Source organism: Ostrea edulis, chromosome 10 (genome assembly GCF_947568905.1).
Source record: "Ostrea edulis chromosome 10, xbOstEdul1.1, whole genome shotgun sequence".
In the NCBI taxonomy this organism is placed as follows: domain Eukaryota; kingdom Metazoa; phylum Mollusca; class Bivalvia; order Ostreida; family Ostreidae; genus Ostrea; species Ostrea edulis.
Window position 1 is genome coordinate 12600244 of NC_079173.1, and position 72089 is coordinate 12672332.

Sequence of the window (72089 nt, forward strand, 5' to 3'; positions counted from 1 at the left end):
TCACCCACGTCAGGATTTTCGGGATATTAGCCAAACATAGTAAAAACTGACGTCAAACACAAAGCGTCAGTCGTCTGCAAAAAAAAAAAAAAAAAAAATCAAGGTAAGACGTGTTTTATTTTCTATCCAATGGAAACTCATATTATTGTATTAGTTGTCGGAAGTTTTTTGTTACGATTTTTTATGCGATGTGGTAGATTTTTTTGAACGGTCTTCGCACCGTCAAATTGTCCGATGGCCACACAATTCGCAGGTTTCAGTCGGATTTAACTTTTCATCTTTGGATCTACATGTGGCTCAAATCTCCATATTTTTCTCAACTTGCACTTTTCCCATACTGTGAGATATCATATGATATTCTTTATTTGAATTCCTTTTGTTTTGTATTCGCACTACTTAACGAGCAGTATTAACCATGCCAAAGAGGAAGAGCCAACAACCTACGCTTGAGGTTAGGTCCCTTTCATTTGCTGTTGTTGACCAAGAGCTATGGCTCCTGTACATGCACAGTACATCGACCACCCAAATTTCCTACCCCAAGGTCTTGCTCCTTAAAGGAAGTGAACATGAAAATGTGACAAAGAGTTTAGATTTGTCATTTTGATGTATATAATGAATTCTGAAAATCACTAAGATGTAACTTTCTTCAGTAGGTAGATATTTCACAAAGAGTAACTAATCTTTTCAATCCTTGGAAGCTGCCATATTGAAAAAATCCTTATCTCCCTGCTGGGTTATCTCTTGGCATCCACTAGAGGGCAGCACTTATGCTCACGTCAGTAGGACACATTGTGTATTTTTGCCACAGTGTAAGCATCAACGTTAGAAAGTGAATTAAATATGGGATATCCGTTTGAACCTGATGTTACAGAGGAAGAAATTGTTTCTCAGAACAATACTTCTTCATCAGTAGTTGAATTTAATGAGAGGGGAATTTTCCTTGATTGGTGTGCTTTTGGAAATTGTAGCTATGTACATTCAAGGAGTGTCTTTGTTGTCATGAGTTTGAACATTTTGTGTCAGACTAAATAGATCTACACATAAAGTGCAGTTCTCTGAGTACAAGCATATTTTAACACAGTGTGTCGAAGTCCTGTTATAATTGATACAGCTTAAATTTATCCATGAATTTATGTATCCAGAGAGGAAGGGTCTCAGAGGACTTGGATAACAACTTGTTTAACAAGTAAGAAAACACGAAAATGAAACATACCTTCTGTATTCACATGCATCAAAATCGAAACACAACATGGCATTTGTGTGTAAACATTTCCAATTACACGCACACGTGATAGAATACAGTAACAATTCTGTTGCAGACATGCTATCAAGATTTATGGCCTACAGAGAGTTTATCAACTAGGTCAGACGCGGTCAGCCTCTTGGGGGAAAAATCAAAGTAGTTTTACCCTCATTTGTTGTGACATAAATTAAGGAATCATTTCGTAAAGAGCACTGCAATTTTGAAGGATTTTTTAAAACCCCAGGCTCTGATACAGATTCTAAATAAATATTTTTTTTTAATGTAGATAAAAAATAATTGTAAATTGCATCTCCAAGAATTATCTGTGGTCCATGTACATCAATTATTATAAAATATATAAATTACATGCCTATATTGCAGTACATTTATGACACATGTTTTTATAACTTATTAGCAATGGTATTTGATACTTTTGTCGAAGAAGAATTTACAATTTGGTTGTGAAAATACGCTGCTTCTGAGTAAGTTTAGAAGTTGGAGGATCTGAAAATATTTTGTGGGAGTGTTTTCTTCTTTTTCTTAATGCATTGTACTTAGATTCGATTTCAATTCTTTTTGCTCCAAAACCTTATCCACCAATTCTAGTATGAATTCATAAGGTTATTCTGCTGTATAACAGTGACCCAGTCAACAGCAATGTGTCTCATCTACGTCAGAGCACATATGCATGCTGGGAAATAATGGATGACCTCCATAAACCTTTAACTTGGAGTGTTTAATTGATCAAATCTGGTAATAGAAACAGGGAAATTAGATTTAGGCCCCACTATTCAGTTTTAGGAGGTCTTTTAAGTTTATTATGCAACAAATATTTTTTCATGTTCACTTCCTTTTAATGTTACGATTTTAATTAGAAGGGGCAATGTAGCAGACCTCAGTGCCAATATATACATTAATGCATATCATGTTCACAAAATCACCCCTACATCAGACACGAGGCATCATCAGGCTCATTGTTGGTTTAGTATATTAAGGAATACTATTCAATACGTTATTGTGTCTCGAGATCGGGAGAGGGATGAAATAATATAATAAAAATACATCGTCGGTGCAAGAAGAATATGGATCATTGGGTCGTCCATAATCAAGAACGTCTTTTACTATGCCAGAAAATCCCCATTCGCCTCCACCCTACAGCTAGATCGCCATAATGCTACCATATCTTGGCAATTAAGGCGAAAGAGGCATGAGGTTGGAAGAGATTTACCCAAAAAATATTATCCATTGGGGACAGCATGTCATTGCACTAAGGGGCTCAGTCATCTGAATTGCATTTCATATTAAAGGGAACGTTGCTAACATTGACAGCAGTACTACCATCAACAAAATTGATATGGTCACAGATACTTCAATGTCTTTATTGGAAGGGGGATAAATCAAACTGCCAGGGAAAGAATAAAAATTAGAGTACACAGCCACGTGGCTACTTTCTTGCCAAGGTCGGGGGTTGGGGGGTTGGGTTACATCAGGTATCCAGATTTACATCGGCTCAACACGCGCATGAAAAGATATAAGGTCTACCTTTCTAAGATGGGGAAAGCTGCTTGTTTTTCATATTGATTGCAACAGACATTGCAAGTATCTTTGAAGGATAATTCTGCTCAGGTGTCTCCGAGACATAGCGAAAATGGGCCATGGCTGCATTACAACTGATTGATTGTTCACTTAGTCATAGTCTTAATCTCTCCACTTAAATTGACCAATTATAGACTATTGAAGGTCTACAATTTTGTGCTGACAATTTGTCTCACCTAGTCTAGTATTTTAGTGTTATTGTCTAAGTCAACTTTGACCGAGTACTTGATTGACATGGATATCCATTGATGTTTTGGTGGTTATAGAGAACTTTGCCTCTTATCATTAGTGTGAAGCATACTATGACAGTGTTTTCATGTGGTGGCTTTTTTAGCTCACCAGTAGTGCTCAACAGCTTGCTTCTTATTTGAGTTTCTGTTTAAATGAATGAATTTTTCTGCACTAGGTGATCAAGCATCTGTGTCAAGGGCCCGCCTGTTTATAATGGTATTGTTTAGGGATGCAAGAAAGGCAATAACTGATGCCTGACTCCCTTATCCCTTATTAAATGGCAGCCGTGACCAACAATCGCCAAATAAAGTTTTCAAGTGTTTGTGCTATTTTCCCTTCTTTCTTTCTGCATAAGTGTATGCAAGACTGGACTCAATGCATATTTTATAAACTGAAATAAAAATTGTTGTACATCTATAATACATACATTCTGCTTATACAATCAATATTTTGTTTCTCGTGAGTGTTCGGAAACATTACTTTCAAATAAGTCAATTCTATGTTCACAATTGAGACATATATATTAAGTAGAGTACACCACGAAAGTCTGTGTCAGTGTATTTGATTAATCCTTAATAGTGGTGATTAAACGTTTGAAAAATTTTGCTTGTTTTCCTTCGGTTTCATTTTCATTAAACACCAATGGTTTGATTTTCCACCAAATAAACAAGATGTCTTTTGGAAGGTCTTCAATTTGGATTCCGTCCTTGATGATCAGAACAAGTTTCGCCTTAGTATGAATTGCATGTATTTTTGCGACCTGAATTTCATAGGATCCCCATTCAGAATTGATAAAGCGCTGTGTTATAACGAATATCACATATTTGCTCATGTTAATAAATTTAACTACTTCTTCTGCATAGGGAGTACCTGGGTCAAAATCTTTATCTTGGAGTGCGATTCGAAGATTTTCTTCATTTAATGCTGGGTAAAGTTTTGAGCGCACCCAAACAAAATCACTGGATGAATACGAAATGTATGCGTCATATGCAGGTATGTTACATGTAGTGATTATCGAAAAGCTTTTTCTCCAAAATAATCGGATTCTCAACATGCCATAACGCAGGAGGATTCTGTAGCGGTATAAAATTGTAAATGTTACAAGAAACAGAAATGTGAACGACAGAGCAGAAGTCGATATTTGCACCCACAGCCTTGAAATGCATCGTAGTTCCAGTGATCGCATATCATTAATCACACTTAAAATCGTTTTGGTTGGTTCCTCAATACAGGAGGTCTCGTTCAAATGGAGAAATAGTTCTCGATGATCAGACACCCAGCGCAAGGAATCAATGGCATTACAGAAACAATCAAAGGGATTACCTCTAACATCTATCTGAACGCTTTTTAGATGATTTAAGGTAATGATATCTTCGGTCGAAAATGATGATATTTTGTTCGATCTCATTTCAAGAATTCGTAGTGACGTAGCAACACGAAGAGCATCTGGAACTGTAGTGAGTAGATTGTCATTTAGTAATAATGTTTCCAAAGAGAATGACTGACTTTGAAAAATGTTCGGATGTAAATCTTTTAAGGCGTTGTCTGAAAAGTCGATCACCTTCAATTTTTTAAGACCATTAAGAAATTCCCCCTTCACATCTCTTGTTAGACCGAGATCAAGATTTACATCACTCATGTAGAGTTCCAACAAGGAGTGCAAATCGTTGAGAAATGCTACATTTAAATCTTGACATTTCACACCAGAGAGATCCAGGAACCACAACCGAGGTAAAAAGAGTTTGATATTGTTCATAGAACAAAGGGGAACACTTGTGTGTCTTAAATTGAAGCGTTGTAGGTTCGTTCCGTACAGATTAATTTTGAAGTGGTATGCACGTAGATTCACATGCGTGTTGGAGAGGTCTAAATCTTGTAATGATCGTGATAGTGTGAAATTCAATGGCCATTGTGCAGTCACAAGTTGGCGATGCGTACGGGTAAATGTATTTGAACCACAGGAGCTCTGGTGACTGAAATTTATCACTTTGATTCGCACTGCTTGTAAAATTGCAAATGCAAAAGGGGAGTGGCGTAATGTATTATACGACAAGTCTATTTCTTCAATGCATTTCATAAATATGGATGATTTCATTGTATCTATGCTAATGATATGTGTGGCCCTCAATCAACAGTTTTAGCACAGACGTTTCTCAGATACTTAACATCATTTTCATTCATAATAATCTCTTCTTCAGAGAGTGGGAATGTACGAGAAAAGTTTACATAGTTCAATTTCTTCAACTGTAATCTCATTAGTGATTTCAGTGCGTATTGCATCCCACACAACGTGCGGAGGAGCAGGCCTTTTAAGTTAGAAAACGCCCAAAACAAATCTTCGTCGATATTTCGGCACGGACAATAATCATTAAAGATGAAGTGTACATACTCTATATTGAGATCTGCAAGGTTTTCAAAAGATTCATTATTTAAATGAAAACGGACGGAAGAATCAATTTCCAACTTTTGAAGATTTTTCAAAGTCTGAAATTTTGAGGAAAAATACAGGGTTGCTGTAGTAGCGCTCATTGATAAGTTTCTCAGGGACGAAAGACGTTCTATTTCTTCGTCAGGAAATCCTCCACTAGGAAACGGGTTATCATTAATTCTGAGGTACAGAAGAGAATTCAAATCTTGAAATGTTCCTTTTTCTATGGATCCTTTGCGAAGTTGGTTTGAGCTTAGATCTAGGATGCACAAATTAGGCAGACGTTGAAATACGTTCTTCTTGATGTGATTTATCCTGTTCCGATTAAGATAAATGGCTTTCAGATTATGCATTCCGTTAAAGTCGCCATCCTGGAGATTCACGATATCGTTGTCAGAAAGATCAATAGCTGTGATATTTGACGTAATGTTTCTTGGTACGGATTTCAATTGTTGATGTTGACAATTGTACACATCCCCAGTCGAATTGCATATATCCGATGATCTACTGATTATGCAGTTTGCATGCGCATCATGCAAAAGCAGAATTGGAATAAGACCTGTCGTCAAAAGAAACAGTCAGGCATGTGAATTTCCTTCTGTCGAAGATAATGCGATATCGTACAATGTATAGGGAAAGAGAAGTATTGATCAATATATTTGGGTGACAGTGGGTGTGACCGGTCGACATGGATGTTTACTTTTCCTAGGCACATGATACCACCTGTGTTATATCCTGGGATATTTGTTTTTTCCATAACTTTAATTTCTGTCTGGCTTGTTTTTGGGAGTTCTGATAGATCACTGTTTGTTATCTTCACCTTTCACGGGGAATTTCATAAGTATAAATCCGTTATGAAAATAAATATATATAATTTCTGTTGAGATTATAGTCCCAAGTCACATGCGTATGCTTTCATTATATTGGCACAATTTGTGGAGAGAGAAAAGAGCGTTGTTTTAAAAAATGACATATTTTGTTTAAACATAATTATCATTACATATCGATAGCGGAACGGACCTGTCAATACTTTAATAGAACTTCGATGGATTGGTCTTTATCTTTAAATAAATGCTAGAGAAAACATTTTTATTAGAAACTTACCGCTCATCGTCCAGAAACCCATTCTAGACAGTCTGAAGAATGCGACCTAATTTTACAAATTGTCTTGGTCTATTGCTACATCCAGTTTTTGGGCAACTTGGTAACAGATTGAATTACTTCCTTTAATGAAAGTGACAGTGCTAGATAGTCATACAAATTCGATCAATATCAGATAACGTTGTCCACCTCTCTTTAAGAAAACAATTGAGAAATAATTGATAATAACGATTTCCTTGATTTGGATTTCAACAAACAAATTTCCCTTTATCTTTAGATTAAACTGTTACAATCTGAGTGATTTTAACTTCCTCTTTTGTGATAGATTTCCTTACGGACAATGAGCGAAGGATGTAAAACTTATACGGTACCAATTTTGATGCACCAGATGCGCATTTCGACAAATAATGTCTCTTCAGTGATGCTCAACCGAAATGTTTGAAATCCGAAATAACTATGAAGCTTTAGAGCTAAAGATAGCCAAAAACAGCGTGCCAAACAAGTGGAGCCAAATTCGTCCAAGGATAAGAGCTATGCAAGAGGAAGATAATCCTTAATTTTGAAATGAATTTCTAAATTTTATAACAGCAATTAAATATACATCCGTATTTTCAAGCTAGTAACGAAGTACTTAGCTACTGGGCTGTAAAGACCCTCGGGGACTAACAGTCCACCAGCAGAGGCCTCGACCCAGGGGTCATAATGTAAAACTTATACGGTACCGATTTTGATGCACCAGATGCGCATTTCGACAAATGATGTCCCTTCAGTGATGCTCAACCGAAATGTTTGAAATTCGAAATAACTATGAAGTTTTAGAGCTAAATATAGCCAAAAACAGCGTGCCAAAAAAGTGGAGCATTAAATCAAGTTAGAGCAATCATCGTTCCGATGAAAGAAAGAAAGACATCCCCCAAAAATGTCACTTTTCTGTTCTATCAATAAAGCAGATATGTTTGTTTTTGTGTTTATCGGTCAGATAATAAATATATTATTTATAAAAATGTAGTGTTAATGGCAAAAGGGTACACGGGTCACTCGCTCACTTGAACCATCTTGACTTTCCTGCTGTTCAGCTGTAGCTGTTTTTAAAAAAAATGTTTTCAATCTCTATTTGTGAAAAAAAATCCCACCTTAATCCCAAAGGGTTACGACATAACTGGAGTTGCATTTACATAACGTGGTGATCCTTCAATACCAATTTGACTAACATGACCTTGCTGTTCTGGAGAAGATGAAGGTTACATGATCAAAGATTACGGTATGAAATTAAAGGTTGGTTGCTTGGTTGTTTTACGTTCCGCCGAAATTGTTTTCACTAACGATAAATAAAAGACTAGACTTTTTAACATCATAGACAGTTGCTTCTTCAACAAAAATGGAAAACGGAAACATTCATATGTAGTGATCTGTCATCCACAAATTTCCTTTGTTAAACACCACTTTCATTTCATGCATACATGTATGTACTCTGAAGTTAAAATAAATATATTGAAGTTCCTCATTGACAATATCTTTGTAGTCTTTGGTGATAAGATATTCAAACAGTCTGTTGGAATTCCTATGGACACGAAATGTGTTCCTTTGTTAGCTGACCTGTTTTTGTATTCCCATTAAGCAGAATGTAATCAAAAACTTCTACATGAGAAGAAAAAATCTGTTTCTTTGGTCTTCAATTCGACATTTAGATATATCTATGACGTATTATCTATTCACAATAATAATTTTCATTCATGTATCGATTCGATATATCCCAGTGAACTCGAAATAAAACACACCACAGAGTCGTCCACTTCTGCTTCATACTTAGATATTTTATTGAAAGTAGATATCAACAGTAAACTAACAATTCAACTTGATGAAAAATGGGATGATTTCATCTTCTCCGTCGTCAGGTTCCAATATTTATATAGCAATATTTCATCATCACCTGCATATGATGTTTATATCTCTCAAATGTTTCAATACACAAGAGCTTGGTCCTTGTGCCACATCGCTCACTTGAGTGCCATTAACCATGCTGTTGTGATTTTCAAAAGATTTTTTCATTCTTTATTCCCGTGAAGATTTTGATCCCATATTGTGGCCTAAACTTAGCCCAAAGTGTTACGAAATAAGCCAATTCACATAAGATGAGGATGCGTTGATACCAATCTGACTAACAAGACTTTGCTGTTCTGGGGAAGGTCAAGTTCACAAGGTGAAATATTATAGCAGGGAATGAAGGGTTGGTTGCCTGCTTGGTTCTTTTCCATCCTATTAACATTTTTTCACTCATATCGAGACATTACCATGTGTACTACAAATTTATACCTATGTTTATTGCTAAAGGTCGTGGCAGTGTTGTTTCGCTAACGCCTGTCGCGACACGGGATCTTCAATTGTAAGGTCATATCCGACAGACCTATGATTCTCACTGCTAAATGCAGAGCATTTGGCGAAGGAGGAGCATTTACCGATATCTATGTCTTAGGTTTGACGCGGCAATAACACAAGCGGGGCTCGAAATCACGACCATCCGATTACGAAGCAAATGCTCTCCCTCAAATTTATGGTTTTGCCATAAGAAATCTGTGTACAAAATATGAAAGCTGCATCTTAAATAGTTCAGGAAATATTGAATAAATTAAAATTTCCTTGACAGTAGGTCAATGTCCAAGCTTTAAAAAATGAATGCCATACAATGGCTTTGTTACACGACATGTGTATATGAAACGTGGGAGTCCTATCACTCACCTTTCAAAGGATTTGAACAAGGATAAGGTTCCAGATAGACAGGCAGATATAAAACAAAATATCCACGACTATAGCCATCGGGGAATAATAAAATTGATTACCCACAAAACTTAATAACATTTGCATTTAGATATGATTTAATGTGCTTTGTCTATTCTTGAAGATAATTTATTTTATTAGGTTTCCTGTTTATTCCTATATAGAACCTTGATCTACTATTGTGACTCTCAATACCCCTGTAGACCCTGAATTGCAGAAAAGTGAAATTGAACTAGCCGAAGATGGTTGCTTTTTAATATGGTTAATGGTGGTCTAGCTGATATTGAGATTAAGATAAAGACATTTCCTTATATGCATATATATCCCTGTAAAACTTTGACCCTCTATTGTGCCACCATCCTACTTCCGGGGAATACAATTTGAACAAAACTGGATCTGTGCTACATAGGAATTCTTGTATTTTGATATAATTAAGCTCTTTTGAGAACATGCTTCCCTCTATATTCTCATGTAAAACTTTAATAATCAACGGTATTCAATAAATGAAATAAAACCAAAAAAAAAAAAAAAAAAAAAAAAAAATATATTAAATGTACATTTAAACTACTATTGTAGAGATATAATTGACATTAGTTTTAAAAGTCTTCTTGAATACTTCCTTTTAAAAAACCCGTTCTGTCCATATGACTCTCTTATTAGTTTACTGTAAAACTCATACGGTACCAATTTTGATGCACCAGATGCGCATTTCGACAAATAATGTCTCTTCAGTGATGCTCAACCGAAATGTTTGAAATCCGAAATAACTATGAAGTTTTAGATCTAAATATAGCCAAAAACAGTGTGCCAAACAAGTGGAGCCAAATTCGTCCAAGGATAAGAGCTATGCATGAGGGAGATAATCCTTAATTTTGAAATGAATTTCTAAATTTTATATAATGTATACAAGAGCTGCGCAAGTGAAACGTAATGTTCGTAACTTTCTTTAGAGTTCCAAACCTTTTTTTAGTCCCGATATTGCGTATAAACATTGAAAACGTGTGACACTTACAGGTCAAGTACCGTGAAAATAGATTTAAAAATAAAATTTACATTTCATTAGAGACAATTTCGAAAAGTTTACAGCTGTGTTTATTTTCGTCAAAACAAAATCCAAGTAAATACGTAAAATACTATAACACAACGTCTACTGTTTCTTGATATTTGGTTGTACTAAAGTGAAAACACAACCTATCAATGCTACAATGTGTTCAATCTAAACGTACATCCGTAAGCACTAGTACAGGGGAGCCTTCTAGTTCGTATAGCTTCTAACATCGTATAGTGTGGAATTCGGAATCTGAATCTGCTTACTGTGTAGAAGTCAGGGAATGTATCCGGGCCATGGTGTGACCCTCGAACCAAAGACGACATTTTCAATTCGTTCGCGATATTCCCAATATTGTCCATTGTAGAATTAATTTCACAAAGTTTATATTTCATACTAAGGATCTTAAGGTATCATAAAAACCTAATAAGTAAATACATATCAATCTACACAGATATGAAAGGCAAAGATAACGAACAGTGATCAATCTCATATCTTCTATAAGCAATGCAAAGTAGAGAGTTGGGCAAACATAAACTCCTGGATATACATAATTGTTTCATTTACTATTCATATCAAGATTGCTAAATCTATGTACTTAGGTTAATCAATGATTACACACATCTATAAAGAGGACATTCTGACCGAAATGTAATTGGCACTTCCCATAAAGAGAGGATATTAAATTAACAAGGTACATGAAGATGAAATACTAGATTATCCATGTATCCGAGAACCAAAGAGGTTTTCAATGACATATACGGATTATTATGTCTTATTCACATATGTCCTCTGTAATTACAAAAACAACAAACATACATAATTATTCTATAAACATGTCGATATGTCTTTAGTATGGTTATGTGAATTGTGTTACAATACATATTCAAATATTGTTATTAATAGAGACGAATGACATAATTCTCACCCTTTCCTATTATCTCATGGAAGGTGAAGATAACGAATAGTGATCAATCACATAACTCCTAGAAGCAATACCAAACAGAGAGTTGAGCAAACACGGACCCCTGGCTATACAAGAAGTAGGATCAGGTACCCAAGAGGAGTAGGCATTCCCTGGCGATCGGTCACACCCGCCGTGAGCCCTATATCTTTATCAGGTTTATAAACGGAGTTATCCGTAGGCAAAATCAGTGTTTCAAGAATGGCCTAACAATCGGTATGAAACAAGTCAGACATCGTTTGACCCAATGATAGGTTGTATTGGCAAACTAGATCGTTATAACGACCATATAATTTGCGAAATGCCGACTTTAAACGAAACTTTTGAAACCCTACACCATCAACTTTTTTTCAGTAGCCTACCTCAATTTAAAAACTGACCATACGCAGAACAAGCTCCTGTGTATCGAATCAGTTGAGATATATAAACATCATATGCAGGTGATAATGGAATATTGCTACATAAATGTGGGAAGTTGACGATGAAGAAGCTGAAATCATCCCGTTTGTCATACAGTTGAGTTGTCAGTTTGCCGTTGGTGTGATGCAAACAACATACCAAAGAGTCGCATAGATTTTATATTTATTAGTGCACATATATTAATGAGAGTAAAACAAGTAAGTCTTCGTAAAATTCCTGGTACTCATAATAACGGAACGAGAATGTCAGATCACAAAGTGTTGAAATTAGATATATGTAAAAACTTATACGGTACAAATTTTGATGCACCAAATGCGCATTTCGACAAATAATGTCTCTTCAGTGATGCTCAATATATCTATACACACCAAATAGTGAGGAAACGGTTACTGGAAACTCATTACGTCACTTTTAAAATGTAACGAATATAAAAGACAAGTCAACAAATTAATAAAAGATATAAGCGATAGTGAAGGCTCTTCTACTAATAAATGGGAAAAATTAAAAATATCGATTAAGGATCTGTCCATATCATTTTCTATTAAACGACAAAAAACATATAAACAATTAATATCCAATATCGAGAATGAAATAACTAAAATTGAAGATTTACTCCATACATTAATTGACATGAATAAAAAGAGAGAATTAGAAAATAGATTAAGCAATTTGTATGATGAAAAATCTCTGGGAGCATAGCTTAGATCACGGGCAAAATGGGTTAGCGATGAAAAAAAAAACCCACAAAATATTTTCTCGATCTAGAAAAGAAACGCCAATCACAAAATTCTATTCATGAAATAATAAAAGAAAATGAAAAGCTTACAGATGATGATGAAATTCTTGGTGCAATGTGCGACTTTTATGAAAACCTTTATACATCAAAGTCAGCTTGGAATAAAGACATCGATCTATATTTAAATGATATTGATCTCAACAAGTTATCAGATACTGATAAAGACATTTGCGATATCTTCCCCTCTTTAGCCGAATGTAAAGAAACAGTTATAAATATGAAATCGATTTCTCCAGGTTTAGACGGAATACCTAATGAATTTTATAAATGCTTTAAGACCAACTATCTCTGCTTTTTATGATATGAGAAAGAAGTAAAAAATATACAACATGCTGATGGTATGACTTTAACTCTGAAAGATATATAATCAGTTAATCAGGCTTTGTACACAATACACAATTTTTACATTCATGCAGGCTCCAAGATAAACATTAATAAAACCGAAGGCATTCTTCGTGGTCCTTTAAAAAAATCTTTTTATAGAAATAATGGGAATACATATAACAAATGGGGCAGTCAAATGCCTAGGTATTTACGTTGGCCATGATAAAATTAAATGCTGTAACAAAAATTGGTTGAAAGTCTATCACAATATAGACACCTTATTTGAATCTTGGAAAAGAAGAAAATTAACATTATTTGGAAAATGTACCGTTACAAACACACTAGCTTTAACAAAGCTTATTTATTTAGCACGTATTTTGGAATCGCCACATAGAGACTATATAAAAAACCCCGAATAGACTAATATTTAATTTCATATGGAACTAAACTGAAAGGATAAAATGGAATACCATGATTGGAAATGTTAGAGATGGAGGATCGGGTATAAAAGATGTTGAATCGAAGATTAATGCCCTAAAGGCTTCATGGGTCCGCAAATTAAAAGAGACAAAACATTGTATTTTGAACTACATAAATAGTTATCTTACTCCTAATAACATAGATATAAATTATCTGACAATGACTACGGAAAACAGAAAAGAAAACTACGAAATAATACGGACAATGCCTTTGTTCTATAAACAGGTATTTACATGCTTTAATGCGTGTAAACAAATACACGATGATCACAACCAATATGGTCAAATCAGAAATATTCATATAAAGGCAAAACAATCTTCTTTCCTAACTGGTCGAAAAGTAATATACTTTATGTCAAGGATTTATTCTCAGATAAAGGGCTTCTTATGGCACCTGAGGATATAATGGAATTATTAGTAAAAAATGATAATTGGTTTTGTGAATATAAAATAATAAAATCAATTTTCAAGAAATACGAGCAAAAGTACGACTTCACCATATGTAGACATCTAAAGATCTCAATAAACAATCACTGCCAAAACAAACATACAGCAAAAGACTTTTATAACACTTTTGTAAAGAAAAAGTTTCAGGTGCCAGTCATGCAAGCAAAGTATAAAAAAAAGAATTTGATATAGCCAACAGTCACTGGGGTAAAATATACATGAATAAAGTAGAAATGCTTCAAGACAAACAATTGCAGAATTTAACTATAAACTGTTCCATAATATACTTTCAAATAATTAGTACAGTAAGAAAATCAATAAAAATACGACCTGCAAGTGTAAAACGGGTAGCGATAAGATTGAGAATTCAAAACACTTAATATTTGATTGTGTAAATGTACAGATTATATAGAAATTAGTCAGTAGTTTCATGGGTTTTGATGTAAAATGGAAAAAGGTCATTGGGTTTTTCTTTGTCAGAAATGAAACAACTGTAGTATTCAATTTACTTTTATCCTTTATAGCTCTAAAAATATACAAATATAAAATGTATTGTAGACTTGAAAATATTGATAAAACATCTGAAGGAATTATATGCAACTTAAAAGCATGTATTTCACAATATTCAGAAATACTATTTGCTACTGGCAATACAATTTCTTTTTCATTTTTTCAAAAAGATTACTAAATCTTAGAGAATGCAAGGTGAAGATAACGAACAGTGATCAATCTCATAACTCCTACAAGTAATACAAAGTAGATAGAATATCATCATTAAATGTCATAATCCCACCCTCTGAAGGGGGGGGGGGTGCCCCTCAGTTGAAGATCTAGAGGATACTTTCATGGACTATTAATAATTGTGTATCCTCTTTCATATGTGGGCCTTTCAATTAATTATATCATTACTATCATCACTAGCTACATTTGTGTACAATATAATTATAAACCTATAAATAAAAGGTGAAGATAACGAACAGTGATCAATCTCATAACTCCTACAAGCAATACAAAATAGATAGCTGGGCAAACACGGACCCCTGGACACACCAGAGGTGGGATTAGGTGCCTAGGAGGAGTAAGCAATCCCTGTCGACCTTTCTTTGAATATGTGTGTTGCATCATACATGTGTAGAAGACACGTGAATGAATGTATACTACTTGTATATCTATGCCTGATGTATAGTGTTTGTGTATAATATTTGCTAATTTATGTGTTGAATACGTGTGCTTATAATTCAGTGATGTGTAAAACATGTAAGTGTATCGACAATCAACATGTGCATCTACTTATTGTATATCAGTTGTTTGTGTAAAGTGTTTTAATAATAATAACAATAATAATAAAAAAAACAATTGAAACAGGGATATATATATATATAAAAATTAAAAGGTTTTCCGATTAAAGAAAGGAAGACACCCCAAGCCCCAACGCTAAAGTCATTTCTCTTTTCTTTTCTATAAAAGAAGCAAATATCTTGATTTGAGTGTTTATCGTAAGAATTAAAAATAAAGAATGTTACTGACCTTTTAGAAAAGGATGTAGTATTAATGCAAAAAGGGCCGTCTGCGACATCGCTCATTTGAGTGTCCTTTTAAAAAGATTTTTTTTTCATTCTTTATTCCCGTAAAGATTTTGATACCATATGGTGCCCAAATTTAGCCGGAAGGGTTACGACATAATGAAACTCGTATAGTGTTAAACTAAATGACAATAGCTGTGTTTCGAGTTCCTCCGGAACACCCGGGATTTTTCGTATTTAGCCACGCCGGTCACGTGATATGAGCAAAATGTTCCACAGGGGTACTTCCGGTTAATTTTGTTTACACTGGTAACAAAATTGTTTTTGACAAAATAGAGATTTTGTGGCACAAACTGTCGCAAATCAGATAAAGGATAGCAAGGGATATATATTTACTTGGGAAGATGTCAAAGTTTACCTTTTCCGAAACCCGGGAAAAGCGTTCACGCAGAGGAAACGATGGCGTCATTTGTGTAGAAAACCATGAGCAACCGAAATTGAGTGCGATTATTACATTCCGTGAAAGCTGAACCAACAAAGAAACATCATTGTTCTAGCCAGTTTCCTTATATTAACTTTTAGGAAAACCAAGAGGTTTGTACTGACTCTTAAAAATATAATATAGACTGTGCAAAATCTTGTAAATCTTAAGAATAGGTATACTTGTACCCTCATCCACATCTGAGCAGTGTATGTATTTTACAACGGTGTTCATGTGACATTAAATAGAGAATTTCAATTATGAACTGATGGTTCAGGCTCATAAAAATTACGAAGCAATTTCACAAGGGAGTGAGAGGGGGGGGGGGGGGGGGTATATATATCTGTCAATTAAATAAAATATGAGAACACCAGATAATATATCCCTACGGATCTATACTAGAATTTGCATGATCATTTATTCAAGCTCCATACCGATGGTTCATTCACTGCAAATTTTGAATTATATCAAAGCACATTGATCTTTTCTCCAACTTTTAATACCAATCAAGCACAGACAATATGCATCGCTTGGGGTACTCTTTAATAGTAAATTCGAACACAAGTGATGCATATTGCCTGTGCAATCAAGGTACTTTGCATGTACATGTACATCAGATATGTACATTTCCACTCAAACCACTTATATACAAGAATGGAACCAGCTGAACATGAGCCAGGTTATATATTATGTATTTGCTCTCCTACCCCTTTGATTCAGTACTGTGTAAGAAAATATACTATTGAGTATATAATATATTTTAAAAAGAATAACAAAGAACAACAATTTTCATTCATATTTCATTCAACATATATATACACAGGTTGATAACAATGGCTGATCTGCATATAATGACTGCTAGTTATTGGCTGGTATGCAGTGAAAGGGAGCTAAAAAGGAGTAAAAAGTTCATATCAGCCAGGTGAGAATTAATTTCTTTTTTGTGTGTTATACATATGTAATTCTTTTCTTTTGCTGCTTCAAATCTTGTGTATTTGAAAATTTTCAGTCTAATATTTTGGCAATGTTATAGGTAGTGTGGCTTAAATAAACCAGTGTTAAGGAATATCCAGTAATGGCATGACATCATGAGAGTTTGGCATACCGACATTCAGATGATTAATGATGAAACTGAAGACCTCAAGTGAAAGGCATGGAAAATGATCCTGTTCCCATATACCTGAAAAAGAGGAGGGATGCCACAATATTGATAATAGACTTTTGTCAATTTGAGAAGCAAAGATGTAAAAAAAAAAATAATAATAATGCTGAAATTATAATTCATGTATTTGTTAAAAATACTGTTCACTGTACATACATGTATATATTTTTTTAACTTATTTGGAAATACATGAAATAATTCATATTAAAACTGTGAATGTATGAGTTTTCATGATTTTATTTATATTTGTCAATTCACCTTTTTCAAACTTTTGATGCATATGACGGATTTCCTCTGCATTGCTATATCTATCAGGCCCAGCACAATCTCTATATTTAGCTATATAGTTTTATAAAGCTATTTCAAACAGCTTCATTAAGCTAGTTTCGATTAAATTTCTCAAGTGCAATGACACATAACAATATACATGTACTTTGAACTAACCACAACACTATTCTAGATATAGATCATATGTCATTTTAAGAATTTTCATGAAAAGAGAATTTCTTTTGTATTGATAACTGTCCACTACCTTGTGTGTGTCGAAGCTTTGATAAGTATATGATGACTTTACAATGTGGAATCTGTAACAACTAAATAATCCTAAACATTTGACAATTTTGAATCAAAATTCTTCCTAAGGTACAGAGTTTAAGAAGCTTTTTTTGTTTACAGTGTGTTGTTTCAAGTACAAGGATGAAATATTTTCACTTAGAAATTCAATTTTTATGCTTTAAAAATATATTTGATAGAAGATTTGAAATAGTTATATCAAGCAATTTCAATTAGCTTTAAAAAGCTATATAGCTTGATTAGCATATTTATATAGCTAAGTATACTAGAGATTGTGCTGAACCAGTCTATGAACACATAATTGAAATTATGTTGCTGAAAGGAATAATATTACCTTAATCATGATCAGATATATATTTTGTTCAGTGATATAAATATGAGCAGTAATCACAAATACCTACTGGATTGTGAAAAGTCAATAAAATGACTACAACAATAAATAGTCATGCTAAAAATTCTTCCAATTACATGAGTATATCATTGGAAGTCAAACTCCAAAGACTTAATTTGTAACACAAGTATTAGTTTAAATAATTATTTTCAAATTAGACAGCATATTGACTATACCCAAGTAGATAATTTTATCCTCACCCACATATGGCTATATCATTGCACTTAGAAACCCAGTCTAATTCAATCTAAACTAGCTTTAAATAATAAAGCCATTTCAGATACCTATAATATTATAGCTAATCTATTACTTTTCACTGTGTATTGTCATTATCTAAATTTTATATCAATAATTATCAGGTCCAGTCCAAAGACTCTTTCTACCTATGTAGCTACTTATAGCTACCTAGGTATTTAAACCTACTCCAGGTAGCTATTTTTTTTACCTACGTTTTCCTTTACTTGCATTTCGTGGCCAAACGCAGGAACGGCGCAACATGGCGTGTACCAAATTTCTTGATTCACTAATACTGACAATGAATACCACAAAAATATTGGACAAAAAATGATTACTTTCAAATTTGCATCAATAACTGCACCCACTTCCATTCTCTAGGAACTTAGGATCAAAGATACATGATAAGAAGTCTAGAATGTTTTACAAATCTTTATTAATTTTAAAGTTAACATTCATGCACTCTTACATTAAAAGTTTTTGAGTTGATTTTTCATGCAATTTCCTCTACATTTTCCACCCTCGTAAAGTATTTAAATTTACACTCCGAATTTTGTCATGCACATGCACAACATGATACATAAAACGACTGACCTGTTTAAAAGATGTGCCTTAATTATTATTTATTTATTTCTTTAAAAACATGTAAAAGTAGCTACTTTAAGTAGCTTTAAATACCTAGGTAGCTATTAATAGCTACGTAGGTAGAAATAGTCTTTGGAATGGACCTGGTTATATATGTTACATGTTTATGCCCATTTTGGCCCTGATTTGGTAACGTAAATTCTATTTCACATAGGCCCTAGACTGTACTGGACCCGAGTGGACCTAATGCCTGCTTTATGAAGCAGTGCACATTGTGTTTTGTATATATATAAAATGTCGTCATAATTTTCATTTTACCTGTTTGACAGGTTTCAGTGAGTCTAATACGTTCTTTTCCTTTACCCCTCCGGTTACTAGACAGATGGGCCTTGTATGAGTTACACGACATGCATCGTCTTCTGTTCTTGACGAAGTCTTTCGTTGTATTTCGTAGATCAATAGTAGCTTATCAAACGCTCATAAACAAATATGTAGCGCATACACCCCAAACTATTAAATGTGTATTTCAATTTCATGATGATCGACAAAATTAAGCCTAGGCCTAATACACGAAGTGTCGACTGTTGGTAAACAACGATAAACCGGAAGTAACCCTGTGGAACATTTTTGACGCGGCGTGACTAAACACAGAATAAACACTGTGTTCCGGAGTAACTCGAAACACGGCTATTGTTCAATAATTGGTTTGCGGTTTGGACTGGGAAATAAATTTGATCCAGAGTACCTCTGATGACTAAAATTGATGACTTTGATTCGCGGTGCTTCTAGAATAGCAAATACCAACGGGGAGTTTCTTAACGTATTATACAAAAAGTCTATTTGTTCAATACATTTCATGAATAGGGAGGATTTCATCGTACTTATGTTTACAATACGCGTGCCCTTGAAACTAACAGTTTCTACACAGACTTTTTTTTTTCTAGATACTTTACATCATTTTCATACATCGTCATGGCTTCTCCAGAGAGCGGGAATGTGAGAGGTAAGTTTACAAACTTTAATTTCTTAAACTGCAATCTCATCAGCGATTAGAATGTGTATCGAATGCCACAAAACGTTTTAACTCGCAGGCATTTAAAGTTAAAAAACGGCCAAAACAAATCTTCGTTGAAATGTACATATTCTATATTGAGTTCAGTAAGATTTTCAAAGGATTTATTTCTTATATGGAAATCGACATGATAATCAATTTCAAGCTTTTTAAGTTGTTTTAAAGTTTGATTGATTTATTGATTGTATCTTGTTTAACGTCTCGCTCGAGAATTTTTCACTCATAAGGAGACATCACCTAGACCGGTGAAGGGCTTTAAATTTAGGGCTATGCCTGGCGCTTACGGCCATTGAGCAGTGAGTGTTCTTTAGCGTGCCACACCTACTGTGACACGGGTCATTCGTTTTTAAGGTCATCACCGAGTACCCGTGACATTCACACCTGATGCCAAACGTTTGGCGATGGAACTGTCACTACCTGTTTTGACGACTTAGGTATTACGTGGCCGGGATTCGAACCCCGGCCTTCCGCATGCGGGGCGATCGCTCTAAGTTCTCGGCCATCGCGTTTGAAATTTTGACAAAAAATGCAGAGTTGCTGTAGTAACGCTCATTGATAAGTTCCTCAGTGATGAACGACGTCCTATTTCGTCGTCAGGAAATCCTCTATCAAGAAAGGGATTGTCATTAATTCTGAGGTCCTGAAGAGAATTCACATCGTGAAGTGATCCCTTTTCTATGGATCCTCTACGAAGTTGGTTTGAGCTTAGATCTAGCATGTATAAATTAGGCAGATGTTGAAATACGTTCTTCTTGATGTAATTTATCCTGTTCCGATTAAGATAAATGGCTTTCAGATTATGCATTCCGTTAAAGTCGCCAACCTTCAAATTCAGCATATCGTTGTGAGAAAGATCAATTGCTGTGATATTTGAAACATTGATGCCTCTTGGTACAGATTTCAATTGCTGATATTGACAATTGTTCACGTCACCAGTCGAACCGCATATGTCCGATGATCTAGTGATTATGCACTTTGCATGCCCATCATACAAAAGTAGAATTGGAATAAGACCTGTCGTCAAAGGAAATAGTCAAAACAAACAGCCATGCATATCAATTTCCTTCTGTGAAGGAGAATGTAAAATTATACAACATACAGGGATAGGGAAGCATTGAAAATTTGATTGTGTAAATGGGTTATGAAAGTTCAAGATATTCAAATTTCGTTGAGATCGTAGTCCCAAGTCACGTTCGCATTTTTTCATTCAATTGGGACATTTTATGGACACAGAATAAACACATGATATATATTCTTTACCCTTCATTATCATTACAAATCTAAAGTTGATATAAATCCGATGAAATACAAAAAAGATGGTTGGGCTAACACGAAACCTTGAACACACCAGAGGTGGGATCAGGTGCCTAGTTTAAGCATCCCCTGACGACCCGTCAGAGTGCGTTATCTTCGGCTTTGATGTACACGGACATGGGAACGATGACTGTCGAACATAATTGGCATGTTCTGAGACCGAGGTCGTACAAAGTTAAATTTTAAATTATTACATCGTGTCAGGAATGAGTAAGTATTTAAGTGCAAGAAAGTAGTTGAATTAAAGAAAATGTGTCGATGAAATAAAATTCATTAATGAATTTGCTATAGATTTTGCATATTCAATTGTTTAAAAATCTGACAGGTGCGCAGTGCCTCTCTTTCGCATATTTCTGAACCGGTAACCTCTGAGGTGAATTCACATTAGACATTACGAGCAGGAATTACTTAAAGTATGACAATGATTCATGAATCGACAGTTTTTGCTGATTTCACGGGTTTATTGCTTCAGATTCACTCTGATTCTATGAAATTATACGTATTCAATTCCAATTATGTTGTCATATGTTTTATTCTATTTTTCAATTCATGTACCATCAGATACAGCTTATATTGCTCTAAAAGAATGCTAGATGAAACACTATCATTAGAAACTTACCGCATATTTTCCAGAAACCCATTCTAGACAGTCTAAAGAATGTGTCTTAATTTGTCGAAATACTTCACAAACGTAAAATGTCCAGTGCCTTGTTCTATTGCTACATTCTGTCTTTGTACAACCTGGTCAGAGCTTAAATTACTTCCTGTACCCAATGCGACAGTATAAGTTACTCATACATACGGTCTTTGTACAACCTGGTCAGAGCTTAAATTACTTCCTGTACCGAATGCGACAGTATAAGTTACTCATACAAACTCGTTGGATCTCGGTGACGTTTACCAACCTCTCTTAAAGCCGACAATGGAGAAATAGTTTACGGTAAAGATTAACTTGACCTTGATTTAAACGAAAAATCCTCCTTTATCTAAGTGCTGAAAAACCCCAATCTAAGTGATTTTAAAACTTCCGTTTACTCCAGAGATGTAATTACGGTCAGTGATCCATTGATGCATTGAATTAGATTAACCCTTGTTCTACTGCACCGGTCAAGTTGACCGGTGGCGCGTAAAAACAGGACTACGCGAAAGGAGTGCCTCTAAATCTTTGAAACTATGGCCATAAGATATATGATCTATATATAATATTTTTGAAAGTTTTCTCTATTTTTTAGCTATGTACAAATCAATAAAATGAACAAAGCCATTAACTTTAAAAAAAAAAAGCATTTAAAGCGAAAGATGGCTTCGTCTAAATATGACACAACGCTTTGTCGCAATGCCATTTTCCCCCACGATATGATTTTTTCCCCCATCAATGCAATATTTTTTTCTTCACATTTTTGAAAAGCATGTATTCTCTACTTTCAGTACATATAAAAATGAGTTTTGATGCCTGATAAAGTTTATGTTTAAACCGATCGGTATTTTACCTATATTCATATATGAAAATAGGGAAAGGTAAATACAGCCTGTGAATGTAGAGGACATTTCCTTTTTGATGGGCCCTTATTCGTGTTATCAATCTCGGTAGTTTTTCTACTACAAAAAAAAAAATAAATTTGGGACATGCCTCGCGGTTTTCTTTAAAATTAGCGCCAACATTTCTCACTAAAGAAGTAAACAATAATAATAGAAAACGGAGCAAATAGAATATGTTTCCGACACTATGTGTTCGGGAACAAAATAATCATGTTAGCTTGGAAACAACAACATGTCAATTTTTGTACGTATATACCTTTACGAAAAAGAGCATAAGCAAACATTCTTTAAAATACATACATATTTTCAGATAAAACTTTCCATTTTCATTAAATCTATGAAATGAATTAGAAAATATTCAGTTTTAGAATAGAAAAAATGAATCAAACTATGCACATGTAAAACTTATACGGTACCGATTTTGATGCACCAGATGCGCATTTCAACAAATAATGTCTCTTCAGTGATGCTCAACCGAAATGTATGAAATCCAAAATAACAATGAAGTTTTAGAGCTATTATAGGGAAAAACAGTGTGCCAAAAAAGTGGAGTCAAATTCATCTAAGGATAAGAGCTATGCGTGAGGGAGATAATCCTTAATTTTAAAATGAATTTCTAAATTTTATAACAGCAATTAAATATGCATCCGTATTTTCAAGCTAGTAACGAAGTACTTAGCTAATGGGCTGTAGAGACCCTCGGGGACTAACTGTCCACCAGCATAGGCCTCGAACCAGGGGTCATAATGTAGAACTTATACGGTACTAAATTTGATGCACCAGATGCACATTTCAACAAATAATGTCTCTTCAGTGATGCTCAACCGAATGTATGAATATAAGACGTTGAAAAGTTGGTTTAAATCTTCCAACAAACGCTTAAAACACTGCCACACTTAAGGTAGCTCCATCCTCACGTGACTTATCAATATTAATGGTTAAAAGTGGAGAAACTTTATTAATTTCCACTCAATATAGTTTAATTTAATTAATAACCAAAGAAAATGTATATGTTACCACCTTTTTAAAGATGTCAGACATACAAAAACAGAAGTATACATCAACATCAGAAAATCACACATTTTCGTTAAACAGAATAATAAAATTAGATATAAACTTGTTGAAATGACAAAATTTAGGTATCAACAGTTTTAAAAAACTGCTAATTAATAAATATGTATAGATTAATTGTGGATATTAGGGAAACCAATGTATAATAGACATCCATTAGAGGAAATTCCAGCATAGGAGTTATTGCCCTTGTCAACATTTTTAAAATCATAAATAATTGATTATCTATGGAAAATATAAACTTTTTCAGTATTATTAGTTTACCAGATATTTTATTATATCCAGTGAATAACATTCCCCAGAAAGATATATTTCTATCATGTGCAAAGTTGTTTGCAAAAACCTATGACATCACATGAGGATCGATCGACCTTAAAGGTCAAGTGCGGTGGAGATATATTTGAAAATAAAGCTGACAGTTCATTAAAAATCATATTGAAAATTTCACAGCTGAAATTCAATTTCGTCAAAAACTGCAAGTATTCATTCGAAATAGCTATTCAAATATTGTTATTTATAGAAAGAATGGCGAAATCATCGCTCTTCCCTATTACGTCATTGGAAAACAGTGTATGTTTTTACCCATACTACGTCACTATATCACCGTTTTGATTTCTGTGACAAATGGCCAGTTTTAGAGAAATCGTGGATTTAGAAGGTTATAATTCCAGACATAGACTTGGGTTTAAACCTTGTTTTAGGATCTTTTATATATGTTCGAGGCTTGACCTGTATCTATGCCACCAGATAGTGATAAGATTAACGTTTTGTCATCGAAGTCAGAAGGAAATTAAAATGTCTCAACTAGAAGTTATTCTTTGGGCCAATCCATAGAGAAATGATTATGTTCTATCAAAAGATAACCTATATATTAAAGAAAATATAAACAGATATTGAAATTAAAGACCCAACTTTAAGTTAACGCCCCCAAATTTTACCTGTGTCGCGATCAATGATAAGCCGCTGGTCAATCAAACTTTTAACAATAGAGCTGAGGTTGATTGACGTTTGCAGATACCGTGGTCTACAGCTACCCGAGAAAGATGTTTTGATAACAATCATGGCTAATGATTACCGGCAGTCTTCAGATCTCGAGGAAAGCCCCAGTATACCTGAATTTTGATAGCATTGACTCGCACCTAGAATATTTTAATTTCTAACGTCCCCTATACAATGCAATTTATCATCGTATTTTCTCTCTCCATCTTTATACATGTATTATAGATTAAACAATCAGAAATCAAACAATAATAATAAAAAAAAAAACCAAACCAAACAAACATAAGTTATTGGAATATTTTCTATTAATGATTTATTGTGGCTTTATATTTATAAAAACATGAACAATTCTTTATTGGCGCAGCACATCAACATGTATAATGGTTATATTGCCCATGAGTAAAACTGTTACAGTAGTTTTAAAAATGCTTCTGTTTGAGATACCACATGGATTATAAATTACACAATCAGAAATCAAACAACAGTAAAAAAAGCATAAATAAGTTATTGAGATATTTCTATTTATAATTTATCACGGCTTTATAGAGAGAGAGAGAGAGAGAGAGAGAGAGAGAGAGAGAGAGAGAGAGAGAGAGAGAGAGAGAGAGAGTTATTGAGCTATTTATAATTTATCACGGTTTTATGTTTATAAAGAGGGAGAGAGAGATGTAGCAATAATATAGATGAAATAATATGGCATGGCAATAGTGTTGCATACGTAGGACAATAATTACTCATTCAGTCAATGATTGAGAGTAAGGGAGAGAGAGAGAAAGGGGGGGGGGGTAGACTAGCTATGTGTCAGCTTCTGTTTGGGATACCATCGTTACACAAACACTACGTCCACAGAAACCCTAAAGAGAGAGAGAGAGGAGGGGGTGTAGACTTCGTGTCATCTTCTGTTTGGGATGCCATCGTTACACAAACACTACGTCCACAGAAACCCTAGAGAGAGAGAGAGAGAGAGAGAGAGAGAGAGAGAGAGAGAGAGAGAGAGAGAGAGAGAGAGACAGAGACAGAGAGAGACAGAGAGAGAGAGACGAAGGGGGATACTTCGTGTCAGCTTCTGCTTGGGATACCACCATTACGCAAACACTACAGCTACAGAAACCCTACAGACGGCCCATATGGAGGGGTATCTTGACCATTCTTCATTTGGTTGTACATGTACACAGATCTACTTGGATTTATTCATTCTCTCGAAACATGGATATTTTACCTACTACACCCACGACACCGCGAACTCCCGGGACACCAGGAAGTGCCTGGAAACGTCGGGTAATATTATATTTCGGAAATTATCTATATACGATATATAACAATTTAATTCGAAGTTTTAAAAAGCAAATGTTTAGAAATGGGCTAAACCTGTCATTTGCAATACATAAATATGACCAAGTTTGAAGGTTTACGGGAAATAGAAATGTGGTATGCATGTAGGTAGAAATTTTAATTATTTTTTTTTTTGCACAAATCAAGACACTAAGCATAATTTGTAATAACCTGAGAAATTTCCTGTGTATATCATAAAAATATACACAACAACCGATCTCTTAGCCAGAAAAATTCCAGGTAAATAACATTGACCATGGATAAGCTCCGCCCACATTCAGTCATCCGTGAAGCAACCGTACGGTGGTTTTTTTTGGTCTTTAAGTAGAAATAAAAATGTACAACAGGCGCGAAAACCGACACCTAATATACAATACTTGGCCATGAATGAGTTACCATTTCATTTTGGCACTATCTATTGAATTCCTAAATGCGTTTTTTTTTGTAAAAACAAAGCAATTTGTAAGTCATTATTTATGCATATTAGTATCATAAAATACAGAATTGTCATTTTTGTTGGAATCACAAGACGTTACAATAGACATACTCTATTTATCAAGATTCTTTCATGCAATGTCAATAACTGCATCGCTGGGAATATGACTATACACACAATTTGTAAAGATATAAAACGCAAAAACATTGAATAATACAAACTAAAAATAAAAATTGTCGTGCAGCTTTCATACATGTATTTTTTAATGCAATCAATATTTTGTTTCTCGTATTTGTCCTGAAACGTATTGCGTTAAAATGAGTGTATTCTATATCCACAAATAAAACGGGTTCTTGTATGATAAGTACAGTACACCACAAAGAACACGGAAGTATGTGTTATTCCATTTGATTAATCCTTAATAATAGTGAATAACCGTTTGAAAATTTTTGCTTGTTTCTCTTCGGTTCCATTTTCATTAAACACCAATGGTGTGATTTTCCACCAAATAAACAAGATGTCTTTTGGAAGGTCTTCAATTTGGATTCCATCCTTAATGATCAGAACAAGTTTCGCCTTAGTGTGAATTGCATGTATTTTTGCGATCTGAATTTCATAGGATCCCCATTCAGATTTGATAAAACCCCGTGTTATTACGAATATCACATATTTGCTCATGCTAACAAATTTAACTACTTCTTCTGCATAGGGACTACCTGGGTTAAAATCTTTATCTTGCAGTGTGATTCGAAGATTTTGTCCAGTTAATGCTGGGTAAAGTTTTGAGCACACCCAAAGAAAATCACTGGATGAATACGAAATATATGCGTCATACACAGGTATGTCGGATGTAGTGATTATCGAAAAGCTTTTCCTCCAAAATAATCGGATTCTCAACATTCCATAACGCAGGAAGATTCTGTAGCGGTATAAAATTGTAAATGTTACAAGAAACAGAAATGTGAACGACAGAGCAGAAAAAGATATTTGCATCCACAGCCTTGAAATGCATCGTAGTTCTAGGGAACGCATATCATTAATGACAGAAAACAACGATTTGGTTGGTTCCTCAATACAGTAGGTCTCGTTCAAATGGAGAAATAGTTCTCGATGATCAGACATCCAGCGCAACGAATCAATAGCATTACAGAAACAATCAAAGGGGTTACCTCTAACATCTATCTGAACGCTTTTTAAATGATTTAAGGTAATGATAGAATCGGTCGAAAAGGATGATATTTTATTGAATTTCAGTAGAAGAATTCGTAATGATGTAACAACACGAAGAGCATTTGGAACTGTAGTGAATAGATTGCCATTTAGTAATAACGTTTCCAAAGAGAATGACTGACTTTGAAAAAGGTTCGGATGTAAATCTTTTAAGGCGTTCTTTGAGAAATCGATCACTTTCAGTCTGGTAAGGCCATTAAGAAACTCAGCCTTCACATCTCGTGTTAGACCGGAATCAAGATTTACATCACTCAGGTAGAGTTCCGACAAAGAACGCAAATCTTTCAGAAATGCTACATTTAAATCTTTACATTGTACACCAGAGAGATCAAAAAACCACAGTCGAGGTAATACAAGTTTCAAGTTGTCCATCCTACAAAGGGGAAAACTTGTATGTCCTAAATTGAGGCATTTCAGGTTAATTCCGTACACTTGAATTTTTAACTTCCTTGTGCCGGGATCAATGTGCGTATTGGAGAAGTCTAAATCTTCCAATGAAGTAGATAGTGTGAGATTGAATGGAATTTGCTGTATCGTTAGTTTGCTGTTTTCACTGGGAGATGAATATGAACCACAGTAACTCTGGTGACTGAAATTTATAACTTTGACTCTCACTGCTTCTAAAATTGCACCTACAAAATTGGAATTTTTAAGCGTATTGAATGACAAGTCTATATGTTCAATGCATTTCATAAATATGGAGGATTTCATTGTAGGTATGTTAATACTATTTGTGTTCTTCAAACTAACAGTTTTAACACAGACGTTTCTCAGGTACTTCACATCATTTTCATTCATACCAATCATGTCTCCATAGTATGGGAATGAACGAGAAAAGTTTACATAGTTCAATTTCTTAAACTGGAATCGCATCAGGGACTTCAGTGCGTATCGCATGCCACACAACGTTTGAAGGCGCAGGCCTTTTAAGTTAGGAAATGCCCAAAACAAATCTTCGTCGATATTTTTGCATGAACAAGAGTAACTAAAGATGAAATGTACATATTCTATATTGATTTCAACGAGATTTTCGAAGGATTTATTATTTAACTGAAAATCGACATAAGAATCAATTTCCAACTTTTTAAGATTTTTTAATGTTCGAAATTTTGAAGAAAAATACAAGGTATCTGTAGTAACGCTTATTGATAAGTTCCTCAGTGATGGAAGCTGTTCTATTTCTTCGTCAAGAAATCCTCCACTTTGAAATGGGTTACGATTAATTCTGAGTTCCTGAAGAGAATTCAAATCTTGAAACGTTCCCTTTTCTATGGATCCTTTGCGAAGTTGGTTTGAGCTTAGATCTAGGATGCACAAATTAGGCAGATGTTGAAATACGTTCTTTTTGATGTGATTTATCCTGTTCCGATTAAGATATATGGCTTTCAGATTATGCATTCCGTTGAAGTCGCCATCCTTCAGATTCAGTATATCGTTGTGAGAAAGATCAATGGCTGTGATATTTGAAACAATGTCTCTTGGTACAGATTTCAATTGCTGATATTGACAATTGTACACGTCACCAGTCAAACCGCATATGTCCGATGATCTAGTGATGATGCACTTTGCATGCCCATCATACAAAAGCAGAATTGGAATAAGACCTGTCGTCAAAGGAAACAGTCAAAACAAATAGCCATGCATATCAATTTCCTTCTGTGAAGGAGAATGTAAAATTATACAACATACAGGGATAAGGAAGCATTGAAAATTTGATTGTGTAAATGGGTTGTGAAAATTCAAGATATTTAAATTTCGTTGAGATCGTAGTCCCAAGTCACGTTCGCATTTTTTCATCCCACTGGCACATTTTATGGACACAGAATAAACACATGATATATTTTGTTTATCCGTCATTATCATTACAAATCTAAAGTTGATATAAATCCGATGTAATCTTGATCTTCAAAGTAATACAATGTGTAACTGACGGTATTTTTCAACGATACAATTATGAAGCAATGGACACCTATCGGTATAATTTATGAAAGGTGAAGCTAACAGTTATCAATTTCATTACTCCTATAAGTAATACAAAAAAGATGGTTGGGCTAACACGAAACTCTGGACACACCAGAGGTGGGATCAGGTGCCTAGTTTAAGCATCCCCTGTCGACCGGTCACAGTGCGTTATCTTCGGCTTTGATGTACACGGACATGGGAACGATGACTGTTGAACATAATTGGCATGTTCTGAGACCGAGGTCGTACGAAGTTAACATTTGAATTATTACATCGTGTCATGAATGACTAAGTATTTAAGTGGAAGAAAGTAATTGAATTTAGTAAAATGTGTCAATCAAATAAAATTCATAAATGAATTTGCTATAGATTTTGCGTATTAAATTCTTTACAAATCTGACACGTCTGCAGCGCCTCTCTTTCGCATTTTTCTGAACCAGTAACCTCCGAGGTGAATTTACATTGGACATTACGAGCAGGAATTACTTAAAATATGACAATGATTCATGAATCGACAGTTTTTGCTGATTTCACGGGTTTATTGCTTCAGATTCACTCTGATTCTATGAAATTATACGTATTCAATTCCAATTATTTTATTCTATTTTTCAATTCATGTACCATCAGATACAGCTTATATTGCTCTAAAAGAATGCTAGATGAAACACTATCATTAGAAACTTACCGCATATTTTCCAGAAACCCATTCTAGACAGTTTAAAGAATGTGTCTTAATTTGTCGAAATACTTCACAAACGTAAAATGTCCAGCGCCTTGTTCTATTGCTACATACCGTCTTTGGACAACCTGGTCAGAGCTTAAATTACTTCCTGTACCGAATGCGACAGTATAAGTTACTCATACAAACTTGTTGGATCTCGGTTACGTTTACCAACCTCTCTTAAAGCCGACGATGGAGAAATAGTTTACAGTAAAGATTAACTTGACCTGGATTTAAACGAAAAATCCCCCTTTAAAACCCCCAAATCTAAGTGATTTTAAAACTTCCCTTCACTCCAGAGATTTAATTACTGTCAATGAGCCAGTGATGCATTGGATTAGATTAACACCTTCTCTACTCCGGTGGTGCATAAAAACAGGACTACGCGGAAAAAGTGAATCTAAATCTTTGAAAATATGGCCATAAGATATATGATCTATATATCATATTTTTGAAACTTTTCTCCATTTTTAAACTATGCAAAAATCAATAAAGTGAAGAAAGCCATTAACTTTAAAAAAGCACCTAAAGTGAAAAATGGTTTCGTCTAAATATGACGCAATGCTTTGTCGTAAGGTCATCCCACCTCGATATAATTTTTTTTTTATTTTCCCTATCAAAGGAACATTTTTCTTTTACATTCTTGAAAAGCATATATTCTCTGCTTTCAGTACATATAAAAATCATTTTTAATGCCTGGTGAAGTTCGAAGAAAATAGCAATTTTTTTGGACATGTATGTTTTCTTACGATTTTATTTCTCAATGTTTTACCTATATTCATATATGGAAATAGGGAAAAGTAAATAGAGCCTGTAAAAGTATAGGACATTTCTTTTTTGATGGACCGTTGTTCGTGCAACAATTCTCGGTAGTTTTTCTAAAATAAATTTGGGACATGCCTCGCGGTTTTCTTTAAAATTAGTGACAAAAGTCGTAGCTGAAAACGAACCACGGTACAACATTTACACCACCTACTTGTAACTTCATAAAACTCCTAATGAGAATGTGACATCGGTAGAGTAAATTGAAAAATAAATAAATAACATACTTCAAATTCAGACGTAAACGTTATGTAATATTTGTTCGGAATAGTAAGTAATAATTTTTTTCTGCCAAACAAAGAAAACAAAATAGATAAGTCCGCATTATGTACTTTTTTCTGTGATCCGCATCGCGGCCTCGGGGATTTCTGAATTGTGCACGGGTAACACAAATAAAAGAAATAAATATTTATTCGGTATACACATACATACATAAATACCAAGGATAACCCATGAAAGCTCGAAGGCTTATTTCCAATGTCAAATGAAGGAGATGCATGGATGTTTGCGCTAGGGGGTGATACACGTGTTTCCGTTTCAGCGAAAACAACACGGCGCGGCGAAGGCTTGTGTGTTACATCTTCAAAAATACCTGATGTCAAATGAAGGAGATGCCCTGGATATCATGTTGCAGGATGACCCAAACGATCATGCATTCAGTATAAACATGTAAGTTGACGTAGCCACATAGGCGGATTAGAAAAAAGAGTTTGCTGTTTTGTTATGTTATGAACAATCCACGATTAATTAACCGCGATTTGATGCCATGATTTGTCGTTTCATGAAAGAAAACATTTACATTTTATGATATCTAAACCAAGTGTATAACACCCAATTGTTTATCAAGAGCTGAATATATCTGACATAAATTAATCTGTCATGGCTCGACATCAATCAGTCTGATTTCCCTACTTTTTCTTCTCTCTCCTTACCTGACGCGCGAGTGTAAGAAGGGTTGGATTTAGTGCACAATGAGAAGGGGGTGGGTGGTTTTAATCTGAATGGGCATTCATGGCCGCTGGTGTAGAGGTTATTTTCCAAGAATTTTCTATGTTTATAAAAAAGCCTTTATGCCTTCTATATGGTAAATCTAGAAGTTAAAACATGTTTATCGCAGCTAGTTATTTTTCATCTTAACAAACAAGTAATTATTGTAGTTGTAAAATTGTCATTTATTAATGACAAGAAAATATCAAGATAAACAATTAGGGAGATCCTACTTTCTTATCAAATTGTACGTAGACTTGGTTTAAGATCTCCCAAAGTTACATGATAAGATATAGTGTGATAATTATAATCACTATGATGAAAAATAAGGTGACAACAAACAATAGGCCAACAAAATCCAATAAACATTGGATTGACCGCCACCCAAGGGAAACAACATATAAACGTGCCAGAGGAAAGAAAATCCTCTCTAATATAAGAACATCTTGAGAAAATAATACATAACACAATAGAATACTTATACAATTACAAATAGCCCGCAAAACCCCTGACTCTACGACCTGGATTACATCAGGGTAACCTATTTAGCACATACAGGAGTACATGTATACTAGCAGCACAGGTGTAGGAGAAAGTAGCAGCATAATCTGGCCTACTCATCGCTAATAACTTACATAGACTAAGAGTCATAGAGTGATGGCAGACATAATCTGACCCATCTAATGTTGAGTGATCTAACGACACCTACAGGAGAATATTACAAACATATTCTGACTCATTAGATTGAAATAGTAAAAGAACTCGTCCTTATATATCTTTTTACAGCATCGGACTTCCATCGACCCATTTGCTGTATCGCATTTTCAGAAAAACCTAACCTAGCTGCAAGTGTTGCTGCTCCGATTCGAAAACTGACCTCTGTACAATTTTGGATTCAAACCCATGAATGAAATGGCTGCCTCTAATTGTTTTGATCAATCAATTACTATTTGCTAATTGTTTTGATCAATCAATTACTATTTGCTTAGAGGTCCAGCATGACAAGGTATTCTGTCCAGTTTTTTGCTTTTGTTTTGAAACAAATGAATGTGAAACTGGAACCCCTTTAATAAACTGAAAAAGGGGACCACTTGAATGTTTGAATTTACGCACACAGTGAAAGAGAGCAAAACCTGAACATAATTCCTTGTCAGGCTGGACCTCTAAGCAAATAGTGATTGATTGTTCAGCTTGCATAGTTTTTGCATGACTTAGAATTAAGTTTACACTTCTTAATTTCTCTTCTTTTGCTTTGAAATGGACGTCTGACCTTTGTATTACTTGAACTATAGCCTGTTTTGACTTGGTAACTAATTCCCCTAGTCTGAAAAATCCAAAAAGGCAGTGAGAAACAATGCTTTCAATAACACACGGTGAAGAAAATTGGAGCATGTATAATGTATGGCATTGATGAGTTTCATAAGAATTTCCCCTGTCATTGGGAGTCGCGAGTCTACCCCATGACATGATTTTTGACAGCCTTTTAACAATTTTTGTACTAGAAAATTCTGGGATGGGTCTGGCAAGTTTAACATGCTTGCCGAATAATTGTTTCATATAGGTGAGCCAAAAAGTTACAAATTGTAGAGTTTTGTAATGGGAGAGTAAGCTTTGATGCTGACCAATGACGCAACTTATCCCATGTATGTAGATATGCCTTTTTTGTAGCAGAGTTCAGAGAGGCTTGTATTAAGTCGCATGCCATCAGTGTCAAATGTGCAAAAGCTGGCATGGAACGTGTGTTGGTTGTTTGGCCAAGTATGGAGCTTCCCTGAAAGCTTCCTGAAATTTTAAACGAGAGAGCCTGTCACCCAGTACATTAGATTTTCCTGAAACATGTTTAGCTCTGAAATGAATATTGTATTGCATCGACACCAGCACAAGCCGTCGTAACAATGTCATAAGATTATGTTCTTTTGCTGACTGCTTATTGATAACATCCACTACCGCCATATTGTCAGATAGAAATAGAATTGTCTTGTTCCGAAGTTCCTGACACCATATTTCTAAAGCAATTACAATTGGGAAACGTTCTTTGATACATATCTGATATTGCACAAGAGCATCTGACCACTTATTTGCAAACCATTTAGAACCTAGCACTGCTGCATAACCTTGTGACCCTGATGCATCAGTTTGCAAATTTAAATGATCCGAAGACATTCATTCCATATCTAAGAAAACTGACTTGTCATTAAAGTGTTGAATGAAATCTGACCAGGTAGGTAAGTCAGCACTAGCTTCCATATCTAACTTAATATACCTTGTAGAATCATCTAAACCACAGGTGAGATTGATTAAACGCCGAAAAAAAGCTCTGCCTGGTACTACAACCCCACATGCAAAATTTAAGAGATCTATGACTGATTGTTATTCTTTTAATGAGATCTTTTGCTTTTTTTCCAGTTGATTAAGCATTTTGTTAACCTTAACAACTTTTTCACAGGGAAGTCTACATTCCATCGTTTCAGTATCTACCCCAATCCCAAAGATAGTTAACTTCGTTGTAGGGGGTTGTGTTTTTTTGCATCTTTATCGGGATACCCACTTGTTTGCATAGAAATAAAAAAACTTGTTAGATCATCTCTACATTGTGACGAGTTCGGTAGGCCTATAAAGAAAAAATCATCCAGGATATGAAAGATACCTGCTGCCTTGAAAACGTTTTCCTCTGTAACTCAAAGGTAAGTGCTTCAAAAATTTGACAACTGCTACTTGCTCCCATTGGTAAACGCATATCATAATAAAATGAATCTTTTCAACGAAAACCTAAAAGGTGATAGTCTAGTGGATAAATTGGAACTATTCTAAAGGCATCTGCAATGTCAGATTTTGCCATTAAACTATATTGACCAAATTTCTGAACCAAATAGACAAAATTGTCAATTGAATCACAGTGAACCGCCGAAAATTACTTTGGAATGTTGGCATCAACAGACTGATTTTTAGGGAAAGAAAGCTCGTGGATAATTCTAAAGTTTCCTGAAGTACTTTTTGGCACTAATCCTAAAGGTGACACAGTGAAATGTTCTAAAGAGGTTCATCACATGGCCCAGCTATTCTACCTTTTTAAATTCCAGTTTGAACATAATAGGCAATGATACTGGGGTTGATTTGTTGATTTGTGATTTTTTGATATATGAGACATATGTGGGTCACGAGCAGCAACACAGCCCAACTGGAAACTCTTTTTAAACCCTTGCACTAAGTAATCTGAAAGAGATCTATCATATTGGACCAGAAAGTAATTTAGCTTGTCTGGGATAACTGGTGTTGGGAGCAGAAATTCCCCCTGAGGCTGTTGATGCTCTTGATTTGATATTTGAGGATTGATTTTTCTTATTTCCTCTACAACTGGTTCTTGAATGGTTTTCATGACATGTTTGTGAATAAGGGCATAGGTCATTTTGACACTATTCTCCATTATTAAAGGCATAACAGAAACACATTTGCGCTCTGCTTGACCCTTTCCGAAAAGGCTGTTGGGCTGGACGGGATACATATGCACCAGTGACAGCTTTTATTCTGAGTTCCTCGATCGGCTTTTGCCATGGCACATTTACTGTTTCTTTCAATTGTCGAAAATTTTCATCGTAAATTCTCCAAACCCCCTCCCCTAACATTTTGTGAATTTCCCTGATAAAGAAACAATACTTTAACAAATGCAGTGCTTGGTTTGGAGCTTTTTCAAGATATATTGCTATGAAAATCAAAAGAGCGTCTGTCGACTGATTAATAGTCAGTGATATTTTGGGTTTTGCTGACCTCTGCTGCTGAATTGTCACAGACCCAGCAGTAATATTCAACGCGACAGGATCCTCACGCTGCTGCAGCAACACACGTAAATCTATGTACTGGTTTTCCCAGATTTTCTGTTTTGTGCGTTGTGCTACCACTGTACCAAGAGGAATACCATCAGACAGAGAGATAGGATGCGAAACCATGGGTTTTACTGGCTCACCTGTATTAAATATTTGGTTAATTAAAGTAGAGATGATATGGCTAATGTCAGGACTATTCGACTGATCCACAATGCCAGAGGGCTGAGCTACAGTTGACTCTGTTGATTCCTCCGTTTCTACATGGTTTTGATTCTTGCTGCCATTTTGCTGTTTCAAAATCTCTGCAGCTAATTTCTCGTAATCGATGTTTAGTGGTTGCTTGACTGCTTTCGCCGACTTGGTTATCAATTTTCGTTCTTTTTGATTTTTTTGCAGACTCGTTTGCGGCTGGCCGCTTCCGCGGCATGGTTACAACTGAGGAAAATGCAACTATTATTATAGTTACAATGTATGTATGAATTCATAATTATAAGGATAATAACCCCTGCTACAATTACATGATATTTCCCAACCTAAAGCTTTTGACAAATTTAGTTGCTCTTAAAAATAATAGCGTAAATTATATCTATAACAGTAACATGAATTACTTATATATCATGTACTGGTACATAATAATTGATTTATTGTATCTTGATTAACGTCTTGCACGAGATTTTTCACTCATATGGAGACGTCACCAAGACCGGTGAAGGGCTTCAAATTTAGGTCTAAGCTCGGCACTTACAGCCATTGAGCAGTGAGGGTTCTTTAGCGTGCCACACCTACTGTGACACAGGTCATCCGTTTTTAAGGTCATCTCCAAGGACCCGTGACATTCACACCTGATGCCGAGCGTTTGGCGATGGAACTGTCACTACCTATTTTAACGACTAAGGTCTGTCGCGGACGGGATTCGAACCCGGCCTTCCGCATGCGGGGCGAACGCTCTAACCTCTCGGCCACTGCGGCGGTTCTGGTACATAATGAACTAACATTTTAGAATCGATGCCTGTAATTACTGAAACACTTCGTATTGGCAGTCCACAAAGTAACCAATTACTTAGAAACAGTAACCCCGATTACTAAAAGAACATATACTGGTACCTAGTGAACTCGTGTCTTAGAAACAGTAACATGAATGTAGAATGTAGAGATTATATACTGTCAGATCACATAGTAAACCATTTTTTATTTAATCAGTAACAGGAATAACTTGAGATATAGTACTGAGACATAGTGAACTAATCTTAGAAACAGTAGTAGGAATTACTTATAGATCATGTACCGATACATAGTATACTAACCTATTGGAAACGGTACTTACTTATATCAAGTATTGTCAGGCCACATAGTAAATCAATTTCTTAGAAACAGTTACAAGAAATACTTAGAGATCATGTACTGGCAACTAGCGGACTAGCATGTTAGAAACAGTAACACGAATTACTTAGAGATCATGCACTGGCAGTTCACATAGCAAACAAATATCTTTAAAAAAGCAACATGAATTACTTAGAGATCATGTACTGAGGCATCGTGAACCAACAACTTAGAAACAGTAACATAAATTACTTAGAGATCATGTACTGAGACATCGTGAACTAACAACTTAGAAACAGTAACATGAATTACTTAGAGATCATGTACTGACAGTTCACATAGCAAACAAATATCTTTAAAAAAGCAGCATGAATTACTTAGAGATCGTGCACCTGTACATTATGAACGAACATCTTGGACAAATAACATCAATTACTTGTTTGTATTGTCATTGACCCATGACATTAACATTATTTATATCACAACCTAAATGTTCTTAAAAACTATAAACTTGTTTTGCAATTTGTAAACTTAAGAGCTAGATGCGATGCAAGACGATGTCATACTTCAACATAATCTAATTAATTCATTTATATACTGGCCTCAGTCGCCTGTAAGTGTTGATCACCGCATATTTAATGCTGCTCAGGTTTTTGACCATAGGTATTGGCTCATTGTTAAACGATTTTGTAGACAGATGTACTCCATCGGGCCCAATGTACTGGGGGTTATCTAAAAAAACACCTATATTTCCAAGGTGTCACATTTGGTTAGGATGCAAACGCAGAGTCCAGGATCAGGTTTATTTCAACAACCGCGTCATTGCATCCAGGCGCTGATTTCTTGAGGTCACGACGAATAAGTTGACCTACAATCATGTGTTTAACTCCCGTACCATGAATCAGAAAGTTCGTAAGAGAAATGATGTCTCTTACAACCTTTGCAGGTGAATGTAGTAACACATCGTTGCCCCGATTTGCAAAAAAAAAAAAAAAAACAAAAAAAAAAAAAACAAAAAAAAACCCCACAAATGCCTGGGGCTCGGGAAAATGTGCACAGTAATTTAGATGTCGCTAAGCCTCTCACTGTTAATCCTCCTTGACCACGAATCGTTGCAGAGAATAGACTTTGGTCTAAACAAATTTACATAACCCGAATTAACTTTTAAAAATGTGTCAAGTCTTCTGATGTATGAATGTCCAATCACCGCTACCACAGTTAGATCTGCCATAATTAGTTTAAAAACGCTGGATGCCACCCTTCACAGTACCCATTTTCCGATGAAGAAAAAAGAAGAAGAATCAAAACAGAAAGATATCAGCACTTACATGTTGAAGTGTTATCTGAATCCGCTACTTTTCTTATGATTCGCTTAAAACAAGTGACTCGTCTAACGATAATAATAATATACTGATAACGTCATACAGTGATTTATTACGTCAAGAGATAATCTAACGCCACACATGTACTAGTGCATTGTTACGTCACAAAGCCAGCAAAATAATGTACCGTTGCATTGTTACATATAAATGCATAAATCATATTATCTACAATAATATCACTTTCTTTCTATGAAAATAAAGCACAATCTGCTAGGAAAACACATATTACATTATTGTAAATCGTAATGATAGAATTTATTACCATAATTTAGGTTATTTTCCTCATATTGTAACAGAAATAAAAACGAAATGTATTGGCCAAATAGGGGGGTAACATCAATCAAAGTCTGGTTATGACAGGCTAGTAATGAAAAAATCATATAAATTTCTATTTTATCTAAATGCATGTATTTTATATACACTTAGTAGCTTATGACCATAAATTACATGTGATCCATACATGCTGGTGCAGGTTTGCTACGAGCTACGATATGCCCCCTCCTTGCCTAGATTTTCTCTAAAACCGACTAATTCCACACCCCATCAAAGTACCATGTAAGATGATTTAAATACTGTGTACAATGAAGAACCAATTCATTCTACTTTAAATCTGGGGCCATTCACTTTACCTCAGAGTTACAGTATTTTCGCTGTAGGTTTTAACCTGAATTTCTTCAGTATTTAGCCCCATGTACATGTATGTGCTAGACATAATGCTGACACCTACATGATGCATATCTTTTTGGTCATTACGCACTCCGCTACACTCGCAATGTATAATGAAATATTCCATTCATTTCTAATAGATGTATGTGATCCCTTACCAAATGTCACTTCAAATATAGGACATATCTATCTTTAAATAGATTTGACCAGTACGTTTGTGCAAAACTGTCCTGTGCAACCATAAAAGTTATATTTTGCTTTAAAACAAACCAATAATTCTTAATTATAATTTTTTCATCTTTAAAAAAGGTATCGAAATAGCAATATTTAGTGGGAAGTTCCCAGGTATCTTCCACTAGTGACAGTCTACTGGTAAATCCAGACATGCATTGGTAGGATGCTGATGTGGAGGACACGGGAACACCTTATCCAAGAAATGTGGATTTCATTCGGAGCGACAACCGGACATTCAATTTGAGGTTGAATATAGGGTTAAATCCGTATACATTTGGTTAACATTCAAATAAATCCAGATTAAACATTCACAAATTATGGAATCTTGGCGTTATGGTACACTGGTATGCGTGTACCATTTTATTGTTTATCGTTGCATTACTAGGTATCACATGCATACAAAAAGAGACAAAATACGGAAAATCATTCTGTTTCAAATTATAAGGTATGACAAGTAATCTAAATGCTGACAAATAAGGTATGGTGGCCAATACTGATTTTATTTGCAATTTCCTTTCAGATATGGGACCCAATTATTCAGAGTTCTGCAGCTTTTATGAAGCTGTTTTTGACAGAAGATTTGGTTTTCTCCATCTCTGTTGTCACCAACCATTATGCTGAGATGGCCATATCTAAGGGAAAGGGTTGTCATAAGCTTTCCAAGGAAGTTCACAGCCTCTCACCGAAGAGGAACTGTACAGGGATTGCTAGTTTTGAAGTACCGATATTGTGACAGTGATTGCCAGCTAAAATGAATAACAAAATGCATTATTATAAGATTACCTTTACCAAAATTAATCTGGCTGTGCATCTAACACTTTTTTGAAATGTGCACTACCATTACCTCTTATAAAATTTCATAAGTAATTAAACGCATATTTTTTTTTATAGAAAACATTTACAGAGCCAATTGAGCATTCAAAAGCTCTGGCAATACATTATTACTTGGGGCTAAATATAAGAAATACTTCCCCCCAGATTTTTGGGCATTATCTTATATATGTCTGCTGTGAAGTTCCAGTCGATAGACAGATATTGGTCAACACATGCCCCTATCGGAACAACCCAGTATCAAGAATTATGTCTAGAAATAGGGTTTCAGAGGTTGAATATAAACAGAAATTTTTTGTTAAATATGATGCAAGTGCATTTACATTTCGTGATTGAGAGTAAGTACTGGAACATTCGCATACATTGAACTTTAAGAGGAAAACAGGTAGAACTTTTTGATAACATTTGATATGTTGTTGTTGCTTAGCAACCAAATATATTTGAATATGAAAAATTAAATCTTATTAGATTAACAGTAAAGATTTTTGTTTTAATGTTGCAATATTTATTCTATTTAGTGGAACATAATGGTAAAACGTCATTTTATTAGAAAATGATGGATATGTATATAAAGTACGAAGTTTCCATTTTATGACCTTAATTCTGTTCCTCATATTTTTGTTAAAAACCTTTTAAAATGATGAAGATCTATTGTAATATTATATTTTTAAAATGTACTAATCATCATGCAATGTAATTATGTTTAAATTGTGTCGAATAGATGCAGAGAGGTAAATTATGGTCAAAATTGTACCATGCGTGTTGTTACTTAGTAATCAAAATATTTGTTTATCGATAAAATTGATTAATTTGATTGTGATGCTTTTGTAGTATTTTAAAAGGCACATGAGCTCATACATCTAAGATTTTCTAGTTTGACTCTAATCTAGTGAGAGGGGTTGTAATTAATCTCGGCTGAGATTTAGCTTGGCTGAATATTTAGACTGACGCCTTCAACGAATCTCGGAGCAGTCCTTCATAATTCATGTCTGGAAATTTACTCTCAGGCTCTAGAGTTTTAGCAATTAATATGCACTTAAGTGACACTGCTGTTCGCTTCAAATAAGTGATATGACTGTTCAACTAACTCTCTATCACTATTAATATTGCATTACTTACCGTTTAAGTATGTAAATTCCATAAAACAAACTATCACTAAGTTTTCTATTCAAATGATGACTTCCATGGTGCAATATTTATCTCCCAAAATTGAAGAGTTCCAATAGTTTGTTTTTTAAATTAGCGAAAGACAAGCCGGTATGTGGCGATACAATGTATCAGTAACTAGATAATACAGACTATAGGAACTCTTCAGTTTCAGGAAAAAAATATTGTGTCATGGAAGTTATCGTTTGAACGGAAAATTTGGTGATTATTTTCATTTTGGGATTTTCATACCTAAACGGTAAGCAATGCAAAATTAATAGTGATAGAGAGTTAGTTGAACAGTCAAATCACTTATTTGAAGCGAACAGTAGTGTCACCTAAGCGCATATTAATTTCTAGAACGGGCCGAAACCGAGAGTAAATTTCCAGACATGAATTATGAAGGACTGCTCCGATATTCAGCCAAGCTGAATCTCAGCCGAGATTAGGGTTGTAATATAAATATTTCAGAGAGAAAAATCGTGAAAATGTGCACTTATATGACCTGTGAATTCGTAGACCCTTTGAGGTCATGGGATACCATGAACAATTTTATAAAAAAAAAATGTCCCTGTCCAATTCCTAACAAAATCATAAATCATATGCCTACCCCAAATCGTGATACATGCAGATTTAAATCGATTTAAAAATATTGTCATTAAGTCTTTAAAAACCTCTAAAATGTGCCGGTAGAGAAAGGTTAAAGGAATAATCTTTTCTGATTAGAGAAAGGATTGATTGACTGATTGTTTGTTTCACGTCCCGTCGAGAATCATACTGAGACGTCATAAGCTGTACATAGGTGAACTATCACAGATTTAGACATAACACTCCGGGACGTAGCAGTTAGAGTTAGAGCAACACGGGACCTCAGTCTTTAAGTTCATATCCGAAAGACCTACAATCGTCACTTTTAAGGAGGTATGCTACACCAGAGAAATTTGATGTAGATGAAAAGTGGAGGATATGTACAACAATATTTTGAAGTTGAAAATTTTCGAATTTACTTTATTTTGTCAAAAAATACAGTTTTAGAAGAAGGTAATCTGAAGAAAAAAATTAAAAAACCCTGCTGGACTCGAACCTGCGACCTACAGATCAGCAGTCGGTATTCTAACTTACTGAGCTACCCGGCTAGGTATTTAAATGGAAAAGGAAAAGTCAAATATTGCTGATATCGATTTTTTCATCCATGTTTTTAAAGGAAGTCAGCCATTATGACGATGTAGAGTACTACCTTAAATGCCGAGAGTTCCGTGAAGGAATAATCACTACCTATTCTAACGTCTGGTTTGACGTGGCCTTGGCACGAGCAGGACTGGAATTCATAACCTCTAGGTAGCGAAACGAACGCTCTACCACTGAGCTACTGCAACCAGTTTTGAAGAAAGGAAGGCCCTCTCCAAAAGACTCAAGTGCTTTCTTTCCTATCAAAGAAGCAGATACCTGCTTATTTGAGTGTTTATCGATAGGATAATGAATGAAGAATATCACTGATATTTTATATAAGAAGGAATATTAATGATATTATCATAAAAAAGATGTAGTATTCATAGGAAAAAGTTGATTAGCGAGCCATCATCCCGTGCCTGAGTCACCTTGGCCTTGCTATTAATTAACTATTGTGATTTTAATACCGTAAGATTATTTCAATGTTTATTCCAGTGAAAAGTTTGATCCCATACTGTGGCCCAAAAGGGCTACGACATGACTGAACTTGAATTCACACGACATAAACTCGCTTCAATACCATTCTGACTAACATGACTTTACTCTTCTGAGGTCAAGTTTACAACGTCAAACATCATGGCATGATTGATTGATTGAATATTGTTTAACATCCCTTTCGAGAATTTTAACACATATGGAGAGATCACCATTAATGCTGAAGGGCTGCAAAATGTAAATCTATGCTCGGCGCTTATGGCTTTTTCGCTTTGCCACACCTCGACTTTAGCAATCTCATACGAAGAACCGCCCCATTTGGTTGCCTCTTACGACAAGCAAGGGGTATCGAGGACATATTCTAACTCGGATCCCCACGGGGCTCATGGTAGGAAATGAAAGGTTGGTCGGCTGTTTGTGTTACGTTTCTTTCGAAATATTTCCCCTCATATTGAGATATTCCCAGTTGTAGGTGGCGTTCTACAAATATCAGACCTATACCTAGCGATTACGGTCATAGGAGTGGTGGTTCTATAACGCACTAATGCCTGACGCGACACAGGACCTCCGTTTTTAAGGTCATATCCGAAAGACTCATGGATCTCACTTCTAAATGTCGAACGTTTGGCGAAGGAGCAATCCTTCTTAACAGTAGGTCGATGCCCAAGGTTTAAGGCTTTGGTACAATAAAAAGGCTTTATCACATGCCATGCATATATGAAATGAGCCCTATCACTCACCATTCAAAAGTATTGAACAAGGATAAGGTTTGGGACGGACAGGAGGGTAAAAAACAATACACCCACGACTATAGCCACTTTATTATAAAAACTGGAATGCACATAATTCAGGAATATTTGCATTTCGATATGATTTAGTGTGGCCCGGATACTCTTGAAGAGTATTTGTTTTAAACATTTTCCTGTATATTCCGATATATAAGCTTGTAATTGATCCCCAATTGTGATCCCACACTACTCCTGGGGGTCCGGTGGCCATTTTCACAAAAGATCTTACGACTCTGCTAAACATTTTGTCTCTATGTTGTACTCAATTAAGTGCAACTATGTTCCGAATAAGAATTCAATTTTTTCTCCTAAGTATATACTTAAGGTTTGTTCATTTAGAAATATATGAGTGAAAAATTGGAAAAGAATTACAGAGTTTTAAAATTTTCATATGCTCAACTATCTACATGTATTTTGTATTGCTTATAGGAGTTATGAGATTGATCACTGTTCGTTATCTTCCCCTTTCTGTCGCCTATCTTCGTTCTTTCACTAACGCGCCGTGACACGAGATCTTCGATTGTAAGGTCATTTCCGACAGACCCATGATTTTCGATGCCAAATGCCGAGTGTTTGGCGAAGGAGTAATATTTACCGATATCTACGTCTTAGGTTTGACGCGGCCATGACACGAACGCGTTCCAACTCACGACCTCCCGTTTATGAAGCAAATGCTCTACCTCAAATTAAAGATTTTGCCATAAGAAATATGTGTGCAAATATGAAAGCCGTATCTGCAATAGTTCAGGGGATATTGAATAAGTTTAAATTTTCTTTGGTCGATGTCCAATCATAAAAACTTTAATGTCATAAAATGGCTTTGTTACACTACATGTGGATATCAAATGTGGGAGTCCTATTACTCACCTTTCAAAAGTGTTGAATAAGGATAAGGCTTCGGATAGACGGACAGATAAAACACAATATACTTACGACTATAGTCACTCGAGCATAAAAACCTTGAATTCACAAAACTTAATCACATTTGCATTTAGAAATGATTTGATGTGGTTCGTATATATTTTAAGAAAATTTGTTTCAATTAATTTCCTGTATATTCCCATTTATAACCCTGAACTTCTATTGTGACCCACACTACCCCTGTCTACCCTGAATTTCAGTAAAGTGAAATTAAACTAGCTGAAGATGCCTGCTTCTTAATGAAAGGTGAAGATAACGAACAGTGACCAATCTCATAACTCCTATTAGCAATACAAAATAGAGAGTTTGGCAAACACGGACTCCTGGATATACCAAAGATGAAATGAGATGGTTAATGGTGGTCTTAGTAGCGTTAGAGGTATAACTGATATTAGTTTTAAAAGTATTTTTGAATACTTTCTTTTTCAAAATGAAGCCGTTCTGTCCACATGACTCTTTTTTTTTTAGTTTACTGTGTGTTATTTTCCAAGGTATTTTTGGATCTGTGCAATATCTATCTACCGTGTCGGGCAATTCCTTCGATCTTGGATGAACGTAGATAGTTTACGAAACACAAGTTATTATATAGCGTTATTATAGATACATTAATTATGTCAGTTTGGAAACAACAAAAAATAATTGTACGTACCTTTAAGTTACATTGGCCTTCAATTCGGCATTTCGATATATCGATGACGTTTTGTCTATTTCCAATAATAACTTTCATTCATATGTCGATTTGATATATCCCTGTGAGCTCGAACTAAAGGACCCACCGAGTCGTCCACATCTGCTCATCCTCAGATAATTTATTGAAAGTAGACATTAACGGCAAACTGAAAACTCAACCGTATGACAAACGTGATGATTTCAGCTTCTCCGTCGTCAACTTCCCACATTTATGTAGCAATATTCCACTATCACCTGCATATGGTGATTATATATCTCAACTGATTCGATATGCTAGAGCTTGTTCTGCGTATAGCCAGTTTTTAAATCGAGGTAAGCTACTGACAAACAAGATGATGGTACAGGGGTTTCAACAGTCTCGATTGAAGTCAGCATTTCGCAAATTCTATGGTCGATATAACGATCTAGCTCGTCAATACAACCTATCATTTGGTCAAATGCTGTCTGACATGTTTCATACCAATCGTTAAGCCGTTCTTGGCACACTGAATTTGACTGCAGATAACTCCGTTTACCTGATCAGGATATAGGGCTCGCGGCGGGTGTGACCGGTCGACAGGGGATGCTTACTCCTCCTAGGCACCCGATCCCACCTCTGATGTGTCCAGGGGTCCGCCCAACTATCTATTTTGTATTGCTTGTAGGAGTTATGAGATTGATCACTGTTCGTTATCTTCACCTTTCATGTGTAAAGGACATAGCAAACATTTTTTTCAAAATACATATTTTAAAATACACACTTTCAATTTTCTTTAAATCTATGAAATGAATTAGAAAGTGTTAACTCTTAGAATAGAAGGAAGACTTAAATGATGCAAAGTTATGATATGAATAGAAATAAGACGGCCAAAACACTCGTTTTACGTTCTGTTCTTCCAATGAAGAATATCGAACTATTACATCGTTTCTGATTTCGTCGTAGTTTTGATATTTAGGATGCCCAACGATATCTCGTTTTCTGCATTAAGTTGGACAACCTTTCAGTAAACAAATACACATAACTACATGTGAAGCAATCAGCATCGTTTGCAGAATTGGAAGGGGGAGCAATAATGAAACATTCCCATTCATATTTGTCTGAATATTCTTGATTAGGAAGAAAATAAGTTCTGTCTGAATTTCAAAATCGTGGGAAAAAAGGGAAAGGGGACTTTATCCATCACTTTACGCAGTACATGCATTAGTTCATTTCATCAGTTCAACCTTGCATTTCTTCTACCATTTACTCCTACAATAAAAAGAAAAAGAACAAGCGAATAAATAGATATTTGTATGCAATAAAGCGAAGATTGTATGTGATAATAACGTGAAAAGTATGTCAGATGTCAGGAAAAGTAGGATGGGGGGCCTTCTACGTACCTGGAGATTGATGTATAAAATCTGATTTTTTACAATATTATTGCCTAGCTATCGGTTCTTCCAATGACTTGAGGAAATCTAACAATCTGAGCAGATATCTACATATAGTAGAGGACATACACGGTGCTGTGAATTAGTTTTATGTTACCCTCCACCAGTATGCATCAGAAAGTTAATCTAATAACTTACGCTTTTGGGTTTTAGGTTTAAGTAGGATATTTGTTTGCAACCTTCCGAAAGACAATCTTCAAATCAGGTACATGTTTTTTGTATCAGAAATGGATTGTCTTTAATTCTCCATCACTGATATGTATACAAGAGGTGCGCAAGTGAAACGTAATGTTATTAACTCTCTTTTGAGTTCCAAACTTTGTTTTAGTCCCGATATTTCGTATACACATTGCAAACGTATGTGACACAGGTCAAGTACCGTGAAAATAAATTTAAAGATAAAATTTACATTTCATTAAAAACAATTTCGAAAAGTTTACAGCTGTGTTTATTTTCGTCAAAACAAAATCCAAGTAAATACGTAAAATACTATAACACAACGTCTACTGTTTCTTGATATTTGGTTGTACTAAAGTGAAAACACAACCTATCAATGCTACAATGTGTTCAATCTAAATGCACGTCCGTAAGCACTAGTACAGGGAAGCCTTCTAGTTCGTATAGCTCTTCTAACATCGTATAGTGTGGACTTCGGAATCTGAATCTGCTTACTGTGTAGAAGTCAGGGAATGTATCCGAGCCATGTGGAGACTCTCGAACCAAAGACAACATTTCCAATTCGTTCGCGATATTCCAAACACAATGTCCATTGTAGAATTTATTTCACAAAGTTTATATTTCATACCAAAGATCTTGAAGTATCATAGATAATCCAATAAATAAATATATATCATTCTACACAAATATGAAAGGGAAAGATAATGGACAGTGATTAATCTTATAAATCTTATAAGGAATACAAAATAGAGAGTTGGACAAACACGAACTCCTGGATATACATAATTATTTCATTTACTATGGATATCAAGATTGCTAAATCTATGTACATTAGGTTAATTGATAATTACATACATCTAAAAAGATTGCGTTCTGACACAAATATAATTGACACTTCCCATAAAGAGAGGATATGAGATTAACAGTGTACATGAAGATATGATATTATATTAACCATGTATCCGAGAACGAAAGAGGTTTTCAATGACAAATACGGATTATTATGTCTTATTCACATATGGCCTTCTTAGTAATTATAAAAACAACAAACATACATAATTATTCTATAAACATGTCGATATGTCTCTAGTATGGTTATGTCAATACACGTATCAACACTTCGCGAAAGTTACGTCCCTTGTCCGCCATCTTCCGGATAAAAATCGTATTTCCCTACGTTGGCCTTTGTAATTTTCCTATCTGTAGCTTTGACATCTGTTATTTTACCATCAATTGCAGTCAACTACAATATGCCCCAGATTGGGGCAACCCATTAACTTGTATGAAAACTTGGTAATTGGCTAAAATTCAAAGTAATAACATCTTACATTTGGTAAGGTAAAGAAGGAAAACTGGGTTTTTCACCGATTGACCTTTGGCTGACCCCGCAAAGGGACGTAACTTGCGGCGAAGTGTTGATACGTGTATTGTGTTACAATTTACGTTATTTTTAGGTCACTTTTCACGGAATAGTAGTAGTTTCGTCGCATCATTTCAAAATGATTTTATCTGTATGCGTTGTAAAAATGAAACGTCAAATGCGAAATTAAAATTTTACAATACATATTCAAATATTGTTATTAATAGAGACGAATGACATAATTCTCACCCTTTCCTATTATCTCATGGAAGGTGAAAATAACGAATAGTGATCAATCACATAACTCCTAGAAGCAATACCAAACAGAGAGTTGAGCAAACACGGACCCCTGGCTCTACAAGAAGTAGGATCAGGTACCCAAGAGGAGTAGGCATTCCCTGGCGATCGGTCACACCCGCCGTGAGCCCTATATCTTTATCAGGTTTATAAACGGAGTTATCCGTAGCCAAAATCAGTGTTTCAAGAATGGCCTAACAATCGGTATGAAACAAGTCAGACATCGTTTGACCCAATGATAGGTTGTATTGGCAAACTAGATCGTTATAACGACCATATAATTTGCGAAATGCCGACTTTAAACGAAACTTTTGAAACCCTACATCATCAACTTTTTTTCAGTAGCCTACCTCAATTGAAAAACTGACCATGCGCAGAACAAGCTCCTGTGTATCGAATCAGTTGAGATATATAAACATCATATGCAGGTGATAATGGAATATTGCTACATAAATATGGGCTATTAACGATGGGGAAGCTGAAATCATCCCGTTTGCCATAAAGCTGAGTTGTTAGTTTGCAGTTAAAGCTGACATGAATTAATAAATATAGTATAATTCTATATGTCCGCCATATTTCTCTGCTAATCCGCCATATTAGTTGGAATTTCTATTGTTATATGTATCAGGGTTCGCATGGTATATAAGGGGACGAGCTTTGCTACGCTTCACTTCACATCAATGTCTTCGATTTACCTGTGCGGGTAGCTTCGACAGGTAACACGTACATCTCCGATACTAATTTATAGGACATCAAGAAGAAATGAAATCACGTTTTGGAACACCACGCAGTGCTCAAAATTATGATAAACATATCGTACAGTAGTAAATCATTCTAAATATATATATTTGGATAAATATATATAAAATGCCTTTTCTTTACATGAACGTGCGTACATTTGCAGTAAATATGTCAAAACTATACAAAAATGCGGAGAAATATTTCATCTTTTATCTATTGATAAAATGGAATAAGCAAAGAGTATACAATCTATACCATTCACAATTACTTCAAGTAAAAGGCAAATACATAAATACTACTGTACTTATAAAAATGGCATGTATGCTCGCCATGAAAACGCATCGAATGCAGACGACTGTTTACCTGGGCCTACTCGTAATATCTGTAAAGGACCACAGATGTACGTGTACACTTGTCGAAAATACTCTAAGTAGTAGTAAAACATGAAACAAAACGATAAACTCCATTTGCATTTCAACAGTAAACAACATTGTCCATTGTACAGACTGCGACACACTTAGCCCGTGCCGATCAGCTATCTTCAATCAGGGGAAGTATCAGAGTATAATATTTACCCTGTATTGTGCATGAATCCTTATACCATATGATTTACTAGTCAGAGTATTGCAGATTTATAAATCAGGAAATCATTTAGGTACATAAATTTGCATATACAACACTGTACGAGTGTATGGGATGAGAGAGAGAGAGAGAGAGAGAGAGAGAGAGAGAGAGAGAGAGAGAGAGAGAGAGAGAGAGAGAGAGAGAGAGAGAGAGAGAAACCGATGATCTTGTAATAATTGTGCTCTTATTAAGACAAATGATATCGTTAATTCAATAAAAGAAGAAGAGTACTAGTAACTCAATACTGCTCTCATTAATTGATAATACAGATTTATTTGATTCAATTAAAGCACGCAATAATTAAACATATTTTTAAATAATGTTATTTTCAATTACTTCATTTTATGCTAATTTGGCGCTCAATAGATCTTATATATATCTATGCCATTTTGCGTTATTATATTCTGCGTCGAACTCGACGCAAATTGTACTAATGCAAAATGTAATAATCGAGTTTATCATATTATGCGTCGTTATCAAACATCAAGGGGAGAGGACAAGAGTGTCTGTCACCCACCTCTAATAACAATATCCATTTTTTGTTAGTTTGTAATGCAAATAAAAGATACATTGAGTGACAACCCCTCCCCCACTTACCCCAGCTTGAAAGTTCTGATATAATAGTAGAAGACAAACACCACCACCAATTAAGAAAATGAAGATATGAGGCACTCATAGTAGAGGACTCTAACCACCCCATCCGACCCCCCAACGATTGAAGAAAATGAAGTGTAGGGGGAAATTATTGAGGTAGTCAAACTAAAAGACTCTTTAACCCTTCACCCCCACATTAGGGCTTTGAACATCGGACAAAACATCTTGGTTTGTTTGAGTGTTTTGATTTATTTTATTGCTGTTTTCGTTCATCTTTTTTTAATTATTACAATGTATTTTGAATGGCAAGAAATTTTGAAGAATTCAATTTTCCATTTTTCCCTTGTTGTATCCCCCCCCCCATGAAAAATGACGATACATGCCTGGTTATTACATGTACATTTTGATTTGCAACACATGGATGTATACTAATTGTATGGTGCATGTAGAATTGCATCCTTTACCAAGTTTTCCTTCATTTACACAGTGTAAGGAATGGTAAACCAAAAATCACAAAACAAAATGCATAAAGACCAAGATATTTTCAAGCGTAGGAACTTCATTCATGAATACATAAATACATGTATTCAGAAAAATCGCATGCATGCATTGCAGGACTATAGCATTTGTGTGTTTTAACGTTTCTGTAACATGCCATAATGATTATACTTTGAGGCTTGATTGTAATTTATTCATAAATATTTTCATTTTGTAGATCGGGTGCAATGGCCATACCGCTGTACGTAGAAATTTCAAATTCAAATGTATTCGATAAGATGTTAGTATGCATAAATCAGTAAAATTCGTGTTGAGGTTTTATTTGATATGATACAATGTCAATATACTGTAATGCATTAGTAGGATATGCAGAAGGCAAGAATATAAACATTTTCTTTTTTCATTTTCAGTATCAATATCTATATGATCACGAAAAAACAGTATATAATTTATATCCGGATTCATTTATACCGATTTAGATATCAATAAAAACAAAGCTGCATAGTTTGGGAGAGGAGTTTCTAACGAGTCTGATGAAATTAAAAGAAGGAACCCAACATTTGCATTCAAACTACTGTAGATGTACTTCAAAATGAATTCATTTCTGCTCTGACTGAAAGCATGATTCTAAATTCGGGAACGAATCTTGCATACAAAATAATTAATAGGGGAACACATAAATTGGAGCTCCTTTGGAATTTAATGAAATGTAGATATGCACCTTTCTTTCAACACGAATTGATATGTTGTTTCAGGCACGAAAACAGGGGGTTGGGGTGGGTAGGAAGGCTGGTCTGCTTTCCCCACGTTTTTTGACAATTTACTTTCCCCCCGTTATTTTAACATACAAAGTCAGTATTTTCTACATGCACAGTTCAAACTATTTTTTTTTTAATTTGTAATGAATTCAATAATAAGCATCAACTCCTGTAAGTTTCCAATATATTGTCAATCACAAATTTTTAAATACATGTAGCTGGAAATTTTAATGCTTGTAAGCTTGCATTTATATAAGTGATCAATTTTCTTTCCTTCTGTGAAATGATATTTTTTAAATCAAAGTAGGACGGTCGCCGGTCTCTCTCTCTCTCTCTCTCTCTCTCTCTCTCTCTCAATGAATATGGACATACAGAGACCCTAAATAATTATGTGGTTCCAAAAGAGACAACAAAACTATATTTTCGTTTATAAATTTCCTTTCATATGTGTCTTTGTGTAATGAACTGTTTATTATGGATTGCAAATGTAATACACGCATTTGCACACAGATGAATATTTTCGATCATTATTCCCTTATTTGTATATCCAAGTTTGTATATGATCATCGAGAAAATTTGAATTGTGCACGCAATATATCCAACCAGATATTAGATTTCCGATTTCTACAAACTGCAAAACCTCGACCAGACAAGCATTCAAAACAGGAAAAATGTTCGACTCTGACATTTCCCCTGATTGAAGACACCCTGTTTGGCACGGGTGAAGTGTGTCGCAGTCTGTATAATGGAATGAGAACGTGTTGTAAAGTTCTAACGAGATACAAATGGAGTTTATCATTTTGTTTCGTGGATTTATCAGAATAAAGAGAATCTAATATTTTCGGTAAGTGCACATCTCCGATACCTGTTGAATAGACGCCCGTATTTGATACTTTTTTTGGCGATTATACCTTGTGCATTGCATATTATGCATATGGCATGCACCTTTATTTTGCAAGAATTGATAAAAATAATATGTTTTATGCTCTTTGTCGATTCCATTCTATCAGTATGTAATTGGTAAATGAGTTATCCGCATTTATTTTATTAGAAAATGCAAATACTTGCATGCACTTGCAAGTATGCAAGAAAAGCTTTTTTTTTTTTTTTGCATTTTTGTCTAACTTATCTAAACTTCCAGAATGTTGTATTAGTATACAATCAATATTTTGTAATTTTGAGCAAAACATAATGTTTTAAAATGTTATTTTATTTGTTTCTCATTCCCTATATATTACTATCGGAGATGTGCACTGGTCGAGTCCACCTAGAAAAATCACTCAGGTGTGACAATCACATTTAGGGTATATACGGGTAGAGTAAACTAGGCTACCTGAGAGAAATATGGCGGATAAGATGAGAAAGGTGTACGTATTTATTAATTCATGTCAGCTTTAATATGTATTTCCAATAAAATATACTTGTATCTAAGAATGAGGCACTTGTGTTTATTTTTAAACATTAAGCCGAAATATTGCCGTTTTAATTTTTGTGACAACTGACCAGTTTTAGCGAATGTAGATTTTGACATTGACAATACCGGAAATAGACTTGAGTTTAAATATTCAACCTCGTATGTGTGAATCTGCACCCGTTTTGAAATTACCAAATAGCGATACCCTTGACTCTATCTCATCGGAGGCAGAGGAATATGGAAATGACTCAGCTAGATATTATTAATCAGACCCGCCCAACCCAGAAGGGAATTGGTGACGTTCTATCAAAAGATAACCATTGTATTATGGAAAACAAAAACAGAAATTAAAATTAAGTAGAAATAAATTGTACAATAGGCATGAAAACCGACTCCTGATATACAGTACTCGTCATCATTTCATTTCTGCGCTATATATTTAATTAAGAAGCGCTTTAAAAAAAACTTACTGCCACATTATTTGTAGGTCCCTTTTTATGGATATCATATTGTAAAATGCAGACTTGTTTGTAATTTGTTTCATATTATTTCAAAATAATTTCATCTGTAAGCATTAAATAATAATAATACCATATTTATATAGCACCCTTTTCATACACTATGTACACTCAAAGGTACTTTACAATGCATATATACCTTACAAGGGAATGTTATACACATAATACATAGAAAATAAATAAAACATTAAAAGCTGTACCTATCCTCATTGTACATATAAAACATGAAAACACAAGATACCATAAATATGCTAGATAAGAATAAACATCAGTTTCAGGGCGTATTAAAATATAATGAAATACACACACACACACACACACCATATAATGTCTCAGGTATAATACATTAAAACATACAATTCCCTTTATATATATATATATATATATATATATATATATATATATATATATATATAACATCACAAAATGGTACTCGAAAGCTAAGACACACAGTCTTTAGTTTTCACAGTTTTTCACAGAATCTAAGCTACAGGAATGACTGAAATGATAGAAACTAGTCCTGGAAAACTTGATGGAAAAAATGTGTTTTCAGTGACTTCTTGAATGCACACAGTATACTACAGCCCCTTACATGTTCTGGAAGGGCATTCCACAGTTTTGGAGCTATTGTTCTGAAACACCGATCTCCGTATGTTACGGTTCGACTTTTTGGAATAACTAAAGTGACTGATTGTTTTATAGACCTAAGATTTCGGGTAGGCTTATATACCTCTAGTAATTGTTTGACATAAGTTGGGTACTGATCATGTAAGGCTTTGTAAGTATAAGTAAGTATCTTATATTGTGTCCTATACTGCACAGGTAACCAGTGTAGTTCTCTTAGTATTGGAGTGATATGGTTGTAACGAGAGGTCCTGGATATGAGACGTGCGGCAGTGTTCTGAATATGTTGGAGCTTGCTCAGGACTTTCTTTGGAACACCAACCAGGAGAGCGTTACAGTAATCTAACCTTGATGTAATTCGGGAGTTCACAAGAGATTTAGTTGCTTCTGTTGTTAAATATTTTCTGATGTGGCCTATTTGCCGTACCTGTGCATAACAAGATCTGCTGACAGAGTTCACTTGTTTCTCCATATGCAAGGTGAAGATAACGAACAGTGATCAATCTCATAACTCCTACAAGCAATACAAAATAGATAGTTGGGCAAACACGGACCCCTGGACACACCAGAGGTGGGATCAGGTGCCTAGGAGGAGTAAGCATCCCCTGTTGACCGTATGTATGTATGTATGTACATACGTTTGTATGTATGTATGACATACGTTTGTGTCTGTGTATGTATTGATGTATATACGTTTGTGTGTATGTATGTACATACGTTTGTGGATTTAGCTTAAGTGTAGTGCTTGGCGTATTTATATGCAGTTTTTGTTGTTTTGCTATTATTATCTGTTGACATTACCATATTATCTAATTTATTTACCTTTATCCTGAGGAAGGACAGGTTGTACTGAAAATTTGACAATCTGGTTGTTCGTGACGTTCGTCATTTTCGTGCTTTATATATATATATATATATATATATATATATATATATATATATATATATATATATATAAAAGCACGAAAACCCAACAACACCCTACTTTCTTAAAGTGTCGGATCTGAGCAAATACAAGGCCAGTAAAGTAAAAGCACTGAAAAGGCCACCAGACTGTTGGTTATAATATATATATATATATATATATATATATATATATATATATATATATATATTTATATCTATCTATCTATCTATCTATCTATCTATCTATCTATCTATCTATCTATCTATCTATATATATATATATATATATATATATTAACTACAAAGCACACCACGAACATCTGTGTCATTGTATCTGATTAATCCTTAATAGTGGTGATTAAACGTTTGAAAAATTTTGCTTGTTTTTCTTCGGTTTCATTTTCATTAAACACCAATGGTTTGATTTTCCACCAAATGAACAAGATGTCTTTCGGAAGGTCTTCAATTTGGATTCCATCCTTGATGATCAGAACAAGTTTCGCGTTAGTATGAATTGCATGTATTTTTGCGACCTGAATTTCATAGGATCCCCATTCAGATTTAATAAAACGCCCTGTTATAACAAATATCACATATTTGCTCATGTTAACAAATTTAACCACTTCTTCTGCATAGGGACTACCTGGGTCAAAGTCTTTATCTTGCAGTGCGATTCGAAGATTTTGTCCATTTAATGCTGGGTAAAGTGTTGAACACACCCAAAGAAAATCACTGGATGAATACGAAATGTATGCGTCATATGCAGGTGCATCGCATGTAGTGTTTATCGAAAAGCTTTTCCTCCAAAATAATCGGATTCTCAACATTCCATAACGCAGGATGATTCTATATCGGTATGAAATTGCAAATGTTACAAGAAACAGAAATGTAAACGACAGAGTAGAAGTGGATATTTGCATCCACAGCCTTGAAATACATCGTAGTTCCAGTGAACGCAAATTATCCATCACACTTAATAATGTTTTGTTTGCTTCCTCAATACAGTAGGTCTCGTTCAAATGAAGAAATATTTCTCGATGATCAGACATCCAGCGCAAGGAATCAAGGGCATTACAGAAACAATCAAAGGGGTTACCTCTAACATCCATTTGCACGCGTTTTAAATGATTCAAGGTAATTATAGCTTTTGTCGAAAAGGATGAAATTTTGTTAGATCTCATTTGAAGGATTCGTAGTGACGTAGCAACACGAAGAGCATCTGGAACTGTAGTGAGTAGATTGTCATTTAGTAATAACATTTCTAAGGAGAATGACTGACTTTGAAAAAGATTCGGATGTAAATCTTTTAAGGCGTTCTCTGAGAAGTCGACCACCTTCAATTTGGCAGGACCGTTAAGAAATTCACCCTTCACATCTCTTGTTAGACCGACATCAAGATTTACATCACTCATGTAGAGTTCCGACAAGGAGTGCAAATCTTTCAGAAATGCTACATATAAATCTTTACATTTCACACCAGAGAGATCCATGAACCACAGCTGAGGTAAAAACAATCTGTTGTTGTTCTTCGTACAAAGGGAATAACTTGTGTATCTAAAATTGAGGCGTTGTAAGTTAGCTCCATACACATGGATATATGATGGGCTTGGATTAATGAACGTGTTGGACATGTCTAAAACTTCTAAGGAAGGTGACAGTGTCAAATTGAATGAGAATTGTTGACTCATTAGTTTACGGTTCGTACTGGGAAATGAATTTGAACCACAGTAGCTCTGGTGACTGATAGTCACGTCTTTGATTTGCACTGCTTCTAGAATGGCAAATATGAACATGGAGTTAGGTAAGTGATTAAGTGACAAGTCTATCCGTTCAATACATCTCATAAATATCGAGGATTTCATTGTCTCTATACTAATACTATTGGTGTCCTTCAAACTAACAGTTTTAGCACAGACGTTTTTCAGATACTTTACATCATTTTCATTCAGAATCATGGCTTCTCCAGAGTTAGGAAAAGTTTGATAAAAGTTTAAATAGTCCAATGTTTTAAATTGTAGTCTCATCAGTGATTTCAATGCATATCGCATGCCACAAAACGTTTGAAGGCGCAGGCCTTTTAAGTTAGGAAACGCCCAAAACAAATCTTCGTTGATATTTTTGCACGGACAATCGTCACTGAAGATGAAGTGTACATATTCTATATTGAGGTCAGCAAGGTTTTTAAAAGATTCATTAGTTATATGAAACGAGATACCAGAATCAATCTCCAATTTTTGAAGATTTTTCAAAGTTTGATATTTTGAGGAAAAATACAGGTTTGTTGTAGTAGCGCTCATTGATAAGTTTCTCAGGGACGAAAGACGTTCTATTTCTTCGTCAGGAAATCCTCCACTAGGATATGGGTTACCATTAATTTTGAGGTCCTGAAGAGAGTTCATATCTTGAAATGTTCCCTTTTCTATGGATCCTTTGCGAAGTTGGTTTGAGCTTAGATCTAAAATGCACAGATTCGGCAAATGTTGAAATGCGTTCTTCTTGATGTGATTTATTCTGTTCCAAGGAAGGTAAATAGCTTTCAAAGTGTGCATTCCGGTAAAGTCGTCATCCTTCAGATTTTCTATCTCATTGTCAGAAAGATCAATGGCTGTGATATTTGAAGCAGTGCTTCTTGGTACAGATTTCAATTGCTGATGTTGACAATTGTACACGTCACCAGTCGAACCGCATATATCCAAAGATCTAGTTATTATGCACTGTGTATGCACACCATACAACAACAGAATTGGAATAAGACCTGCCGTCAAAAGAAACAATCATGCATATCAAAATCCTTCTGTTGAGGACAAAGTAAAATGAAACAACGTATAGGAAAAAAAGAAGAATTGGGAATTTCAAAAGTTATGAAAATAAAGACATATAAATTCCTTTGTGATCGTAATCCCTAGTCATATGAGTATGCTTTCGTTCCATTCGTATAGTGTGGGGACAGAGACTGAACACACGATTTGTGTTTTTAGAACTTGTCATTTCTTGATTAACCGTCATTAGCATTGCATTTTTCATTACATTGATACAAATTCGTTGGAATGATTTTCCCCTTGAATGGAACGCGGCTGAGTTAAGGCTTTCCTCATAAATAGCAGTGCTGTAAAAAATGTAATTTACCGCACTGGCACATTATATGACGTCACAATGAAAAATACGTCATGATGAAGGTCATGACGTATATATCTACATTCCTTTTGCGGTTGGAAATGTCAAAATATTTTTTCGTTATTTACCCTCGCTGTCAAACAATAAACTGCAATCGTGTAAAAGTTTCTGTCAAATGGGTTATATTAATTCTCTTTGATATTGAAATATTTTCAATTTACATATATGCTAAAGTAATATCCATATTGTATTGTGATCTTGATATTGCCCCTAATCTGCACGTATATAGTGACTTTCACAATGAACTCATTTGCATAAACAGTGTTTCCGTACATACAAATTTCATCATGGCACGACACCCCGAGGATTTTGAGTGAAAGATGTTTGAATTATGTGACATGTGAACTTCAGTGCAAAAGGAAAGTTAGGGGAGCAAGTTGTGGCTTCAACAGAAAACATGTTTTTCAGGCTAGATTCAACTTCGTATATGCAAAAATCGCCGCATCTTGCATATTCAATGCAAAAATTAGACATGTTACAAGTCACGATAAACTTGCTCTCATCACTTTTCAAATTAATAAATTAATATTTTTTGAAGTAATATTAACTTCAACTTGCATTGATATCTGGATATCGTGCCAATGGAACGATTTATACATACACGGTACGATTTGATCTTGATATTTGATCACGTGATATACAGCTGATGTAGAGACCGTCGGTCTGGTGAAAAATGTATGGGAGGTCAATATCTACTTAATTATATATGCATATTTTTGTATATAAGGGTCGTGTGTACAGAGTTTGTCAAAAATTGATCTGCTTATAATGGTTTTTTTTCCTCTGACATTTTTATGGCCCTACTCAACACAACTGCGAATATTATAGAGAATACTTTTATTAGAAACTAACCGCAGATGTTCCAGGTATCCATTCTAGACATATCAAAGACTGTGACTTAACTTGACGAAATGTTTCAGAAAAGAAATATTTCCAGTGCCTTGTTCCACTGCTACATCCAGTTTTTGGTCACAGTTTGAAGAACTTCCTATACCGAATACGACAGGGTAAGATTTCAAAGAAGCTCGATCCGTCTCAGATTTTTTCCGACCTCTAATTAAACCGACAATAGAGAACTATTTGGCAGTAACAATTAATTCGTTATGGATTTAAACCAAGAATACCTGTGCATGTAAAGTTTAGAATAACCCAACCTGGGTGATTTTAAAACTTCCTCTTACGTTATAGAAATAATTACATAATTGAGACGGCTAAGTACGACCAAGTACCTACATTTCGTGATACACTTCGTAAAGCCAAAAAATCAGCATTATTCGTTGAAACAACCTACGATGATTTCTGGGCTTCCGGGCTTGATAGAGCTGGTACAATCCACACCCGCCCCTCGGCGTGGCCGGGGTAAAATAAGCTAGGGGAAATACTAGGTAACGTTGCAACTTCTCGCTCAACTGATAAGCGCTCACAGCGATCTGTCTCCGCCCCATGACCGTCAAAAGAAGCAGCTCAACTCAACATCTCGTCCATGCTCAGTGAATTAAAAACACAGCGAAAAAACGAGAGCTCCAGTTCTAGAAAGACTTCACCTAAATCGTCGCACGTCGATAAAAATGGTTAGAATCGCCTGTCTTTAATGGCTGAATTGACTTTCCTGTCGACTATAGACCTGATAGTGAACAATTCTAGGGTTTGTGTGATAGGTATACCTATTAATTTCTTGCATTACTTTACTTTGCAAAGTTGTGATGGCTACGTTAAAATTTATTTCAGTTAACAAAAGAGGTTTAAATTCTAAAGAAAAAAGAAATAAATTTTATAGTTGGATTTCAGATATAAAGATTGATGTTATTTTTATACAAGAAACTCATTATGTAGAAAAGAATCTTTTTCAGTACGATTGTTCATGGAAAGGAAAATCTATACATTGTTTTTTGGACTCTACATTTAGTAGAGGGGTGTCTATTCTATTTCAAAAAGAACTGGATATAGATATAATAAGTATACACAAAACCAATGATGGTCGAAAACTTTTGATCAATCTCATTATTGGCGATATAGCATATAGTTTAATTAATATTTACGCACCAAACAAACTTCTAGGATAGCTTTTTTCAAAGGAATGAAAAGATTTATTTAAAACAATACAAATAATCTAAGTAATATCATAGTATGCTGAAATTTTAACTGCCACATGGAAGTACCGTGTAACAGTGATAAGAGTTCAAAAATTTTAAAAGAAATTCTAACACAATTAGATTTAAAAGACGTATGGAAAGAAAAACATGACATACTTGATGGTTTTACATGGTGAAGATAACGAACAGTAATCAATCTCATAACTCCTACAAGCAATACAAAATAGATAGTTGGGCAAACACGGACCCCTGGACACACCAGAGGTGGGATCAGGTGCCTAGGAGGAGTAAGCATCCCCTGTTGACCGGTCACACCCGCCGTGAGCCCCATATCCTGATCAGGTAAACGGAGTTATCCGCAGTCAAATCAGTGTGCCAAGAACGGCTTAACAATCGGTACGAAACATGTCAGACAGCATTTGACCCAATGCGAAGTTGTATTGACGAACTAGATCGTTATAACGACCATAGAATTTGCGAAATGCTGACTTCAATCGAGACTGTTGAAATCCCTGTACCATCAACTTGTTTGTCAGTAGCTTACCTCGATTTAAAAACTGACTATACCCAGAACAAGCTCTTGCATATCGAATCAGTTGAGATATATAAACACCATATGCAGGTGATAATGGAATATTGCTACATAAATGTGGGAAGTTGACGATGAAGAAGCTGAAATCATCCCGTTTGTCATATAGTTGAGTTGTCAGTTTGCCGTTGGTGTGATGCAAACAACATACCAAAGAGTCGCATAGATTTTATATTTATTAATGCACATATATTAATGAGAGTAAAACAAGTAAGTCTTCGTAAAATTCCTGGTACTCATAATAACGGAACGAGAATGTCAGATCACAAAGTGTTGAAATTAGATATATGTAAAAACTTATACGGTACAAATTTTGATGCACCAAATGCGCATTTCGACAAATAATGTCTCTTCAGTGATGCTCAATATATCTATACACACCAAATAGTGAGGAAACGGTTACTGGAAACTCATTACGTCACTTTTAAAATGTAACGAATATAAAAGACAAGTCAACAAATTAATAAAAGATATAACCGATAGTGAAGGCTCTTCTACTAATAAATGGGAAAAATTAAAAATATCGATTAAGGATCTGTCCATATCATTTTCTATTAAACGACAAAAAACATATAAACAATTAATATCCAATATCGAGAATGAAATAACTAAAATTGAAGATTTACTCCATACATTAATTGACATGAATAAAAAGAGAGAATTAGAAAATAGATTAAGCAATTTGTATGATGAAAAATCTCGGGAGCATAGCTTAGATCACGGGCAAAATGGGTTAGCGATGAAAAAAAAACCCACAAAATATTTTCTCGATCTAGAAAAGAAACGCCAATCACAAAATTCTATTCATGAAATAATAAAAGAAAATGAAAAGCTTACAGATGATGATGACATTCTTGGTGCAATGTGCAACTTTTATGAAAACCTTTATACATCAAAGTCAGCTTGGAATAAAGACATCGATCTATATTTAAATGATATTGATCTCAACAAGTTATCAGATACTGATAAAGACAGTTGCGATATCTCCCCCTCTTTAGCCGAATGTAAAGAAACAGTTATAAATATGAAATCGATTTCTCCAGGTTTAGACGGAATACCTAATGAATTTTATAAATGCTTTAAGACCAACTATCTCTGCTTTTTATGATATGAGAAAGAAGTAAAACATATACAACATGCTGATGGTATGACTTTAACTCTGAAAGATATATAATCAGTTAATCAGGCTTTGTACACAATACACAATTTTTACATTCATGCAGGCTCCAAGATAAACATTAATAAAACCGAAGGCATTCTTCGTGGTCCTTTAAAAAAATCTTTTTACAGAAATAATGGGAATACATATAACAAATGGGGCAGTCAAATGCCTAGGTATTTACGTTGGCCATGATAAAATTAAATTCTGTAACAAAAATTGGTTGAAAGTCTATCACAATATAGACACCTTATTTGAATCTTGGAAAAGAAGAAAATTAACATTATTTGGAAAATGTACCGTTACAAACACACTAGCTTTAACAAAGCTTATTTATTTAGCACGTATTTTGGAATCGCCAGATAGAGACTATATAAAAAAAACCCGAATAGACTAATATTTAATTTCATATGGAACTAAACTGAAAGGATAAAACGGAATACCATGATTGGAAATGTTAGAGATGGAGGATCGGGTATAAAAGATGTTGAATCGAAGATTAATGCCCTAAAGGCTTCATGGGTCCGCAAATTGAAAGAGACAAAACATTGTATTTTGAACTACATAAATAGTTATCTTACTCCTAATAACATAGATATAAATTATCTGACAATGACTACGGAAAACAGAAAAGAAAACTACGAAATAATACGGACAATGCCTTTGTTCTATAAACAGGTATTTACATGCTTTAATGCGTGTAAACAAATACTCGATAATCACAATAATGTACAATTTCTTACACAACCAATATGGTCAAATCAGAAATATTCATATAAAGGCAAAACAATCTTCTTTCCTAACTGGTCGAAAAGTAATATACTTTATGTCAAGGATTTATTCTCAGATAAAGGGCTTCTTATGGCACCTGAGGATATAATGGAAAAATTAGTAAAAAATAATAATTGGTTTTGTGAATATAAAATAATAAAATCAATTTTCAAGAAATACGAGCAAAAGTACGACTTCACCATATGTAGACATCTAAAGATCTCAATAAACAATCACTGCCAAAACAAACATACAGCAAAAGACTTTTATAACACTTTTGTAAAGAAAAAGTTTCAGGTGCCAGTCATGCAAGCAAAGTATAAAAAAAAAGAATTTGATATAGCCAACAGTCACTGGGGTAAAATATACATGAATAAAGTAGAAATGCTTCAAGACAAACAATTGCAGAATTTAACTATAAACTGTTCCATAATATACTTTCAAATAATTAGTACAGTAAGAAAATCAATAAAAATACGACCTGCAAGTGTAAAACGGGTAGCGATAAGATTGAGATTTGATTGTGTAAATGTACAGATTATATAGAAATTAGTCAGTAGTTTCATGGGTTTTGATGTAAAATGGAAAAAGGTCATTGGGTTTTTCTTTGTCAGAAATGAAACAACTGTAGTATTCAATTTACTTTTATCCTTTATAGCTCTAAAAATATACAAATATAAAATGTATTGTAGACTTGAAAATATTGATAAAACATCTGAAGGAATTATATGCAACTTAAAAGCATGTATTTCACAATATTCAGAAATACTATTTGCTACTGGCAATACAATTTCTTTTTCATTTTTTCAAAAAGATTACTAAATCTTAGAGAATGCAAGGTGAAGATAACGAACAGTGATCAATCTCATAACTCCTACAAGTAATACAAAGTAGATAGAATATCATCATTAAATGTCATAATCCCACCCTCTGAAGGGGGGGGGGTGCCCCTCAGTTGAAGATCTAGAGGATACTTTCATGGACTATTAATAATTGTGTATCCTCTTTCATATGTGGGCCTTTCAATTAATTATATCATTACTATCATCACTAGCTACATTTGTGTACAATATAATTATAAACCTATAAATAAAAGGTGAAGATAACGAACAGTGATCAATCTCATAACTCCTACAAGCAATACAAAATAGATAGCTGGGCAAACACGGACCCCTGGACACACCAGAGGTGGGATTAGGTGCCTAGGAGGAGTAAGCAATCCCTGTCGACCTTTCTTTGAATATGTGTGTTGCATCATACATGTGTAGAAGACACGTGAATGAATGTATACTACTTGTATATCTATGCCTGATGTATAGTGTTTGTGTATAATATTTGCTAATTTATGTGTTGAATACGTGTGCTTATAATTCAGTGATGTGTAAAACATGTAAGTGTATCGACAATCAACATGTGCATCTACTTATTGTATATCAGTTGTTTGTGTAAAGTGTTTTAATAATAATAACAATAATAATAAAAAAAACAATTGAAACAGGGATATATATATATATAAAAATTAAAAGGTTTTCCGATTAAAGAAAGGAAGACACCCCAAGCCCCAACGCTAAAGTCATTTCTCTTTTCTTTTCTATAAAAGAAGCAAATATCTTGATTTGAGTGTTTATCGTAAGAATTAAAAATAAAGAATGTTACTGACCTTTTAGAAAAGGATGTAGTATTAATGCAAAAAGGGCCGTCTGCGACATCGCTCATTTGAGTGTCCTTTTAAAAAGATTTTTTTTTCATTCTTTATTCCCGTAAAGATTTTGATACCATATGGTGCCCAAATTTAGCCGGAAGGGTTACGACATAATGAAACTCGTATAGTGTTAAACTAAATGACAATAGCTGTGTTTCGAGTTCCTCCGGAACACCCGGGATTTTTCGTATTTAGCCACGCCGGTCACGTGATATGAGCAAAATGTTCCACAGGGGTACTTCCGGTTAATTTTGTTTACACTGGTAACAAAATTGTTTTTGACAAAATAGAGATTTTGTGGCACAAACTGTCGCAAATCAGATAAAGGATAGCAAGGGATATATATTTACTTGGGAAGATGTCAAAGTTTACCTTTTCCGAAACCCGGGAAAAGCGTTCACGCAGAGGAAACGATGGCGTCATTTGTGTAGAAAACCATGAGCAACCGAAATTGAGTGCGATTATTACATTCCGTGAAAGCTGAACCAACAAAGAAACATCATTGTTCTAGCCAGTTTCCTTATATTAACTTTTAGGAAAACCAAGAGGTTTGTACTGACTCTTAAAAATATAATATAGACTGTGCAAAATCTTGTAAATCTTAAGAATAGGTATACTTGTACCCTCATCCACATCTGAGCAGTGTATGTATTTTACAACGGTGTTCATGTGACATTAAATAGAGAATTTCAATTATGAACTGATGGTTCAGGCTCATAAAAATTACGAAGCAATTTCACAAGGGAGTGAGAGGGGGGGGGTATATATATCTGTCAATTAAATAAAATATGAGAACACCAGATAATATATCCCTACGGATCTATACTAGAATTTGCATGATCATTTATTCAAGCTCCATACCGATGGTTCATTCACTGCAAATTTTGAATTATATCAAAGCACATTGATCTTTTCTCCAACTTTTAATACCAATCAAGCACAGACAATATGCATCGCTTGGGGTACTCTTTAATAGTAAATTCGAACACAAGTGATGCATATTGCCTGTGCAATCAAGGTACTTTGCATGTACATGTACATCAGATATGTACATTTCCACTCAAACCACTTATATACAAGAATGGAACCAGCTGAACATGAGCCAGGTTATATATTATGTATTTGCTCTCCTACCCCTTTGATTCAGTACTGTGTAAGAAAATATACTATTGAGTATATAATATATTTTAAAAAGAATAACAAAGAACAACAATTTTCATTCATATTTCATTCAACATATATATACACAGGTTGATAACAATGGCTGATCTGCATATAATGACTGCTAGTTATTGGCTGGTATGCAGTGAAAGGGAGCTAAAAAGGAGTAAAAAGTTCATATCAGCCAGGTGAGAATTAATTTCTTTTTTGTGTGTTATACATATGTAATTCTTTTCTTTTGCTGCTTCAAATCTTGTGTATTTGAAAATTTTCAGTCTAATATTTTGGCAATGTTATAGGTAGTGTGGCTTAAATAAACCAGTGTTAAGGAATATCCAGTAATGGCATGACATCATGAGAGTTTGGCATACCGACATTCAGATGATTAATGATGAAACTGAAGACCTCAAGTGAAAGGCATGGAAAATGATCCTGTTCCCATATACCTGAAAAAGAGGAGGGATGCCACAATATTGATAATAGACTTTTGTCAATTTGAGAAGCAAAGATGTAAAAAAAAAAATAATAATAATGCTGAAATTATAATTCATGTATTTGTTAAAAATACTGTTCACTGTACATACATGTATATATTTTTTTAACTTATTTGGAAATACATGAAATAATTCATATTAAAACTGTGAATGTATGAGTTTTCATGATTTTATTTATATTTGTCAATTAACCTTTTTCAAACTTTTGATGCATATGACGGATTTCCTCTGCATTGCTATATCTATCAGGCCCAGCACAATCTCTATATTTAGCTATATAGTTTTATAAAGCTATTTCAAACAGCTTCATTAAGCTAGTTTCGATTAAATTTCTCAAGTGCAATGACACATAACAATATACATGTACTTTGAACTAACCACAACACTATTCTAGATATAGATCATATGTCATTTTAAGAATTTTCATGAAAAGAGAATTTCTTTTGTATTGATAACTGTCCACTACCTTGTGTGTGTCGAAGCTTTGATAAGTATATGATGACTTTACAATGTGGAATCTGTAACAACTAAATAATCCTAAACATTTGACAATTTTGAATCAAAATTCTTCCTAAGGTACAGAGTTTAAGAAGCTTTTTTTGTTTACAGTGTGTTGTTTCAAGTACAAGGATGAAATATTTTCACTTAGAAATTCAATTTTTATGCTTTAAAAATATATTTGATAGAAGATTTGAAATAGTTATATCAAGCAATTTCAATTAGCTTTAAAAAGCTATATAGCTTGATTAGCATATTTATATAGCTAAGTATACTAGAGATTGTGCTGAACCAGTCTATGAACACATAATTGAAATTATGTTGCTGAAAGGAATAATATTACCTTAATCATGATCAGATATATATTTTGTTCAGTGATATAAATATGAGCAGTAATCACAAATACCTACTGGATTGTGAAAAGTCAATAAAATGACTACAACAATAAATAGTCATGCTAAAAATTCTTCCAATTACATGAGTATATCATTGGAAGTCAAACTCCAAAGACTTAATTTGTAACACAAGTATTAGTTTAAATAATTATTTTCAAATTAGACAGCATATTGACTATACCCAAGTAGATAATTTTATCCTCACCCACATATGGCTATATCATTGCACTTAGAAACCCAGTCTAATTCAATCTAAACTAGCTTTAAATAATAAAGCCATTTCAGATACCTATAATATTATAGCTAATCTATTACTTTTCACTGTGTATTGTCATTATCTAAATTTTATATCAATAATTATCAGGTCCAGTCCAAAGACTCTTTCTACCTATGTAGCTACTTATAGCTACCTAGGTATTTAAACCTACTCCAGGTAGCTATTTTTACCTACGTTTTCCTTTACTTGCATTTCGTGGCCAAACGCAGGAACGGCGCAACATGGCGTGTACCAAATTTCTTGATTCACTAATACTGACAATGAATACCACAAAAATATTGGACAAAAAATGATTACTTTCAAATTTGCATCAATAACTGCACCCACTTCCATTCTCTAGGAACTTAGGATCAAAGATACATGATAAGAAGTCTAGAATGTTTTACAAATCTTTATTAATTTTAAAGTTAACATTCATGCACTCTTACATTAAAAGTTTTTGAGTTGATTTTTCATGCAATTTCCTCTACATTTTCCACCCTCGTAAAGTATTTAAATTTACACTCCGAATTTTGTCATGCACATGCACAACATGATACATAAAACGACTGACCTGTTTAAAAGATGTGCCTTAATTATTATTTATTTATTTCTTTAAAAACATGTAAAAGTAGCTACTTTAAGTAGCTTTAAATACCTAGGTAGCTATTAATAGCTACGTAGGTAGAAATAGTCTTTGGAATGGACCTGGTTATATATGTTACATGTTTATGTCCATTTTGGCCCTGATTTGGTAACGTAAATTCTATTTCACATAGGCCCTAGACTGTACTGGACCCGAGTGGACCTAATGCCTGCTTTATGAAGCAGTGCACATTGTGTTTTGTATATATATAAAATGTCGTCATAATTTTCAATTTACCTGTTTGACAGGTTTCAGTGAGTCTAATACGTTCTTTTCCTTTACCCCTCCGGTTACTAGACAGATGGGCCTTGTGTGAGTTACACGACATGCATCGTCTTCTGTTCTTGACGAAGTCTTTCGTTGTATTTCGTAGATCAATAGTAGCTTATCAAACGCTCATAAACAAATATGTACCGCATACACCCCAAACTATTAAATGTGTATTTCAATTTCATGATGATCGACAAAATTAAGCCTAGGCCTAATACACGAAGTGTCGACTGTTGGTAAACAACGATAAACCGGAAGTAACCCTGTGGAACATTTTTGACGCGGCGTGACTAAACACAGAATAAACACTGTGTTCCGGAGTAACTCGAAACACGGCTATTGTTCAATAATTGGTTTGCGGTTTGGACTGGGAAATAAATTTGATCCAGAGTACCTCTGATGACTAAAATTGATGACTTTGATTCGCGGTGCTTCTAGAATTGCAAATACCAACGGGGAGTTTCTTAACGTATTATACAAAAAGTCTATTTGTTCAATACATTTCATGAATATGGAGGATTTCATCGTACTTATGTTTACAATACGCGTGCCCTTGAAACTAACAGTTTCTACACAGACGTTTTTTTTCCCGAAAACTTTACATCATTTTCATACATCGTCATGGCTTCTCCAGAGAGCGGGAATGTGTGAGGTAAGTTTACAAACTTCAATTTCTTAAACTGCAATCTCATCAGCGATTAGAATGTGTATCGAATGCCACAAAACGTTTTAACTCGCAGGCATTTAAAGTTAAAAAACGGCCAAAACAAATCTTCGTTGAAATGTACATATTCTATATTGAGTTCAGTAAGATTTTCAAAGGATTTATTTCTTATATGGAAATCGACATGATAATCAATTTCAAGCTTTTTAAGTTGTTTTAAAGTTTGATTGATTTATTGATTGTATCTTGTTTAACGTCTCGCTCGAGCATTTTTCACTCATAAGGAGACATCACCAAGACCGGTGAAGGGCTTTAAATTTAGGGCTATGCCTGGCGCTTACGGCCATTGAGCAGTGAGTGTTCTTTAGCGTGCCACACCTACTGTGACACGGGTCATTCGTTTTTAAGGTCATCTCCGAGTACCCGTGACATTCACACCTGATGCCAAACGTTTGGCGATGGAACTGTCACTACCTGTTTTGACGACTTAGGTATTACGTGGCCGGGATTCGAACCCCGGCCTTCCGCATGCGGGGCGATCGCTCTAAGTTCTCGGCCATCGCGTTTGAAATTTTGACAAAAAATGAAGAGTTGCTGTAGTAACGCTCATTGATAAGTTCCTCAGTGATGAACGACGTCCTATTTCGTCGTCAGGAAATCCTCTATCAAGAAAGGGATTGTCATTAATTCTGAGGTCCTGAAGAGAATTCACATCGTGAAGTGATCCCTTTTCTATGGATCCTTTACGAAGTTGGTTTGAGCTTAGATCTAGCATGCATAAATTAGGCAGATGTTGAAATACGTTCTTCTTGATGTAATTTATCCTGTTCCGATTAAGATAAATGGCTTTCAGATTATGCATTCCGTTAAAGTCGCCAACCTTCAAATTCAGCATATCGTTGTGAGAAAGATCAATTGTTGTGATATTTGAAACATTGATGCCTCTTGGTACAGATTTCAATTGCTGATATTGACAATTGTTCACGTCACCAGTCGAACCGCATATGTCCGATGATCTAGTGATTATGCACTTTGCATGCCCATCATACAAAAGTAGAATTGGAATAAAACCTGTCGTCAAAGGAAATAGTCAAAACAAACAGCCATGCATATCAATTTCCTTCTGTGAAGGAGAATGTAAAATTATTCAACATACAGGGATAGGGAAGCATTGAAAATTTGATTGTGTAAATGGGTTATGAAAGTTCAAGATATTCAAATTTCGTTGAGATCGTAGTCCCAAGTCACGTTCGCATTTTTTCATTCCATTGGCACATTTTATGGACACAGAATAAACACATGATATATATTCTTTACCCTTCATTATCATTACAAATCTAAAGTTGATATAAATCCGATGTAATACAAAAAAGATGGTTAGGCTAACACGAAACCTTGAACACACCAGAGGTGGAATCAGGTGTCTAAGTAAGCATCCCCTGACGACCCGTCAGAGTGCGTTATCTTCGACTTTCATGTACACGGACATGGGAACGATGACTGTCGAACATAATTGGCATGCACTGAGACCGAGGTCGTACAAAGTTAAATTTTAAATTATTACATCGTGTCAGGAATGAGTAAGTATTTAAGTGCAAGAAAGTAGTTGAATTAAAGAAAATGTGTCGATGAAATAAAATTCATTAATGAATTTGCTATAGATTTTGCATATTCAATTGTTTAAAAATCTGACAGGTGCGCAGTGCCTCTCTTTCGCATATTTCTGAACCGGTAACCTCTGAGGTGAATTCACATTAGACATTACGAGCAGGAATTACTTAAAGTATGACAATGATTCATGAATCGACAGTTTTTGCTGATTTCACGGGTTTATTGCTTCAGATTCACTCTGATTCTATGAAATTATACGTATTCAATTCCAATTATGTTGTCATATGTTTTATTCTATTTTTCAATTCATGTACCATCAGATACAGCTTATATTGCTCTAAAAGAATGCTAGATGAAACACTATCATTAGAAACTTACCGCATATTTTCCAGAAACCCATTCTAGACAGTCTAAAGAATGTGTCTTAATTTGTCGAAATACTTCACAAACGTAAAATGTCCAGTGCCTTGTTCTATTGCTACATTCTGTCTTTGTACAACCTGGTCAGAGCTTAAATTACTTCCTGTACCCAATGCGACAGTATAAGTTACTCATACATACGGTCTTTGTACAACCTGGTCAGAGCTTAAATTACTTCCTGTACCGAATGCGACAGTATAAGTTACTCATACAAACTCGTTGGATCTCGGTCACGTTTACCAACCTCTCTTAAAGCCGACAATGGAGAAATAGTTTACGGTAAAGATTAACTTGACCTTGATTTAAACGAAAAATCCTCCTTTATCTAAGTGCTGAAAAACCCCAATCTAAGTGATTTTAAAACTTCCGTTTACTCCAGAGATGTAATTACGGTCAGTGATCCATTGATGCATTGAATTAGATTAACCCTTGTTCTACTGCACCGGTCAAGTTGACCGGTGGTGCGTAAAAACAGGACTACGCGAAAGGAGTGCCTCTAAATCTTTGAAACTATG

The 72089-nt window shown here is 34.7% G+C and overlaps 1 protein-coding gene, 3 long non-coding RNA genes and 1 pseudogene across 4 annotated transcripts; 1 reads left to right on the forward strand and 4 right to left on the reverse strand.

Moving 5' to 3' along the window:
- Window positions 1-16642: 16642 nt before the first annotated feature.
- Window positions 16643-19699, reverse strand: LOC130046645 (uncharacterized). Its single transcript, XR_008799334.1, has 2 exons — window positions 19120-19699; window positions 16643-17036 (listed from the first exon to the last, which is right to left on the reverse strand). It is a non-coding gene; the product is annotated as an uncharacterized LOC130046645 (long non-coding RNA).
- A 6890-nt stretch (window positions 19700-26589) lies between these two features.
- On the reverse strand, window positions 26590-30665 carry LOC130050948 (toll-like receptor 8). The gene is made up of 2 exons (XM_056152004.1): window positions 30442-30665; window positions 26590-29398 (listed from the first exon to the last, which is right to left on the reverse strand). Exons 1-2 carry the CDS (start codon window positions 30461-30463, stop codon window positions 26976-26978), a joined length of 2445 nt encoding a protein of 814 aa, XP_056007979.1. The 5' UTR covers window positions 30464-30665; the 3' UTR covers window positions 26590-26975.
- Window positions 30666-35470: 4805 nt separating this feature from the next.
- Window positions 35471-36230, reverse strand: LOC130051106 (uncharacterized; annotated as a pseudogene).
- A 132-nt stretch (window positions 36231-36362) lies between these two features.
- On the forward strand, window positions 36363-41354 carry LOC130050949 (uncharacterized). Its single transcript, XR_008799335.1, has 3 exons — window positions 36363-36576; window positions 39785-39954; window positions 40230-41354. It is a non-coding gene; the product is annotated as an uncharacterized LOC130050949 (long non-coding RNA).
- A 25018-nt stretch (window positions 41355-66372) lies between these two features.
- Window positions 66373-69420, reverse strand: LOC130050954 (uncharacterized). Its single transcript, XR_008799336.1, has 2 exons — window positions 68847-69420; window positions 66373-66766 (listed from the first exon to the last, which is right to left on the reverse strand). It is a non-coding gene; the product is annotated as an uncharacterized LOC130050954 (long non-coding RNA).
- Between the last annotated feature and the right edge of the window lie 2669 nt (window positions 69421-72089).

Excerpts from the sequence above, each read along its gene's own strand:
- LOC130050948 (XM_056152004.1), bottom strand. The coding sequence starts at position 30,463 with ATGGGTTTCTGGAAAATATGCG. Across the intron at positions 29,399-30,441 it reads GGGTTTCTGGAAAATATGCG|GTCTTATTCCAATTCTGCTT; the intron begins GTAAGTTTCTAA and ends CTTTGACGACAG.